This window comes from Pseudonaja textilis, chromosome 13 (assembly GCF_049901715.1).
Source record: "Pseudonaja textilis isolate UNSWEBS1 chromosome 13, rPseTex1.2, whole genome shotgun sequence".
NCBI classification, from domain to species: Eukaryota; Metazoa; Chordata; class Lepidosauria; order Squamata; family Elapidae; genus Pseudonaja; species Pseudonaja textilis.
In genome coordinates this window covers 4,234,575-4,306,663 of record NC_142002.1, presented here as the reverse complement: position 1 = coordinate 4,306,663, position 72,089 = coordinate 4,234,575, and the positions used below count along the sequence as shown (strand labels likewise).

The 72,089-nt window shown below is 40.8% G+C and overlaps 1 long non-coding RNA gene across 1 annotated transcript; it reads right to left on the bottom strand.

Annotated features, from left to right (window-relative positions):
- Positions 1-50,162: 50,162 nt before the first annotated feature.
- On the bottom strand, positions 50,163-68,529 carry LOC148124713 (uncharacterized). The gene is made up of 3 exons (XR_015745125.1): positions 68,411-68,529; positions 53,032-53,267; positions 50,163-50,189 (listed from the first exon to the last, which is right to left on the bottom strand). It is a non-coding gene; the product is annotated as an uncharacterized LOC148124713 (long non-coding RNA).
- Positions 68,530-72,089: the final 3,560 nt, after the last annotated feature.

Sequence of the window (72,089 nt, the reverse complement as noted above, 5' to 3'; positions counted from 1 at the left end):
AACATTAAGATTTGCAAGGGGAAGAGGCATCAAAAAGATGAGATTGGAAAGATGATAGAAGAATAGATAGATAGATAGATAGATAGATAGATAGATAGATAGATAGATAGATAGATAGATAGATAGATAGATAGATAGACAGACAGATAGACGGACAGACAGATAGATAGATAGATAGATAGATAGATAGATAGATAGATAGATAGATAGATAGATAGATAGATAGATAGATAGATAGATCAACAAATAGATGAGATAGATAGATAGATAGATAGATAGATAGATAGATAGATAGATAGATAGATAGATAGATAGATAGATAGATAGATAGATAGATAGATAGACGGACAGATAGATAGATGGATAGATAGATAGATCAACAAATAGATGAGATAGATAGATAGATAGATAGATAGATAGATAGATAGATAGATAGATAGATAGAGATAGATAGATAGATAGATAGATAGATAGATAGATAGATAGATAGATAGATAGATGGACAGACAGATAGATAGATAGATAAATAGAGGGATAGATAGATAGATGATAGATAGATAGATAGATAGATAGATAGATAGATAGATAGATAGATAGATAGATAGATAGATAGATAGATAGATAGATAGATAGATAGATAGATAGATAGATAGATAGATAGGAAAACAAGCTGGGACAGACAGATAGATGATAAATAGATAGATAGATAGATAGATAGATAGATAGATAGATAGATAGATAGATAGATAGATAGATAGATAGATAGATAGATAGATAGATAGATAGATAGATGTTAGATAGATGTTGGTTGGTTGGATGGATGGATGGATGGATGGATGGACGGACAGACAGACAGACAGACAGATAGATGAATAGATAGATTGATCAACAGATAGATAGATGAGATAGATAGATAGATAGATAGATATTGTTCAAAATATCCCATCTTTACTACTTAGTAACTCAAGATGGAGAACATATATAGTACTTTTTTCACCTCCTATTTTCCCCACCACACCCTTATGAGGTGGGTTTGTACTGAGAGTGAATGACCAGCCCCAAATCACCCAGCTGGCTTTCATGCCTAAGACAGGACTAGAACTCACAGCCTCCTGGTTTCTAGGGCAGCATTTTATATGCCTACTCCACTGAAATGGCTTTTGATTGCAATTATTTAGTAAAATTAAAATTCTAAGTTTAATTCAATTAACTCAAATTAATTTATGATAATTAAAATTAGTTAAATATTAAACAAGATAGTTATAGGAGTGGGGTTGGATGGGATAAATAATTACCATATGCACAACAAAATTCATTAGTAACTAACTTTCACAGCACAACCTGTTTCACATCTTTTTAAAAAAAGAAGAAACTCATCTCTTTCTCCCTCTCTCTCTTCCCCCTTTTCTCCCTAGCTCTTCCTTCCTCCAGTTTATATAATTATTAGGATGATAAAGTTTTCACTTGAACTTTGGCCTTGATAAAAGCAGCCCTTTAAAGCCAAACTTGGGATTAAAAAACCATGTGATTTCTGCCCAATGCACACCCTTTAGAATTGGGTCTTTGAATCAAACCAATTTCATTAAAATCCAACAGGATCTTTCCATCATACTGTATATTTTGATCCTTGATGATTTGAAGGTAATTACATACAGTATGCACTATTATATACAGAATACAGTATAGGCTTGAAGAGACTTTGGAGGTCTTCTAGTCCATCGTCATGCTCAAGTAGAAGACCCTATAGCATTCTGGACAAGTGGTTGTCCAGTCTCTTCTTGAAAACCTCAAGCAATGGAGCAACCTCAACTTCTAGAGGCAAGCCGTTCGACTGATAATTGTTAATTGTTCTCACTGATAGAAAATTTCTTCTGAGTTCTAGATTGCTTCTCTCCTTGATAACCTTCCATATGTTGCTTCTTGTTTTGCCTTCAAATGCTTTGGAGAATAGGTTGAACCCCTGTTCTCTGTGACAGCCTCTCAGATATTGGAAGATGGTTTCCATTTAATGCTGAGTCCTTCTTTTTGTTCAAATAGACATATCCAGTTGCAGTTCATCATATGCTTCAGCTTCCAGAACCCTTATCATCCTTGTTGCACCTTTTTGCACTCATTCTAACATCTCAACATCGTTTTTTGTGACTAAAACTGGATGCAGTGATCAGAAATGGACATGTATATTATTGGGCCCTCTGGAATCTTCTACATCTAAATTACTTCCTGGTTTTTTAAAAATCTAGGAAGTTTAATTCATCAAAAGCAGTCGAAATTATCCAACACTTCAAACAATAAAATCCCCCCAAACATTATAGGAGTTCCTCTTATCTATAAGTGCCTGATGCAAAGTAATAAAGTTGTTGCATCGGATCCTTTTATTACTATATTGTTGTTGTTGTTTTTGCTTTGCTCTGTATCTTGGTCAAGATTTTCTACTGCTTGCATGTCAAAGTCCATTGACTAAATATATATAAGTACTAATGTTTATAATTCACATGTCTGTTGGAATAATTCCACAAACAATGCAGACCCCATAAATGCTGTCTATTGTCCAGGTTGCTTTCAGAAATAAATAACCATTCTAAGAGTATGAGAATATATCTGATGAACTCCACATTGGTGACAGGAAGGGCATCCGGCCAGTAAACACTCTGCTAGCTCCATTCAGTTGCCTACACTCCAACCCGCAAGGAGTTATGGGATCGTTAAAAAAAAGAAAGAACTGCTCTGTTCATTAATAAGGGATGGAAATCCATTTAAAAAAAAAATGCATTCAGGTTCTAAAATCCCCAGAATGGGTTTTCAGGCAAGTGAGGACTTCCTCCCGCTGTGTATATCCCACTTTCTCTGTGCGTGTTAATATGTTGTGGGAATTGAACAGCGGGCACACCACTGCAGAAAAATCTTGGATGGGTCACCATAATACTTGCTTGCATCACTCTCAGTTACTTGTGGTCTCCACCGTCAGCCCACACACTGCAGTGCTCAACCGAGCTGCAAATTCTAACAAATGGGGTTTTGCTTTCAATTCAACTCTGCCCAATTTTCCCCCTGCTAAGCTTGTGATGAGCTTGAAATAGTCCATTAGCTTCCTGATAAAGAGAGAGAAGACCAGGAAGAAATGTAGGAGGAACAGGCAGGGATCGTCCCTGCCAGGGGTGGGATTCAAATCTTTTAACAACCGGTTCTGTGGGCGTAGCTAAGTTGGTGGGTGTGGCTTGGTGGTCATATTATTGGCTGGGCGTGGTCAACTCAATATCACTCACATCGAGGTACACATCTCCTCACCTGGCCTCTCATGACTGTGGGGATGCTGCAACAGTCGTAAGTGCAAAAAATGGTCATAAGTCACTTTTTTCAGTACCATTGTAACTTTGAATGGTCACTCCACAGAAGCAAAGTACCAGCAAAGGAGGGGAAAAAAACTCCAGAGAAATTCCTGAGACAGGAAGTCTAGTCCTGCCAAGAATATAATAAGGATTAACGGGAAGGCAATATCCGTAAGCAACACCAGAATGTTTCCTTCCTGCCTTCCTTACAGGATTAGGCCAGTAATTTCTTCTAACAACCGGTTCTCCGAACTGCTTGGAATGTTAACAACCGGTTCTAGCGAATAGGTGCGAACTGGTAGAATCCCACCCCTGATCCCTGGCCTTCTCTGAACCAGTCAGCTGCCCAAAGCTCAAAAAGGAGACCCCTCCATGCTTTACACAGCTGGTTTTCACAGATGTACCCAAGCAGCAATTCAAGGTTTTTCCTGTCTTGCTCCAACCTTAAGACTCAGCCGAAGAAAGACCAGCTGGGACATGAAAAAGCAAGAATTGGTTTGGTTTGGTTTTGATGCCCAGGCACAGATGACCTGGCCAAGTGACAGAAAAAGGAACTCAATCTCCATAAAGAAAAGGGTTGCAAAATTAGTCCATGGAAAATGCTTCATGGATGGAAGTTGTTTTAAGAAAAGACTGGACAGTCTCTTGTCTGAAATTGTATAGGGTTGCTCTTCCAACTCTATTCTGATTGAAACCAGATAGGAAGTGACTTGATCAAAACCTTGACTTGAACAAAAAAAGATGTTGAGGCTTTGGAAGAAGTATAGAGAAGAGCAAAAAAAAGATGATTGTGGTTAAATCATAAGAAGAATGGTTGTAGGAATTGGGTATGTCTAGACTAATGAAGAGAAGGAATACTTCTATGGTCCCATCCATTATGTTATCCTGATAGAAAGCAAAGCGAGGAAGGGCAACAGTTTGGAGGAAGTGATAAAGGCGAACTCCACCATTTTGTCCCTGCTTAAGTGCAAACAAATTTGAAACGAAGAGAATATGGTTGCCATTTTGTGACTAGGCAAATTGTCTCTGGGAAAGATTGCCCCCAAAAGAAGCCACTCTCTGAAGACGTAATTTTCTTGAGTTTTGAGCTGACTTCTGGGTATGTCTAGAGTAGACTAATGAAGAAAAGGACTAGGGGTGACATGATAGCAGTCTTCCACTACTTCAAAGAGAAGAGGGAGAGGAGAAAATGTTTTGATGGTAATCCTGTCCTGACCAGTGATGAGAACTAATGAAAGAGAGAAACGGGATTGACAATGATATTGCTGATAATACTGGTAAGATACTTGGAATACTGTGTCCAGTTTTGCTCACCATGATACAAAAAAAAGATGTCGAGACTCTAGAAAGAGTGCAGAGAAGAGCAATAAAGATGATTAGAGGACTGCAGGCTTAAACTTTTGAAGAATGGTTGCGGGAATTGGATATGTCTATCTGATGAAGAGAAAGACCGGAGGTGACATGATAGTAGTCTTCCAATTTGAAATGAAGTCACAAAGAAAAGGTACAAACTACAGGTGAAACTCAAAAAATTAGAATATCGTGCAAAAGTTCATTTATTTCAGTAATGCAACTTAAAAGGTGAACCTAATATATGAGATAGATTCATTACATGCAAAACAGGATAATTCAAGTCGTGATGTGTCATAATTGAGATGATTGTGGCTTACAGCTCATGAAAACCCCAAATCCACAATCTCAGAAAATTAGAATATTGGGAAAAGGTTCAATATTCTAGGCTCAAAGTGTCCCACTCTAAGCAGCTAATTAAGCCATAACACCTGCAAAGGGTCCCTGAGCCTTTAAATGGTCTCTCAGTCTGGTTCAGTAGGAAGCACAATCATGGGAAAGACTGCTGACCTGACAGTTGTGCAGAAAACCATGATTGACACCCTCCATAAGGAGGGAAAGCCTCAAAAGGTAATTGCAAATGAAGTTGGATGTTCCCAAAGTGCTGTATCAAAGCACTTTCACCTGTATTCTCCAAAGTATCTGAGGGAAGGACAAGAAATGACAAATGAGAAATCACTGCAGAGGGATCCAACCTAGAACGAAGGAGAAATTTTATGACAGTGAAAATAATTAAGCAGTGGAACATCTTCTCTCCAGATGTTGTGGGTGCCCTCATCACTTGACATTTTCAAGAAGAGATTGGATAGCCATTTGCCCAGAATGGTACAGGGTCTCCTGCTTGAGCCAGGGGTTGGACTAGAAGACCTCCAAGGTCCCTTCAAACTCTGTTTTCGCTATTCTGTATTACTTGATTTACTCCTCTGGTTGATCTACTTCTTTCCAACAAGCGCAAAAATCAGAATGTACTTATCCATCAAAGTCATGGGCCCATTGGTTTCGATCAGTTTAGCAACGGGGCCTTTTAGAGTATAGCGAGAAGATGTGGAGAAGGTATGGGAACAACTTAAGTGTCAATATGTGTAGGACTTATCAAAACCAAACTTGCTTTGTGTTTTTAATTAGTAGATATGCATCCCATATTTTATACACAATGTTCTATATAATACATCATAGTGTATTTTATTTATTCTAATATTTAGGATATGTAATTCGACGGGAAAAAATGGTTCCAGCTTTTTTATTGCAAAGGAGGAAGAAGCTGGGGGAATTGAGATGCACAAGGGAGTGAAAGTGGCACTCTGTTGCTTGCCTTACTTATAAAATAGCCAAGAGGAATGTGCAAATTGTCTTCTTTTTCACTGCATAATCATTTCTACAGGCTCTTTTGCTTTCCACATTTTTTTTAAAAAAAAAGGATATCCAAGCAAAGACATTATAAGCACATTCTTCCCACAGGTCTTTTTCAGAGGCGAATATGTCAGTAGTCTGGGGGGTTTGAAAAGACTAAAAAGTTGCATCAGAGGAAACATTGAGGAAGGCAGAATTCCTCTGATCATCACATAGACAGGTCCCAAATAAGCTCAAAGACACCATCAGGAGAACCTCAGCAGAAATTAAGTAGACAAACAGAAGCCACATTTTCCAGGAGGAGAAAACTGGCATGGGGTTAGTTTCACTTCCTTCCTTCTGGTTTTTTAAGAATCTCCTCTGAGTATCTTTGAATTCCAATGATATGTATGGGTATTTTCAAGTTGTTATAAAACTTAACAAGAGTCTAGAAGGCTGGAAAGCCAGCAGGCAGGCAGCAGAAAGAAAGAGGGAGGGGAGGGGAAGGAAGGGAAGGAAGGAAGGAAGGAAGGAAGGAAGGAAGGAAGGAAGGAAGGAAGGAAGGAAGGAAGGAAGGAAGGAAGGAAGGAAGGAAGGGAGGGAGGGAGGAGAGGGAGGCAAAGGGAGGGAGGGAAGGAAAGAGAGAGGAATGAAGAGAGGGAGGGAGGAAAGAAAGATGGAAGGAAAAGAGAAAGAGTGGGGAAAGAAAAGAGTGGAAGGGAGAGGAGACAGAAGAAGGAAAAGAGAGGAAAGGAAGGGATTGGGGAGGGAAGGGAAGGAAGGAAGGGAGATGGGAGGAAGAGGGAGGGGGGAGAGAGGGAAGGGAAGGAAGGAAGGAAGGGAGATGGGAGGGAGGGAGGAAGGGAGGAAGGAGGGAGAGAGTGGAAGGGAAGGGAAAGGGAGGGAAGGAAGAAAGATGGTGTGCACCTTCTGTACAAAGACAGTGCAGTACCAAGGGTAAATGCTTCCCCTCACATTCCATTATTTCAAGCCATTATCTAACGAAATATCTAGATCTGGATCAGATATCCTTGCCTTCTTCCCAGTGATGAAGTCCAGAAATGTTTTTACCTCTCCATCAAGAGACAAAAGAATGTCCCTCTCATGCCATGGATCCTAATTTTGAGGTTCCCATTCTATTCCTTAGCCAGCACACTTTCTGCAGCTCGTTCAGCAACAAAGGAAAATCGCCCAGCCACCTGTTTGGGAATAAACAGCTTTGAGGGGTGCATCCCAACTTCTAAAAGACGAGCGCTGATCTTGAAAAATAATCTTCAATGCATTGCTTCCGCTTTGGCCTGAAGATTTTATCCCGTTTGGATAAGGAAGGGTGTTAAGGAATGGAATAGAATGATCTCTCTCTGCAAGTATGTAAGTGGGTGTGCGTGTGTGTTTGTCTGTCTGTCTCCCACACTCCTCTGAACACAGGGCTTTCCCTTTTGTCTAAGGCTCCCTTTTCCAGATACGTGAAAAATCCAATTGGCCAACAAATTAAAGCCAATTAGCACGTGAGCCCAAGAAAACCGCACACCCAGCCATCAAACTTTTGGCAGAGCTGCTCAAAAAGGTATTATCTGAGTTCCGCCTCAGTCAGGAAGCACACAGTGGCGACGCATTGGCTTAAAGTATTAAGATCTTGGGGAGTGAGCCGGGGGTTATTCTGAGCTCCCAGCTGGCAAAGCATTCTTGACAGGAGATGGCAGGGCAGATGTCCAAGGACAATCAAAGGGAGAAGAAAGTTTAAACCAATGTTTGCCTATCTCATATTTTCAGCCTTGATCCCTGCTCCTCAGCGATGGAGAGCAGCTGTTGTACTTGGGGGAATCAGCCACATTCAAGTCTTCTAGTCTTCCCCTTCCTTCCTTCCTTCCTTCCTTCCTTCCTTCCTTCCTTCCTTCCTCTGCCTTCTCCTAACTCCACCAGCTTTGGACTTCAACATCCTACATTAATTCCTTAAAGAATGAGGCCTACTCTTGAAGAAGCTCTGGGAAACACAAGAAGAAGATGCTTACTTTCACTTGGGTTTGAGATCCTGACATCCCTGGAGGTTTTCAAGAAGAAATTGGACAGACACTTGTCTGAAATGGCATAGGGTCTCCTGCTTGAGCAATGGGCTGGACTAGAAGACCTTAAAAGCCCCTTCCAACTCTGTTATTCTGTTATTCTTACAGAACAGGGCTGGCATCTGGATGTTCAGCTCAAGTGATGCACCGATGCACTATCAAGAAGGACTAGGGATGACATGATAGGAGTGTTCCAATATACAAGGGTTTGCCACAAAGAAGAGGAAGTCAAGCTATTCTTCAAAGCATCTGAAAAAAAGGACAAGAAACAACGGTTGGAAACTAATCAATGAGAGAAGCAATCTAGAACCAAGGAGAAATTTCCCAGCAGTGAGAACAATTAATCAGTGGAACAAATTGCCTCCAGAAGTGGTGGTGCTTCACCACTGGAGGTTTTCAAGAAGAGATTGGACAACCATTTGTCTGAAGTGGTGTAGGGTTTCCTGCTGGAGCATGGAGTTGGATTAAAAGACCGCCAACATCCCTTCCAACTCTTTTATTCCCAAGGTTATTTTCCCAAGGTGAAGGGCAAGTGATATCACAGGCACTTTGACATTGTGAAAAGGACATGATTTGGACTAGTTATGGTTGAGAATTTGGTTGGTGATGATGTCACGATGTCCATGACTTCCTCATAAGCTACACCGGTGACCAAGAAACCTGGAGTATGGAGATACTTCGATGTTGTCAACCCTTCAAGGTAGCATGGGGAGCAGCAAAACCAAATCCGTAAGTAGTAATACTAAAGGTAGTCCTTGGCTCACAACCCTTCATTTAGCAACTGCTCCAAGTTACAGTAGCATTGAAAAGGTGACTTACTACTGGTCCTTGCACCGATGACCATCACAGCATCATCACAGTCATGGGATCAAAATTCATATTAAACCACCATGGCAAAACAAATCATGAAATTGGACATGATTTGCTTAACAACTCTCTCGCTTAGCCATAGAAATTCTGGTCCCAGTTGTGATCGTAAGTCAAGGACTATCTGATTTTTTTTAAAAAAAAATTAAACCTTTATTGAGGTTTGAAATATTAAAATACAAATAGATCTAAAAATAATTTTGTGCAATTCTCCATCTTGTTTGACAGCACTAAAAAATCTTAGTTTCATACATTTCATACATTTCTATACATTTCTAATTAATCGTATACATATACATATTTATGTCTTCTTCTGATCTATACATTTCATATTCCTACTATCTATCCATTGATACCAATTATCCAAAATGGAGTACCATTCTGAGTCTTCCTTATTATTTAATACTATAGTGAGTTTGTCCATTTCTACACAATCAAAAGAAATTTGGATTACTAAATAATCTGTCTGTATAGTAGCCATTTTCCAAGATTGAGCGAGTTCAATTCTCGCTGCTGTGATTATCCAAATTTTTATTGTAAGGTACAATAACAAAACCTCACAAGCCTGAAACGGTTTCTACTGCCCTTTGCTTTTACTTTCCAGGGGGCCGGGAAAGGTTCCTTCTGAGATGCTTGCTTCTTCTCTGTTCCTCCTCTGGGTTCAGATTTCATTTATTACATCATTGTCCAGGTTGGTCTCTTCTTCTGGTCTCCCAAGGTTACTCTCGCAGCCCATTGCAGGTTTTGATAGATGCTTCAGTTCATATCCCTGAGAACTGTTCATTTTCAATGGAAATTCATTGACCAAAACTAAATTGCTTCTATCCTGTCAAGATTAAAGATGTAGTACATGGGGCTAAGTTTATCCAGAATATGATAGTAAAGTAAAGGAGCCTCAGGGTTGAAAAACAACAATCCTGGGTAGGATTTGGGTGTCTCTTTACACAGCATCTTCTGGTTCTATTTATTTAAGGGCATGTTTCATATAAGCTGAATTAACTTTTCGAGTAAGCGGGTAAATTTTTGCTTTCCTTTCTTCCCAGGGAAGAACCCTACACATACTTTTCTGCTGTTCTCTTCCCTTTCATTAGTGAAATAAATGATCTTCCTGGAGTGCCTGAGGCATTCGCACCATAACTTTAACCGACCAGCATCTTCCTTCCCACCTACCCTGGGCTCTGAAGGAAGAAAAAAAAGATTGATGGCACTTCCACTAAAAACAAAACTTTTTTTATTTTATAAGCTGTCAGCTCTTGGCAATCGAGGGCCCAAAATGAGAGGAGAGGTATGAACAAGGGAGAGAACAAGTCTCTTGAACTTTGGTGAGCATTAATGAAGAATTTTCCCAACTTGAAAATCCATCAATTAGTGCAGGATTGGGTCAAGATTTAAGGTCAACTCTTCTCTTTAATCCACGCTAGCTTGTCTCTTCCTTTCCCCTCACTTCTTTTTGATGTCCCTTTGGAAGGGTCCGCTACCCTGCTGGGACAAAGTGGAATAACTCAGCCTTAATCCAGTAGGTGGTCCAACAGTGGGGAAACCAGAGTTACAACTTCTAGCAACTGGTGTGGATGTCTGTAGCCTCAATAAATGGCAGGCAATCAAAAAAGAAAGGGAGGAAGGGAGAGGAAGAGGAAGGGGATGGGATGGAGGGAGGGAGGGAGGAAATTGAAAGATGGTATAAAAGAGAAAGGGAGGAGGGAGGGAAGAAGGAAGGAAAATGAAGGTGTAAAAGAAAAAGAGGGGAGAAAGGGAGGGAGAGAGGAAGGAAGGAGGAAGGAAGGAAGGAACGAAAAGAGAGAATGGGAAGGGAAAGAAGAGAATGGAAGGGAAGGAAGAGAGAGAGGGAGACAGAAGAAGGAAAAGAGAAGAAGGGAAAGAAAAAGGAAAGGAAAGAATTTACAAATTTACAAAGATGGGAGGGAGGGAAGAAGGAAGGAAATTGAAGGTGTAAAAGAAAAGAGGGGGAGAAAGGGAGGGAGAGAGGAAGGAGGGAGGAAGGGAAAGAAAGAAAGAAAGAAAGAAAGAAAGAAAGAAAGAAAGAAAGAAAGAAAGAAAGAAGGAAGGAAGGAAGGAAGGAAGGAAGGAAGGAAGGAAGGAAGGAAGGAAAGAAAGAAAGAAAGAAAGAAAGAAAGAAAGAAAGAAAGAAAGAAAGAAAGAAAGAAAGAAAGAAGGGAGGGAAAAAGAAGAAGTGAAGGGAACATTTGGACCCGAAATTCATTTCCTTATGCTCTTACTTCCTTATATTTTTTAATGTGTATAAATGTACAGAGTGAATCTAGTTGGGAGTTTTCTGCTCCTTTGGATCAGCTCTGCCTTCCCACTTCTAAATTTTTATCTCTTTATTACTTCCCAGGCTGTTCCACTCCACGCAAGGAGTTTACGCAACCAAGGGAGAGGAGGGGAAATGCCGACTTCAGCAAGATATAGCAGACACAAACAGGGTGACAAATTGCAAAGACAGGGGGTGCAGGGGCAGCTTGTGATGGTGGAAATTAAATCCCGAGCCCAACAATGCCACCATTATGCTGGCTTCTATAAGGATCCTTGTTGAAGTGAGATTGAGAGAAGAAAGTCACACAAAAAGAGACGTGCAGAGAGAAACTGATGCATCCGTATCTCCCCCAAATATCTCTTTCCCTGACTAGTCTACATCTTCAAACAATCCTCAAACATCCTAAATTTGTTCACCACGTTATAAAAAAGATGTCGAGACTCTAGAAAAGAGGGCAGAGAAGAGCAACCAGGATGATTAGGAGACTGGAGACTAAAACATACGAAGAACAGTTACAAGAACTGGACCTGTCTAGTCTAGGGAAGAGAAGGACCAGGGGAGACATGATAGAGGTCTTCCAATATTTGAGGGGCTGCCCCAGAGAGGAGGAAGGGGGTCAAGCTATTTTTCAAAACACCTGAAGGCCAGAAAAGGAATCATGGATGGAAACTGAACAAGGAGAGATTCAACCTGGAAATAAGGAGGAATTTTCTGACAGGGAGAACAATCAACCCATGGAAGAGAAGTTGCCTTCGGAAGTTATGGGAGCTTCATCCCTGGAGGCTTTCAAGAAGAGACTTAGCCTGCCATCTGTCAGAAATGGTGTACGGCCTCCTGCTTGGGTGAGGGTTGAACTAGATGACCTACAAGGTCCCTTCCAACTCTGATTATCTGTTAAATGATGTGATGGAAACATTCCCATAATGGGTGTGAAAGCATCATGCTTGGAACAGTAACATCTGCAGGTAGACTTCGACTTACGACCACAATTGAGCCCGACCATGCTGTTTCTAAGTGAGAACATTAAGTGAATTTTCTCCCATTTTAGGAACCTTCCTTGCCGCAGTTGCGAAGCGAAGGACTGCACTTGTTAAGTAAATAACACAGGTGTTAAGTGAATCTGGCTTCCCCATTGACTTTAGAACATAGAATATCAGAGCTGGAAGGGACCCTGGAGATCTTCTAGTCCACCCCCCCCCCCCGCTCAAGCAGGAGAACCTATGCCATTCCAGACAAATGCCTGCCCACCTCTTCTTAAAAACCTCCAGTGATGGAGCATCCAGAACTTTTATTATTATTATTATTATTATTATTATTATTATTATTATTATTATTACTATTTACTAGCTCGATACCCGTGCTTCACTACAAAACTACGTGGTCGGGCTTAGACTTGGGGGAGGAAAATAAAAGGGAGGAATTCTGCTTCTGCCTACCAGCATCCATCGGTATTCATCTGGCTAGTGTCCTGTTAGTGTGTGAGAGAGTTGAGGGCTGTTTGGAAACTGAAACAGTATTTGCTGTGTGAGCAAGGAGGAGACAGCAAGGAGCCTGGGCATGGCTTAGCTCAACTGTTCTGTACTAAAGCTGCTTGGTGCTGTGAAAGTAAAACTGAAACTCCTCTCCTCTGCTTGTGTTTTGTATTTGGAGCAGGTTTCTTTCCAGGTGGGGAGGGGGAGTAGAACTCCTTAGCATCAGAGCGTGTTAATAATAATAATAATATAGGAAATACTAATAGCTCTGATGGTGGTTTCAAAAAATCCTTTCTTAGTGAGCCCCTAGAAGCCAAGAGGAAGATATGGGCCAAATTTCAAGTTTGTAGGCTTTGCAGTTCTGGAGATTTTGTGATGATGCATGAGTGGTATTTCACTTTTATGTATCTAGATTTATTATATTTTTTTATTTTATTATGTAAAATACAAAGGGAAAAAATAGGAAATTAAGGGAGGGAAAGGGAGCGGGGAAAAGGAGGGGTGAGATACAAGGGGAAAGAGGAAAAGAAAGAAAAAGGGGCCTTGCCTTTCCATCTCTTCTCAGCACAGTACAAGATAAACACACTCCAACCTCAACGGTTTGCTTTTAAGAGCACCTACAACTTCTGAAGGCAAAGCTGTTCCACCGGCTAATTGTCCTCACTGTCAGGAATTTCTCCTCAGTTCTAGGTTGCTTCTCTCTTTGAAGAATCTCCATCTGTCATTTCTGATCTTGCTTTGGGTGCTGACTTTGCTTGTCAGAAGGTCGTAAAAGCTGTTCACATGACCTTGAAACACTGCAACCGTCATAAATATCAATCAGCTGTCAGGCATCTGAATTTTGATCATGTGACTATGGGGATGCTGCAAAGGTCTTACAACTGTGAAAAACAGTCATAAATAATTTTGGGGGGTGCCACTGTAACTTCAAACAATCACTAAACAAACTGTTGGTAAGGTGAGGACTATCTGTAGCGCGTAGAAAGCAATGGTGGGTCCTTGGACTCCAAAAAGAAACTAGACAAAATTTCTTGGAGATGGGGATTGGAATGTCGCAAAAAGTTTTCTGGGTGATGCACAAAAAAACAGGTTAACAAGCCACGAGAGAGGAAAAAGATTCCACTATCTATAGTAATTTACTTTATTGAACAGAACAACAGAATAACAGAGTTGGAAGGTACATGGGAGGTCATCCAGTCCAACCCCCGGCTCAAGCAGGAAACTCTATACCACTTCATTCAAATGGCTGTCTAGTCTTTTCCTAAAAACCTCCAGTGATGAAGCACTCACAATTTCTGGTGGCAAGCTGTTCCACTGGTTAATTGTTCTCACCGTTAGGAAATTTCTCCTTATTTCTAGCTTGGTTCTCTCCTTGCTTAGTTTCCATCTATTGCTTCTTACAGATACACAGATATGCAGATATATACAGATAATCAGAGTTGGAAGGGATCTTGTAGGTCATCTAGTCCAACCCCCCTAGCCAAGCGGGAGATCCTACCACCATTTCTGACATTTTCTTGTCCTGCCTCCAGTTGCTTTGGAGAATGGGTTGAGCCCCTCTTCTTTGTGGCAGCCCCTTAAACATTGAAACACTGCTCTCGTGTCACCCCTAGTCCTTCTTTTCATGAAACTAGACAAACTCAATTCGTGCAATCATTCTTCGTCAAACCATTCTTCATGTTCCAGCATCCAGCCCCCTAATCATCTTTATTGCTTTTTTCTGCACCCTTTCCAACATGGACTTAAGATCACTACAGTCCAGTCAAACCTTCCACTGATCCAACCGTCAAGACCAAAAGAATAATCTGAGATTAAACTGGGATAGTTTCCCACTGGTGGGATTCAAATAATTTAACAACTGGTTCTCTGCCTTACTGAATGAAAAACTGCCGATGACCTTCCACTGCTGCACCAGAGAGACTATCTTAACTTACTGCACCTCTGTATGGTTTGCCAATTGCACAGTGACAGATAGGACAGCACTTCAGAGGGTGAATGTCATTGCCCAGAGGATCATGGGTTGCCCTCTCCCCTCTTTGGAAGAGCTTTATAACTCCTGTTGCCTTAAGAAAGTTCAAAACATTCTCAAAGATCCATCTCATCCTGAGCCTCCCCTTTTTTTGAACTATTACCATCTGGCAGACGGTACAGAATCATAAAAACAAGGACAAATAGGCTGAAAAACAGCTTCTATCCCAGGGCAGTAGCTCTTTTGAATTCTACTCTATAGTGCAGTGTTGGTGGTGTCGGGAATTTTTGGTTCAATGTGTGGAGGGTGAAGGATGTGTGTTTGTGTTTTATTTTCAGTCATTATGTACACTGAAGATGTATTTAATTTCGTTGTCCAAGGTGCAATGACAATAAAGTAAACTAAACTAATGATTTCTTCCAACAATCAGTTCACCGAACGGCTCAGAAAGTTAACAACCGGTTCTCCTGAAGGGATGCGAACTGGCTGGATCCCACCACTAAGTTTCCCCCTTGTAGGACAAGTCGGGTCCTCAATCAGTGAAATGCCTCATTCAAACATTGTGGTATTTCAGACAATGGTATACATGATAAAACCTTGGACTGGAATAGATTTATTAAACCTCTCCAGAGCCTTTGTCAATGATAGGCAATTTTGTCTGATCAAGTGTCCAATTCACAGAAAATGACAAGAGTCCACACTTGTCCGGGACACGGCATGAAAATAAATTGCCCCGAATCTAAAACGTTTGAGGGGGCCCTTTCTCTCACCCACCCGCCCGCCCCTTTGGACAGTTGCCATGATCCCAGACATTCAAAAATATTTCCGACTTAAAAGGTTAAGATTTTAAGTGCAGCTGATTTTATCTGGGCTTTTAACTAACACAGCCAGGTGGATTAGAAGAATGTGTACAATCTTCGCTCCAGACACTTGAGTAAATATGAACAAGCGGCAAGACAGCCAAGAGAAGAATCTGCTGTTATTGTGTATTAATTTGAAAGAGGAGATTAAAGAAAGTGAAGAAATCAGTAGTGTAAATAGCAAAAAGGATTTCAATTTATATGTAAGAACATTACTCTAGCAGCAGCCTGGTTATTTTCAAATAAGGGGCATGGGGGGGGGCTTTCTTTCTTTCTTTTTTTGTGAGGAAAGTGGGGTGGGGGAGAATTGAAAGAGGAAGAAATTTACATATCCTTCCCTTCCACCTCCTTTTCTCTTTGTTTGCAGGAATGGACACTAGTTAGCTTTACCATGTTCCTTTCTTTTGGTACTTTTGATGGTATGTTTCCTAGAGAATGCCACGTTGCTTGTTTTCGAAGGAAGGATGATAAAGCAGATCATGCAATAACTTTTTCTTCCCTTTTTTTGCAAGTACTTACAGATTTATAGCATCCACTCTAAATAACAGCTCTGTTTGTCCTTCATTGCTATGTTAATCTGTACAATACTAGACCAGTTTCCATTGTTTGTTTCTTTTAATGTTCTCCCAAAACATAAATTCTCCCCGTTCTTAATTTTTTTAACTGTTGTCTTTTCTCATTTAACTAGATAGAGCTGTATTATATAAAATTGATATCACATTATTCCAAAATATTTTAAAGTATTTCCTTTTCATAGAGGAATAAATCCCCCCCCTTTATCTATCTATCTATCTATCTATCTATCTATCTATCTATCTATCTATCTATCTATCTATCTATCTATCTGTCTATCTGTCTATCTATCTATCTATCATCTATCTATCTATCTCTAACAGAACAGATTATCAGACTTGGAAGGGACCTTGTAGGAAGCAGGAGGCCCAACACCATTGCTGACAAATGGCAGCCCAATCTCTTCTTTAAAACTTCCAGTGATGAATAGATAGATAGATAGATAGATAGATAGATAGATAGATAGATAGATAGATAGATAGATAGATAGATAGATAGATAGATAGATAGATAGATAGATGTCTAGCTATCATCTATCATCTATTTATCTATCAGTTTATCAATATATCTATCATCTTTCTGCTTTTTATCTATATTTCCTTTTCCCTTGTGAAAAGAAAATGTGTTAACATAATTAATAACATCTAGAGTCCCTTCTTTAAAAAAAAAAAAAAACTACTGTGAGCTACATACTTGGATTAATACCATTTTACCTCCTAACAGTCCTTCAGGGTGGGCCAAGTTGGTGCAAAAAGACAGCATTTCCTTCCTCCCGTTGCAATTTTAGTTGGCATCCTGCAAGATAAGAAAGCATGCACGCCATTGCAATTGTTCTTCAGAACTTCTCTAAGAACACAAAGAGGTCAGAGATGGAAGACCAAGGATAAAGGGTACATCGTTCTCTCTCACTCCAGCTACAATTTTTGGAATCCCCGAAGAGCACTTAAAATTCAGCTTGTGTGAATATTGTTGCCCTGAATTGATTTGGAACAATTTGGAGCATTACATCAATTTGATAAATTGAATCAACGGATGGATTGAATCTGCCAAATTAAATTAGCAGAACTTGATTTGATTCAAGCCCATTTGGACCTACTCCACTTGTTAGCATGCCCATTTTCAAAGGGCCATGTCCGTTCGATGGAAATTGATCTGCTGCTCCTTGGTGAGGTAGGCCGCTCCGTGAAAACCACACTACCCCTGCCTTCAGGTTTACAGTCCGAAAAGCCACAACCCAGAAGGAAAAAGCCAAGGATCAGCCCTTAACGCCACCCGAGCCTTACGAGAGGCAAGTATGGTAGAAGGATGTCAATTTACAGCAGTTCATTTAATGACCATTCAAGATTGCAACGGCACTGACAAATGTGACTAATGACTGCTGTTCATAGTTATGACCTTTGTAACATTCCCGTGAGCATGTGATCAAAATTTGGACGCATAGCAACTGGATCATATTGATGACCTTTACTGTGTCCCAAGGTCATGTGATCACCTTTTATGACAGTGTATATAAGCCTCTGGAGCCTACATCTCTATAAGCCTATAGAGATTCTCAGTCATCCAAGTCGTGGTTGTCCCAAAGGTGCCAAATTTCCAGATGAAAAATTGCAGAGTACAGGAACCATTAGCACTACTCGGGTGACCCTGAGGACACAGACAAACTTCCAAGTGGCAAAACTTACTTGACAAATGTCTCGCTTAACTTTTGGGCTCAGTTGTGGTCATTGGCTGAGGACTACCTATATTTGCATGCTCGGACAGGCCATAGAAGGCTATCAAGATATCCAAAGGAAAGTGTTCCTGAACACGTCCAGAGTGGGTTTAGAACTGTAGGGCAGTTGATAGAATGGGATTGATGATAGTTATTAATAAAGTTGAAAGAGAGTTGATAGAGATGAGAGGGATGTGATAAATATAACATAATGGATAGATAGATGATAGATAGATAGATAGATAGATAGATAGATAGATAGATAGATAGATAGATAGATATGGATATAGATGGATGGAGAGAGAGCGTGAGAGAGAGAGAGAGCGATTGATATGGATATGGATACAGATATGGATATGGATGGATGGAGAGAGAGAGAGATGGATATGGATATGGATATAGATGGATGGATGGGTGGATAGACAGACAGACAGACAGATATGGATATGGATATAGAGATAGAGATAGAGATAGAGATAGAGATAGAGATAGAGATAGAGATAGAGATATGGGTGGATGGATGGACAGACAGACAGACATCAGACAGACGTGGATATGGATATAGAGATGGATGGATGGATGGATGGATGGATGGATGGATGGATGGATGGATGGATAGATAGATAGATAGATAGATAGATAGATAGATAGATAGAAAGAAAGACAGAAAGACAGATAAATGGATAGATTTTACAACCTTTCTTGCCCCAGTTGTTAAGTGACTCACTGATTAGTGAGCCAGCTGATTAGTGGTAACCTGGCTGTTAAGTGAATCTGGCTTCCCCGTTGACTTTGCTTGTCCGAAGGTCGCAAAAGGGGATCACCTGACCCAGGACACTGCAACTAAATGAACTGTTGTAAGTCAAGGACTACCTGTATGTCAAACCACTTTGGTTGTTCAGTGGTCCAGCCAGGATTAAAATGTCTAACTGCTTTACTGCTCCTCCAACTTGATGTCCATACTGATGATGTTACCTAGTTTGGGTAATGAAACATCTGCAAGAAAACAATCAAGCTCAGAGAACACCAAGGATCCTCCAGTCCTCCTTCCCCCCTCCTCCTCCTCTTCCTCCTCTCTGTAAATCCAATTCCCTTCCATCACTCTGCTAAACAAATAATTCCCTCGACACTGTTCAACTATTACAAAGTCTGCACTACTATTACTGTTAATCTTCTCATCACTCCTTATCACCCATCCTCTCCCACTTGTGACTGTATGACTGTAACTTTGTCGCTTGTGTCCTTATGGTTTATATGGACTGTTTCCTATGAAAAATGATTTGATTGCTTATTGTACCCTATGATTGTCACTAAGTGTTGTACCTGATGATTCTTGACTCTTGATGAATGTATCCTTTCTTTTATGGATACTGAGAGCATTTGCACCAAGACAAATTCCTTATGTGTCCAATCACACTTGGCCAATAAATAATTCTATTCTATTCTATTCTGTTCTGTTCTGTTCTGTTCGATTCGATTCGATTCGATTCGATTCTAGCACTGATGATGTTACCTAGTTTGGGTAATGAACCACCCAGCTGAGAGAGCATCAAGGACCTCTCATTTCAATCCTGAGCTACAAATATTCCCCATTATTGAGTTTGTTTGGAAGCTTCTGAACCCCACTCCTGGTCTTCAAATAGTCACTGGATAATTTTTAAAGCCCCCCCCCCTTGTTGTTCGGATCGGTATTTCCAGGGGCAGGGGCTCTCGAAAAAAGCACCTGCTGGAGACTCTCGGTCTGCATTTTCGCTCTAACCTATATTTGATACGGTGTTGTTACAGCTGTGAGCTGCAAGAGGAGGGGCCCTCCATTTGCCTAAGCATCTCCAAATGGCCGTCAGTGTGGCAACCAGCTGAATACATAAACCAGGCTCCCCGAACCCCACACTGGCCCCGGGTCAGAGTAAATGGAATAATAAAATCCAAATGCTTTTGTCTCAATTTTCCATCATGGAGCAGCCTTCTGCATAAATCTACAGATTCGCAGTGACCTCTTCCTTTGGCATCATGGAGGAGGCAGCGTGCAGAAGATCCATTTGGTCAGGGTCCTGCGCGCTTTAAAAGCTTTTGCCAATTAATTTTAACAGGCTTCCATAAGGATCGAGGGCAGCTTGCTTTTCCCCCCTCCCCAATTGCATCATATGCTGTGCCCCCTGTTTTTTTCACTCTCGCCCCCAACTCCCTCTCCAACCAGTGGAGTGGGCGAACATTAATAGAGAGACACCAGGACCTATTGATTGTTTTATACCAAGGGTGTTTTGAAAGAGCGATATGGACAGACTGGAACAGCTGAGGGATGGAACAGATATGGTGGAAGTGGCCTTTTATAATCTTTCTCTTCTTATCTGAGTAAACACCAGAAGGAAAGGAGGAAAGGGAACTTCCTGATGAAGACATACATTTGGGCAGTGGTGAGATTCAACATTTTTTTAATACCGGTTCTTGGCTTGGTGGGCATGGCAGGGGAAGGATACTGCAAAATCCCCATTCCCTCTCCACCTCGCTAACCTGCTTTACAGCTCCGTTCTCCTAGGCAAGGCAATCAAAGAAGACCCAGCTGATCAATTGGGACTCAATGGGAGGCGGAGAATAGATGGGGTTGGCGGGGCCAGTCAGAGGTGGGATTTGCCGGTTCTCTGAACAACTCAAAATTTCCGCTACCGGTTCCCCAGAACTAGTCAGAACCTGCTGAATACCAGGTATTCTCTGTTATGGACAGGCTGGCACAACTGTGGGATGGAACAGGTATGGTGGAAGTGGCTTTTTATAAACTTTCTCCTGTTATCTGAGCAAACACCAGGAGGAAAGGAGGAAAGGGAACTTCCTGATGAAGACATACATTTGGGCAGTGGTGAGATTCAACATTTTTTAATGCCGGTTCTTGGCTTGGTGGGCGTGGCAGGGGAAGGATACTGCAAAATCCCCATTCTCTCCCCACCTTGCTAACCTGCTTTCCAGCTCCGTTCTCCTAGGCAAGGCAATCAAAGAAGACCCAGCTGATCAATTGGGACTCAATGGGAGGCAGAGAAGAGATGGGGGCGGGGCCAGTCAGAGGCGGGATTTGCTGGTTCTCTGAACAACTCAAAATTTCCGCTACCGGTTCCCCAGAACTAGTCAGAACCTGCTGAATACCAGGTATTCTCTGTTATGGACAGGCTGGCACAACTGAGGGTTGGAACAGGTATGGTGGAAGTGGCTTTTTATAAACTTTCTCCTCTTATCTGAGCAAACACCAGGAAGAAAGGAGGAAAGGCAGCTTCCTGATGAAGATATATGTTTGGGATAGAATGACTAGAGAAGGGTTGAAATAATCAGGTTAAATGGCAGTCATAGATCCCTACTGGTTGTCTGAGCTCATAGAATCCTAGGACTGAGAGGGATCTTGGAGGTCTTCTTTTCCAACCTCCTGTCAGGAAATTCCTCCTAACTTCCAGGTTGGATTTATCTTCAATGAGCTTCTACCCTTTGCTTCTTGTCCACACTCTCTTCCTGTGACAGTCTTTCAAGTCGTGGAAATCATGGACAAATATATGTTTAAGTTCTAGATCATCAGTATGGATAATTTAGGAGGCAGATGGACAACACTTCCACTTCTACAGGTATCCTCCCAAATGTTTTTTTTTTCCTCGCAAGTGTTTCCAAGTGGTATATTTGTATTTATATTTTCTAAATCTAAATAATATAACATAAAACATAACACATAACACATAACATACAAGAAATTTCCTATCCGTGTTTTGATTCTTGAGCAATCTTGTATAAATACAATTAGAAGTAGGGACCATGGAATGGTTTCCAAAGTATTTACTTCTCCTATTTTCTAGCCTTTTAAACCTTGAGAACAGAAATGAAATTATTATTATCTGATGTCAGTACAATGACTAATGGTACTAGGTGTAGCAACCATAGTCCTGTGTGAGATGACATAAATGTCCTGTGAAATTTAAAAAGAAATATCAAATAAAAAATAGCACATAATTAGATTGCAGATGCTTGCTCCAAAGATTTTGCCAACCAGACAACATTCCCTTCAAGTTCTTGTTTACTGGTAATGCAAAGTTGCAAAGAAAATCAAATCCCCAGTTCCAAATATTGACTTAGACAATGTGCCAGGAAATGATGCTATGTCATAGCTGTAGGAAAGCCCTTGTAAGCCAGATGGCATTGTCCATTCCCTCTTCTTCATTCTTTTTCAGTCTCTTCAGTGTTAGGATAAGGTGCTCATCACACCCTAAGAGTGGGGATCTCCATACTTAGCAATTTTACAACGTGTAGACTTCAACTCCCAGAATTCCCCAGAAAGGCCATTTGTCAGAAATTGGTGAAGTTGCCCCCTGCTTTTCTTCTGAATATACCTGGCTGTTTTCATTCATTCCAGCTTTTCTCGGTCCTCTTTCTGGGCCATGTTCCTTCCCAAGCACAGCACTGAATTGCATGATCATTTTCTAAGAAGATCTATGGAGCGCATAGTCATAACTGTAAATAAATAAGGTGGTAGACATGCGTCTTGGCTTTGCAATGTGTCACATTTCCATTCTGATAATTCTAATTTCAAATAATAAAAATAGCCCAATGATAAATACAGGTGGAGATAGGAAGGGTGGATGATGCCAAAAATGGCTTTATGTGGGCTAAGTTGTTTGTTCCGTATTAGGTGTTCACTGGGCACCTAGACATGAAAAAGTGTAGGAATATGCCAAACACTTGAGCAAATTCAGGTTTTGCTGGCATCTTTACAAAACTTCAACTGAGTTTACACCATAGATTTAACCAGGTGATTAAATTAATCCTTTTCTGAGTTTGTACTTGTAATTGTACGTGGGAATGAGCTTAGGAGACCAGGTGAAGAGATTCCTCTTGGGAAAGGGTCAGATAAAAGACGACGTAGCCCACCGCTGCATAACGGGTGGAAGAAGAAACTCAGGAAGACCTTCTCTAAGTTATTGGGCTGTAAAGGTGGCTGCTCAATCCTAAATCAGCCCTGACTGTTCTTTGGAAGGACAGATACGGAAGCTGAAACTCAAATACTTTGGCCATCAAATAAGAAGAGAGGACACCTTAGAAAAGAGTCTGATGTTGGGAAAGGCTGAAAGCAAAAGGAGAAAGGGGCAGCAGATGATGAGATAGCGATAGCACTTAGACTTATATACCACTTTACAATGCTTCACAGTCCTCTCTAAACGGATTACAGAGTCAGCATATTTTAGCACACTTTACCCACCTTGGAAGGATGGAAGGCTGAGTCAACCTTGAGCCTGGTGAGATTCGAACTGCCAAATTGCAGGTAGCCGGCAGTCAGCAGAAGTAGCCTGCAGTACTGCACTCCAACCACTGCGCCACCGTGGCTCATGGAGATGGTTAATTAGTGTCATCGACTCAATGAACATGAATTGGGGCAAACTCTAAGAGTCAGTGGAGGACAGGGAGAGGCTGGAGTACTATGGTCTATGGGGTCATGAAAAGTCAGACACAACTTAGCGATTGAACAACAAAAGATGCTGTGGAACAATCTGCATTTAATGCTGGAACCCATTACCAGCATTAGATAAGACAACGAAGAGTCTCACTCTCTCTCTCTCTCTCTCTCTCTCTCTCATTTTAATGTTACTTCTGCTGTCCTCCATAGCCTGCTGCTACCAGTACGTGTGCGACTGGCTCTGAGAGACAATGAAGGAATGTGTGTGTGTGTGTGTGTGTGTTGGCATGCTATGGGGTCACAAAGAGTCAAAGATGACTTAGTGCAGAAGTGGTATGCAGCAGGTTCTGGCCAGTTCTGGAGAACTGGTATTGGAAATTTTGAGTAGTTCAGAGAACCAGCAAATCTCACCTCTGACTGGCCCCGCCCCCTCTGCCTCTTGAGTCCCAGCTGATCGGCTGGCTCTTCTTTTGTTGCCCTGCACAGGAGAATGGAGCTGGAAAGCAGGTTAGTGGGGTGGGAAGGGAGGGGGATTTTGCAGTATCCTTCCCCTGCCACACCCACCAAGCCACGCCCACAGAACCAGTAGTAAAAAAATTTGAATTCCCACCACTGATTTAGTGACTGAACAACAAAAGATGGTGGCAGGAGAATTTCAGGCTTGCAAGGTTTTGTTTAATGTAACTTTACAATGAAGTAGAATTTGTTCATCTGGTGACATTCCATGTCTACTTGGTAAGCCTGCCAGTACTGAACCATCAATTCAGCAAAGGAACAGGGTTTGCACAGCATGCAACAACAATACAACTACTCATGATGGTAATATCTAGTGATTAGATATTATTAGGGATTTTGATTTTATTTTTTTGCAAACCCAGCCTAGACGTTAACAGAATAACAGCGTAGCAAAATTGGAAGGGACCTTGGAGATCTTCTAGTCCAACCCCCTGCCTAAGCAGGAAACCCTACACCACTTCAGACAAATGGTTATCCAATCTCTTCTTAAAAACCTCCAGTGTTGGAGCACGCACAACTTCTGGAGGCAAATTGTTCCACTGATTAATTGTCCTCAACTGTCAGGAAATTTCTCCTTGGTTCAAGGTTGCTTCCCTCCTTGGTTAATTTCCAACCATTGCTTCTTGTCCTACGCTCAGGTGCTTTGGAGAATAGCATAACTTCCTCTTTGTTGTGCAGGCTTTTAGATATTGGAGCATTACTATAATATCACCCCTCGTCCTTCTTTTCTTTAAATTAGACATACACAATTCCAACAACCGTTCTTCATATATTTTAGCCTCCAGTCCCCAAATCATGTGTGGTGCATTTTTTCTGCATTCTTTCTAGAGTCTCGACATCTTTTTTTACATTTTGGCAACCGCAACGTATTATTTACTATTATTCTTCTCATCCTTCCTGGTACCTATCTCTTCCCACTTATGACTATAACCATGTTGCTTGTGTCTTTGCAATATATATTGTTTTATTTGTTTCCTAGTATGATTTGATTGCTTGTGTGGTTTCTTATGATTCTCGATGAATGTATTTTATTTTTTATGTACACTGGGAGCATTTGCAGCAAGACAAATTCCTTGTGTGTCCAATCACACTTGGCCAATAAACTATTCTATTCTATTCTATTCTATTCTACCCTACCCTACCCTACCCTACCCTACCCTACCCTACCCTACCCTACTCTTCAACTGAATGCAGTATTCCAAGTGTGTTCTTACCAAGGCATTATAAAGTTGTGATTGGAGTTTTTCTCCTCCTTCCTGCCCTACCCACCCCCTCAACCCAAGGCCGAGTGTTGTCATGAGGAGCGACCTCTTAAATTAAAGATTCTTGTCAGTCCGGTGGAGTGAGAGACCTTCGCTGGCCTTACCCTGGTGGGAGAGTGCCTTACCCTGGTGTATTGGCTGTAGAGGCTGCTTTTCAGTGCTGACCTTTATATTAATGCTAATGGGTTTGGAGAAATAAAATGTAAATTTTTCTCTAAATGGATTAGTCTAGGCTGGGAGAGGGCAGAAAGGAAGGAGGGGCAAGGGGGGGTGTGACCAATATTGCTTGGAACGTTTGCACTGAAATTAAAACATTTATGTTCCAACACTTAATTTTATTAGTGGCACAGCCAAGTTGCTTCAATGACTAATCTATTCTACCCTCAGTCTCCTGGTTCCCCACCACCCGCCCCTTTTAGAATCCAAAGCTCTACACGCCAGCTTGTTAAACTAATATAGTTTATTTACCTAATAAATGTCTTCTTATCCTCCTCAAGTTCCCATTTTGTCAAGAGTATGATTTGTATATGCTTTGACCCACTTGGTTTCCAGGGAAGAAAGCATATATTCTTATAATCGTCTTCTTGTTGTTGTTTTTAAGTATATGATTTCCTCCGATTATCTCTGGGAAATAATTCCAGCTGCTGCCAAATTAAAAACCTCCTGCAGTCAGCAGCTCTGAGAAACCCAGCAGAGATGCTTAAGACCACCGTGGCTGTGTTCCCCAACCTGGAGCCCTCCAGATGTGTCCCCACGTCTGGATTTATTGCCGGCTCTCCTGTCAATCATTTATAGTTCACAGACTGTTTTTCAGCAGTTCTCCCCACCTCCCCACTTTCATGGGAATGTTTGAGAAGGAGCAAGTGATGTCACAAGCATGGTGATGATGATGACGATATCCATTAAGTTGTGCCCAACTTTTGATGTTTCTATGGGCCAGGACTCTCCATATCTTCCAATCTTGCAGGGCTTCTTCGAGTTGTTCTGCGTTTGGGCTGGTGTCAGCATTAATGGTGTCCAGCCATCGTGTTCTTTGACAGCCTGGTTTCCTTATCACAAGTATCACAATGGGTGTCATCTGTTCAATAATGTCAGGATACATGTAACACACCTTCAGCTTCTCTAAGAGACCTATTCTCCCAGGTCTGTGCCATCACCAATCCAATCCAAAATGGATGGCCCAGTTTCCAGGTGACAACACCAGAAGTTCACAAAATAAAAAATAATTTGACCCCTGCTTCTTCATGAGATAGCACGATCTCATTGTCTCATTCAACTAGAGCCATTTCTATAACAATAAGCCTGTATAGTTAACAAAAACAGAATCAAACTTCCATTTTTCCCCCCCCCATTGCAAACACAAAATCTGGAAACAATTTCAAATTAGAGACAAAATTAAATGTAATATCTTATTTGGATTTTAAAAAAAATGTTTTTAACCATCTCAGCTTCTCCTTGCTGTGGGGAATAATACGTCATTCATTCTCATATTTTTGAATCAGGTCTGTAATTTTTTTACTAACTTTAGAATGTTATCCAGCATTACTTAAAGAACTTAAAGATGATGTCATTTTAAACCCTTTGGGAATTTTAACCCCCCTCCCCCCCAAGTGTGACATCACAGAGAGTTCTTTTGAAGGAAACTTTGGTCCTTTTATTTAATGTGGGGTTAATCATTATATTTGCAAATGGGTTTAGCACTTTGTTTAACCCAAGGTTCTGTGAATGTGTGGGAAAAACTTTTTTTTTTTTTTTTTTTTTGGTGAGTGGCACATGACTTTTTAAACAAATCAGTAACTTATGCTGGCACTACCAATCTCTCAATGCCCAACCAGTTGACTGGAAATTGAAGGGGGCTCAGTTCCACTACCCATCCTCCCCACACAAAAAAGTAATGGCTTCAAAAAAACAAGACTGATGTATTATTTTAAAGATTTCAGCCTCTTAAATCCCTTTCCTTTCATTTTCTCAGGAATCTGTACTTTTCGTAAAACATTTCAAATAAGGAATTGCATGTAAATGGCATTTAAAGGTAAAGGTTCCCTCTCACATACATGCTAGTCTTCCCTGGCTCTAGCGGGCGATGCTCATCTCTGTTACAAAGCCAAAGAGCCAGTGCTGTCCGAAGACATCTCCGTGGTCATGTGGCCGGCATGACTACATGCCTTCAAAGGCACATGGAACGCTGTTACCTTCCCACCAAAGAGGTCTTTGTATTTTTTACATGCTTTCAAACTGCTAGGTTGGCAGAAGCTGACACAAGTCACGGGAGTTCACTCTGTGACTTGGTGCTAGGGATTCGAACCGCTGAACTGCTCACCTTTCTTAGCCACAAGCTCAGCATCTTAGCCACTGAGACACCGTGTCTCTATGGAATAGATTAGACAGCCATTTGTCTGGAATGGTTGAAGGTCTCATGCTTGGGCAAGGCATTGGAATAGAAGATCTCCAAGGCTCTTTCCAACTCTGTTATTCTGTTGTAGTATTTAGGACTAAGAGTGACATGATAGCAGTCTTCCAATATTTGATGGGGCTTCCACAAAGAAGAGAAGGCAAACCAGGGGTGGGATTCAGCTACTAAATTACCCACCCCACACTATCGAAGTGAATCCTGGGCCTTGCACTGTGCAATGGAGAAATGGGCAATGGAACGGCCAGTGCAAAGAAAGGATAAGGCCGCTTTCTTCTCCCTGCTCCTCCTCCGCTCCTTGTGCAAGCTTCTCGGTTGCCCATTTCTCCATTGCAGCACAGCACAGCACCCAGGATCCTCTTTGATAGCATGTGTATGTATGTGTGTGTGTGTAATTCAACACTCAGTTCGTCCAGGGTCAAAGTTGGCCATTGCAGAACAACCGCGATGGCCAACCTTGACCCTGGATGAACTGGGTGTTGAATTACACACACACACATGCACACACATATTATGGGGCACAGCTGGAGGACGGGGATGGGCCACGCCTCCCATGACAGCCAACCTGACCTTGGGCAAACCAGTTCTTAAATTATTTGAATCCCACCACTGGGATTCAAGCAACTTAACAACTGGTTCTCTGCCCTCGTGATTTCTTCCAACAATCAGTTCACCAAACTGCTCAGAAAGCTAACAACTGGTTCACCAAACTGGTGCGAACTGGCTGAATCCCACCACTGGGTCCAACCTATTTTCCAAAGCCCCAGAAGGCAAGGCAAGAAACAATGGATGGAAACTAAATGGTGCATTGAGTAGCCATGTACAAACAGGCAGCAATATAAATGAATAAAATAAATAAATAAAATCAAGGAGACAGACAACTTAGAGCTAAGGAGAAATTTCCTGACAATTAGAGCGATTAATCAGCGGGACAGCTTGCCTCCAGAAGTTGTGGGTACTCCATCACTGGAGTATTTTTTTTAAGAAGAGACTGGACAGTTACTTGTCTGAAATGGTATAGGGTCTCCTGTTTGAGCAGGGGGTGGACTAGAAGACCTCCAGGGTCCCTTCCAACTCCACCGTTCTGTCGTCACACAGGCATGCTTTTAAGGAAGAGGAGAGGAGCAACAAAAGAATGCATTCTGGAACGAACTCCAATCCTCATCGGAGCATCTTGGTTACTCAATTCTCCAGTGTAAACCAGTGGTGGAATTCGACCGGTTCTGCCCGGTTCTGGAGAGCCAGTAGCAGTGATGAGCAGTGGAGACTGAACCGGTTCTCTTCACTGCTCTGTGTTTGACCCACCCGCCCGCCCGGGCTCTCATACTCACTTTTATGGCCAGAATTCAAAGCGTAGCTGCTTTGCGCGGTGCAGAATAGTCCCGCGTGGCAGCTGCTGAGGCGACCAGCATTGTGCAGGCTTGCAGGAGGCAAGTTAGACTGCCTCTGCGCCTGCGCAAAGGGTGTGTTTGGAACACGCATGCATGCAAAGTGTGCACGCGCGCAAAGCACGGCCACCAAGCCACGACCACCGAACCGGTGGCAACTTTAGTTGAATACCACCACTGGTGTAAACTGCAATTGGAGATCTGAGCCTATTTGGCAGCCCCACCACCACCCCCATGGCCTCCATAACCGCACTCGGCCAACCTGTCAGGCAGATGAGCTATAGCCCTTTCTGGCATTTCAAGACATTCAGCTGGTTTGCATCAGAAAAGCTTCCAGTGCGAAGGGGGAAGTTTTCCAGAAGCTGCTGGCTGCGTGTCTGTCTACCCAGATCAACATGTTGCTAGGTTAGCATCCCAGTGAGGGGGCCTCCAACCACCACATCTGGCCAACAAACCAGTCAGGAAGAGAAAGATTTTTGGGGAAAGGGGAGGGTTGGTTTGGCTGATGCGCTTAAGAATAGAGAGAATGATGTTTCCTGCACCGCAAGCTCTGAAGAAGGAGCTTCCTTACCACCTAGAAAGAGTTGAAGCCAACATCGACTTCTCCACGTAATCGGCTTGCGCATCTCCAGCAGACTCAGCCTCCTTCCTTCTCCCATTACAGATTGGAGATTTTATGAGCTTGGAGCCAGATGCTGGATCTCCAGTTCATCGTCCTATCTTTCACAACTCAGCGATACCGAGGCCTGGCGCTTCCTGCCAAACATGTGTGAAGCAATGAAACCTTTGGGGATCCAGGGAGAGAGAAAAAGGCAAGGTGTGTCCTTGTAGGTGTGCCCTATGTGTGAGTTAGGGCGGGTGGGCTTTGTTGGCAGAGGTTCTTCCCCGACTGTAGAGATGAGCCCGGCAAAAAATAAATAAAAGGAAGATGGCAATTCCACACACACACACACACCCCATGGATAGGGTTACCGTCTGCCAAACAGCTGCCAACGTTCAGTTGTTCTGCAAGGTATTTCCCAGACTGGAGGGTGGGGGAGGCAAGAGATTAGAGGGCTCGTGGAATGGGGGTCCTTGGGAGAAGATCTCCAATTGAGGGTCTAATTGTTTCCAAATGAGGAGGGCTATGGGATGGGCCGGGCGTGTTCGGTGGGGGGCGGGGGGGGCAGCTTTTGAGCTGTTTGCTATGCCTAGGGATCTTAAGGGGAGCGTTTGCCAGCAGCTGTTTTACATTTCGAGGGATGTAGGGTAGATTCAGCAACGGGCAGGAAGGAAGACAAATGAGAGTGGGGGATAATGGGACATGGGACACCTCTCCCGCGAGGCCACTTGTTCCGAGGGAGTTCCCAGTCCTGATCCCTCAGGCTACATTTGACTATCAACGACCCCCCCCCCCCAATGAATTTGGATTGTGGTGGTGGTGGGGGCTGCAGAGAGGTGACTCTGATTATCTTTGAAACACTCTGGCTGCCTCTGCTTCTGCTGGGATGAAGAACGACACGATGATGGTCTCGGGCCCTTTTCTGAGTCTGGCTCAGAAGCCTGTGATGGGTTGGCTTCCCTCGTTAAACTGCGTCTTTAGAATAGTTGTGTTCAAAACCGGCAACAATAAATCAATCTGTTGTAAATGAATGCAACTGGCTGATACTTGCAATGTGCTAAAATGAAATCTGGGTTCTCCAGAGGCACAAATTACTCAGTCTCATTTTAGCCTAGTTGACCATGTTATATGAATCCATTATTTAGGATAGGTTTGGATAGATGTGTGAAGATCCTCCCTTCAATACATCATAATCATCCCTCCCCCCTTTCCTCCCTCCCTCCCTTCTCCTTCCTTCCATCCTTCCCTTCTCCTTCCTTCCTTCCTTCCCCTCTCTCCATCTTCCTTCCTTCCTTCCTTCCTTCCTTCCCTCATTGTTCCTTCCTTCCCTCCATTTTCCTTCCTTCCTCCCTCCATCTTCTTTCCCTCCCTTCTCCTTCATTTCTTCCTTCTTTCTATCCTCCTTTATTATTTACAAACAACTCACAGGAGTAAACATATTCAACACACCTTCCACTTCCTATTTTCCCCACAACAACCATCTTCTGAGGTGGGCTAGGTTGAGAAAGAGCGACTGGCTCAAAGTCACCCAGCTAGCTTTCATGGCTAAGGCAGGATTAGAACTCATCGCCTCCTAGTGATTGTCCCAAAGTCACCCAGATGGCTTTCATGAGTAAAATGGGACTATAAGTCATGTCTCCTGCTTTTTAGCCTGGTTTGTTAACCACAGACATTATTTAGTTAGAAATTAGTGTAAGGGTATTCGTAAGAGTCTGAAATGTTCATTCTTAAACTATGAAGCTATCCAGGTGAAACTCAAAAAATTAGAATATCATGCAAATGTTCATTTATTTCAGGAGTGGGGAGCTGGCGTCGCGACGATACGGCATGCAATCTTGGAGGTCTGAGATCACTGCCGATATCTTTGCTCCTGGACGGTCCTATCGGATCTAAACTGTCCCAAAGAGATGGTAAAAGTGAAGAACGCATCTTGTTGATCCCAGGGATACTGCAAAGTCCCTGGTAGATCCAGGAGAAGCTCTTCTTGCCAGCGGCAAAGAGGCAGCCATTAAAGCTGCTGAAGTTGGGACAGCTCCGAAATGGAAGAGAACAGAAAGAGAGAGTGTGCCGGTTTGGTGAGAACTTTTTTTTTACTCTAAGATCTGAAAGGACACCCTAAGGAAAAGAATCTGTAAAAGTTTTGACAGAAGTGATTAAGCGGCGATTTTAAACAGGAATGTCAAAGTAATGGTTTGTGTTTTTTTTTCATTGCTGGATTTTCCATATATGATCTTGTATTTTGAAACTGGACTGGTTTTTTCGTTTATATCTATTTTTTTCTTCTCCTTTTTGATTTTGTAATATTTTAGGCTAGAGGCTCCCTTTAGTTATTTCTTTTTTTAAAAAAATATCTTTTTCTTTTTTTATTAATTCCTATTATATCCTGCTCGGAAAAGGAGGGGGAAGTGAGAGCAAAGAAACTTTGCAACGCTGCCAACTAGAGGCTTGAAAATATTCTATTTCCCTGTGACCAGACAAAGCTGAGAAAGAAAGAACTGAGACTCTTTTTCAAGGACATTGGATAAGATAGTGGGAACAGCATGAGAGAGTATTATTGCAGGTGCTCTTCTGGGTTTCTATCAACAGCTGGAGTCTGGTGTTGAAAGGTGGGGGGGGAGGTGATAAGTTTTTGGAGAAGAGAGTTATAATAAGAGCCTTGGATAATTAAACAAAGTGCAGCGTGCCCTTTTTACTAAGTTGTGCTATCCTCCTCACCAGCTTTATTGTATTTTTTTATCTTTTTTTTTTTGTAATAACTGTTTGGGTTTTTGGCTTTGTTGGAGCTTGTCTTTGTTTTTCTTTCTTTTTTTTGGGGGTCCAATTTCTACGTTTGCTTTTTATTTTAAAGGGAAAGCCTTAAAAGCCTTTTTTTTTTCCTTTCCTGGTATTCTTGTTTTTCATTTACCTTTCAGGTTTATTCTTATGCACTTTTTTCTATTTGAGGCCCTTCAATTGGATTAAGGTGTTGAAGAACCTGAAGAATTTTTCCTTTTTTTTCTTTTTCTTTTTTTAAGCTCTTTTTCTTTATCCTACTATTGATTGGATTAAGGTATGCAAGAACCTGAAGAAATTTTGTCCTCCCTTTTTTTTCCTCCTCTTTTTATTATTATTATTATTATTGGGCTTCTTTTTTCTACTATTTTGATTGATACAATGATACTATTTTGATTGATACAATGATTACAATTGATATAAATGGACTTAACTCAGTCGTTAAAAGAAGGAAAACCTTTCATAAATTGGAGAAATTAAAATTTGATATAATCTGTCTACAAGAAGTACATATTAAAAAACAATATGAACAATTGTTGGTACAGCCAAAATTAGGGAAAATATTTACTTCCTTGACCCAATGTAAGAAAAGAGGAGTGGTTTTAAATATTAAAGAGACCACCACAGCAAAATTGATCTATACTGATGATGATGGAAGAATACTAATGGTGGAAATAATGGACAATAATATGAAAACACTCCTGATTGCAATATATGCTCCGAATGACGAACAAGAATAATTCTACAAAAAACTACATATGAAAATAATTGAACTGGACTATTCTAATATAGTTATGATGGGAGATTTTAATGGAATTGTAGACAACAAATTGGACTATACAGCACAGAAAACAACAAAGCAAAACAGAAAGACTCTCCCTAAATCTTTTTTTAAAATAGTAGATGAAATAAACTTAAAAGATACACGGAGAGAAAGAAATGCTAAAATTAAACAATACACCTTCTATTCAAATAGACACTTATCATGGTCCAGAATAGATATGATATGGATGTCAACAGAATTAATATCTAACATTCAAGAAATAAATATTGAAACAAGTACTTGGGCAGATCACAATCCAATGACAATTAAATGGAAAGGACAAAAAAGAAGATCTAGATGGACGTTAAATAATACTATTTTAAAGGAAAAAGACTTCACACAGTGTATGGAGAAAGAATTGGCCTTTCTCTTTAGAGAAAACAAAAAAGAAGATACATCAATTCAGAATGTATGGGATACAATGAAGTCATATGTTAGAGGCTTGATAATAAACTATACAAGGAAAAGGAATACTATGAAAAGGCTAGCCTCCAAGGCCCTAGAGGATGAGCCTAAAAGACAGAAAAAGGACATCAAGCTAAAAATGGATATAATTAAACACAAAATGGGTCAAATAGAAAAAGAAGAATTAGCACAGAAAATTAGAGGTGCTAAACAGAACTACTTTGAAGACACAAACAAACCAGATAGATGGTTAGCATATAAATTGAGAAAGGAGAAAGAATCAAGGAAAATCTTGCAATTAATAGATGACCAAGGCCAAGTTTGCTATGGTAGTAAAGAGAAGAAAGAAATCATTTGAGACTTCTATGGGAAATTATATATGCAAGAGAATATTGATGAAGAAAGAATTAAGCAGTACTTACAGAATGCTAATTTACCTCAGATACCTAAAGAGACTGAAAAAAATGTTAGAAAGCAATATAACGATGATGAAGTTAACTGAAGCACTCAAGAAGCAAAATAATGGAAAGGCACCAGGCCCAGATGGACTTCCAGCAGAATTTTATAAAACATTACAAGAATCATTGAATCTTCCATTGCTAAAAGTTATGAATGAAGTTATGTTAAAGAAGAAGATACCTAAATCATGGTCAGAAGCCTATATTACACTTATTCCAAAAGAGGAGGCCGACCCATTACAAATTAAGAACTATAGACCCATTTCTTTACTAAATGCAGATTACAAAATCTTTGCTTCAATATTGGCAGAAAAACTTAAAAAAATATTTAAATAATTTTATCCATCCTGATCAAAATAGATTTCTGCCAAAGAGACAAATTAAAGACAACATGAGAGTAATCTTGGACACTTTGGAATACTACGAGGCACATCCTGAAAAACAAATGGCTTTGATATTTCTAGATGCACAGAAGGCATTTGATAATGTGAATTGGCGATTCATGTTATTACTGTTGGAACAGATGGGCTTTGCTAGAAAATTTATTCAAGCAATAGAAGCTATATAGTATAAGCAAACAGCAAAGGTAATGATAGAGGGAGAAATGACAGACTCTATTAATATAAGAAAAGGAACAAGACAAGGGTGCCCACTATCACCTTTGTTGTTTGTGTTAACTTTGGAAGGGTTAAACAGAAATATTAGAGATGAAAAGAATATAAAAGGAATGAAAATCAAAAAGGAAGAATTTAAGCTGCAAGCATTTGCAGATGATCTGGTTTTCATTTTAGAAGACCCTTTAGAAACAGCATCAAAACTGATAGAAAAGATAGAGACATATGGAAAGGTAGCTGGTTTGAAAATAAATAAAAATAAGACAAAGATTTTGACAAAGAATATGCTATTAAGACAAAAGGAAGAACTGGCAGACCTATTGAAAATTCAAGTCACGAATAAGATCAAGTACTTGGGGATATACTTGACAGCAAGATGTAGTACATTAAAAGAGAATAATTATATTAAACTTAAACAGCAGATAGCGCTAGATTTGGCGAAATGGGAAAACTTACAACTCTCACTAATAGGGAGAATTTCAATAATCAAGATGAATATATTACCCAGAATTTTATATTTGTTTCAAACAGTTCCAATTATGTTTGGAAAAGACTACTTTGAAGATTTAAATAAAATTGTGTTGAAATATATATGGCAACGTAAGAAAGCGAGAATAAAATTAAAACTTTTGCAAGATGCTAGAACTAGAGGAGGATTTAGTTTGCCTAATTGGGAGTTGTATTACCAAGCTACAAATTTGATGTGGGTTAAGGAATGGACAACATTAAGAAATACTAGATTGTTGATATTAGAAGGACATGATCTGTTGTTGGGGTGGTATGCTTTTCTATGGTATAAAGGAACTAAAACACAGGGGTATTTTAGAAGACATTATATACGGGAGTCTCTGTGGTTAAACTGGGAGAAGATTAAAAGACAATGCTACTTGAAAATTCCAGTCTGGTTATTGACTATTGAAGCATTCTCGTATCCTATAATACACAAAAAGGAACAAACAGTTAGATATGGTGAAATACTGAATGAAAAGGGTGAACTTAAATCTATGCAAAAACTAGAGGAACAAAGTATAAAGATGAATTGGTTTTCATATGTGCAAATACATTCAAGGTATGATAAAGATTCTAAAACAGAAGGTTTCTATGATGAACTGACTGACTTTGATAAGATTTTGACAGGTACTGATGAAAAGGTGCTTGGGGGAAGAATTTTGGATATGGGATTGATTTAGAGAAATGGCAAAAATTGTGGTCTCAAAATTATAAAATGACAACGTCAACAGCATATAAAGAAAATTTGTATAAGATGTTTTACAGGTGGCATTTTCCCCCAACAAGAATAGCAAGAATGTTCAAGAATAAATCCAAAAAATGTTGGAAATGTCATCAGACACCTGGCTCATATTACTATATGTGGTGGACTTGTGCGGATGCTAAAAATATTGGACTAAAATCCACACGTGGTTGGAAAAAATGACAAAAAAGCATATAGACTTGAAACCAAAGATATTTTTATTGGGAATTTTACCTGAAATATATAGTAAAGACTTGAAATACTTGATTGTAAATGTATTAACAGTGGCTAGGATTGTATTTGTTAAAAACTGGAAAAATGAGAAAATACCATCACAGGAGGAAATCATTAAGAAAATATTGGAATGTGCTGAAATGAGTAGAATAGTATAGATATATAGAATAGAATAGTAGAACAAGAGGATAAACAATTTTATAAAATTTGGGATCTTTTCTATCAATGGTTAGACAATAAAGTACTGAAGTATAAAGTAATGAAATATGTAGATTTTTAGAAAATAATAAATATATAAAGATGTACTTCTTTCTTATTATATCTACAAAATGATTTTAGGACAGATTTGGGATGATAATATGAACTGTTATAAAATAAATTAAGTAAATTATGGTTATCTTGTAAAACATGAATGAATAAAAGTATAGTCAAATGATTGATTAATAATGATACTAAAGTATTTAATTTTTGATTGACAATATGAGATTATATGTAATGTAATTGTAATTGAAGATTATGAAATGGAAGCACAAAATAATTTGTAAATCAACCGGCATGCTGTATGTACACCTATGGAAGATAGCTTGATGTTTTTTATGTTTTGTTTGTTTGTTTGTTTTTAAAAACCAATAATTTTTTTATTAAAAATAATAATAATAAAATAATATTTAAAAAGTTCATTTATTTCAGTAATGCAACTTAAATGGTGAAACTAATATATGAGATAGATTCATGACATGCAAAGCAAGATAGTTCAAGCCATGATTTGTCATAATTGAGATGATTATGGTTTACAGCTCATGAAAACCCCAAATCCAGAATCTCAGAAAATTAGAATATTACATGCAATCAATAAAATAAAGACTGTACATAGAACAATATCAGACCTCTGACAAGTATAAGCATGCATATGTACTCAATACTTGGTTTGGACCCCTTTTGCAGCAATTACTCCCTCAATGTAGCAGCTTCCAGCTCTTCTGCATTCTTCGTCTCATGTCTCTCATCTTTCTCTTGGCAATGCCCCATAGATTCTCTATGGGGTTCAGGTCAGGCAAGTTTGCTGGCCAATCAAGCACCATAATCCCATGGTCATTGAACCACGTTTTGGTGCTTTTGGCAGTGTAGGCAGGTGCCAAGTCCTGCTGGAAAATGAAGTCAGCATCCCCATAAAGCTCATCTGTGGAAGGAAGCATGAAGTGCTCCAAAATCTCCTGGTAGACAGCTGTGTTGACCCTGGACTTAATGAAGCACAGTGGACCAACACCAGCAGAAGACATGGCTCCCCAAATCAACACAGACTGTGGAAACTTCACACTGGACTTCAAGCATCTTGCAGTGTGTGCCTCTCCATTCTTCCTCTAAACTCTGGGTCCTTGGTTTCCAAATGAGATGCAAAAGTTGCTCTCATCAGAAAAGAGGACTTTGGACCACTGAGTAACAGACCAGTTCTGTTTTTCTTTAGCGCAGGTAAGATGCTTCTGACGTTGTTTGTTGTTCAGGAGCAGCTTGACAAGAGGAATATGACATTTGAAGCCCATGTCCAGGCTCCGTCTGTGTGTGGTGGCTCTTGATGCACTGACTCCAGCCTCAGTTCACTCTTTGTGAAAGTCCCCAACACTTTTGAATGGCCTTTTCCTGACAATCCTCTCCAGGCTGCGGTCATCCCTGCTGCTTGTGCACCCTTTTCTTCCACACTTTTCCCTTCCACATAACTTTCTATTATTGTGCTTTGATACAGCGCTTTGCCTTTTGAGGCTTTCCCTCCTTATGGAGGGTGTCAATCATGGTTTTCTGCACAACTGTCAGGTCAGCAGTCTTTCCCATGATTGTGCTTCCTACTGAACCAGACTGAGAGACCATTTAAAGGCTCAGGATCCCTTTGCAGGAGTTATGCTTATTTAGCTGATTAGAGTTGGACACTTTAAGCCTAGAATATTGAACCTTTTCACAATATTCTAATTTTCTGAGATTGTGGATGTGGGGTTTTCATGAGCTGTAAGCCATAATCATCTCAATTATGACACATCACGACTTGAATTATCCTGTTTTGCATGTAATGAGTCTATCTCATATATTGGGTTCACCTTTTAAGTTGTATTACTGAAATAAATGAACTTTTGCACGATATTCTAATTTTTCAAGTTTCACCTGGATTATCCTGCAAAATTCGTTACATCCTTTCCATCAGACCAGCAGTATACATTGTTTGTTGTTGTTGTTGTTTTGTTTTGCATAATAATATAAGCAAAAAACAGTCAAACAAACAAACAGATCTCACTTTTCTAGAAGGGACATTCTGACAGCAGAAGACAGAAGTAATTTAGAAATGGGGTAATAGAATAGAAGAGCAACCCGGATGATTAGGGGACTGGAGGCTAAAACATGATGAACAGTTGCAGGAACTGGGCATGGCTAGTCTAGTGAAGAGAAGGACCATGATAGCAGTCTTCCAATATTGGAGGGGCTGCCACAGAGAGGAGGGGGTTAGGCTATTTTCTAAAGCGCCTGTAGGCCAGACAAGGAATAATGGATGGAAGCTGATCAAGGAGAGATTCAACCTGGAAATAAGGAGGAATTTTCTGACAGGGAGAATAATCAACCCATGGAACAGACGTTGTCTTTGGAAGTTATGGGAGCATCATCACTGGAAGCTTTCAAGAAGAAACTGAACTGCCATCTGTCAGAAATGGTGTAGGATCTCCTACTTGAATAGGGTCCCAGTGGTTGGACTGGATGACTTCCAATGTACCTTCCAACTCTGTTATTCTGTTGTTCTGTTTAATAAAGTAAATTACTATAGGTCATGGAATCTTTTTCCTCTCTCATGGCTTATTAACCTTTCTCGAGGTGTTGGACTAGATGACATAAAAGATCCCTTCCAACTCTGTTAGTCTGTTAAAAAAATAACTGGAGTAAGATTTTATACTTCTTAATAATATCTTACCTTACATTTCTGTATTTTCCTTGCATTCCTTACTGTATCCATCAGTTTTGGTACTGGCAGCTGGTAAGGGTGTCTAATAAACGATGCAAGTAGGGGAAAAAATGTTCTGTAAGCTATTTACCACACTGCATTACTCAAAATACCATATTTTAAATCCTCTTAAGCTGTTATACATCATCATATAAGTCATTGCAAAAGAGGGCCCATGAATTCCTAAGAATTATATTGACATGGGAATTGTCAGCAAATGCATGGGAAAAAAAAAATAAACCTCCTCAAACATATCAACGGTCACATCCTTCCCCATCAAAATTAACACACTGTACTGCTAATATTTCAGAGTAATGTTTTTCATCGATGGGCCATATTTTATCCTTTAATACGTTCCTTTTTTTAAAAAAAAAAGAAGGCAAAATAAATTATGGCATTATGCTGTGAGGCTTGATCTGACAACAGAACAGTTTGGGAAACATTGCACTCTAGATACGGAAAGAAATCTTTTTTTTTTCCTTTTCCTCGCTATTTTTAAGGAGAATGCAACTGGAAAGGGCAAAATATGTATTGATTCTCCTATAATATTTTTACCTGAATCCCCTCCCCCTCCGCTTCCTGGGAGTTTGATATATTTATATTTTTGATATATTTAGATGGAATCACAGAAGAAGAAGGTGTTTTTAAGGAAAAAATGAACAAAAAATTATTTGGGTTGCAGCTTTGCAACCCAAAACCCACTTTGAAAAAATTCAGATCTTCTACAAATATGCATGAGGTACATAAAGGCTATTATTCTTTTATTATATGTTGCATTACATTATTATTACATTTGAGTTGTGTTCTGCCTTTATTATTTCAAGGCAATGAACATATCTTTCCTCCACATTTTCCCCATCACAACAACCCTACAAGGTGGGTTGGGCTGAGAGGTGGCTTTCATGCCTAAAACAGGACTAGAACTCACCAGCTCCTGGTGATTGGCCCAAAGTCACCCAGCTGGATTTCATGGCTAAGGTGGGACTTGAACTCATTGCCTCCTGGTGATTGGCTCCAAATCACCCAGCTGGCTCCTGGTGATTGGCTCCAAATCACCTCATGCCTAAGGTGGGATTAGAACTCATGGATTCCTGCTTTCTAGACTGGTGCCTCTGCTTTCTAGACCAGTTTTAAGGACCACCATCCATATTTGACCAAAGAAGGAAATTATAGGAAAATCTACCATGAAATCTTTTGACAATGACAGAAAGTGATAATAATCCATTTGGTGACAACTATATTTGTAGATACCATATCTGGAACCAGAAAATGTTTACTCAGTGACCAAGATGCCTCAGACACTTCTAGCTATTATCCCAACATAAGATTAAATAAAATCAATGAATCAAAGTTTGGGAGATCCCTATATGTTGACAATTTCAGAAGACAGTTGATAATTTAACTTTAATTTTGGTTGCTCAGACTTGGAAATGTTGCTCCCAACCCATTAGTTATCTTTTTGTGTCCTCCATCCCATGGAATGACTGGTCATTTCAAACCATTCAGCAGAGATGGATCTAGCTTCAACCTCATTATGGAAGTCAGGGCTCATAGGAACTTCAGTTCCTTTCTCAAATGAGTTGAGTGGCCGAAGCTGTGAACTATATCACCAGTATGTATGTTTTGTTTCTCGCATGACTTTATCTAATGGAGTGGATATAATAGCAACAGCACTTAGACTTATATACTGCTTCACGGTGCTTTACAGCCCTCCCTAAGTGGTTTACAGAGTCAGCCTCTTGCCCCCAACAATCTGGGTCCTCATTTTACCCAACTTGGAAGGATGGAAGGCTGAATCAACTTGGAGCCTGGTGGGATTTGAACTGCCAAATTGCAGGCAGCTGGCAGGCAGCAGAAGTAGCCTGCAGTACCGAATTCTAACTACTGCGCCACTAAGACTCATATAAAGAAGTAAGGCCAATGAATTTGAAGGGGACTAGCATTAGGGGAACCACGGAGGCAACTTAATATTCAATTAATCAGTGGAACAACTTGCTTCCAGAACTTGTAAATGCTCCAATGCTGGAAGTTTTAAAGAAGAGATTGGATAACCATTTGTCTGAAATGGTACAGACTTTCCTGCCTAAGCAGGGGGTTGGACTAGAAGACCTCCAAGGTCCCTTCCAGCTTCTATTCCATTCCATTCCATTCCATTCCATTCCTTATTCTATTCTATTCTATTCTATTCTATTCTATTCTATTCTATTCTATTCTAATCTCAGATGCCCTGTTACATTAGAAAATGTTTTATGTGATAGACAGCCTATATAAAGACATTTTGTGGTGGCGGGGGAGATGAAAAGCAAATATAGGAAAAAGCTTTTTGTGTAAGAGCAAAAATAGAATAAGGAAAAGGGTAAGTAGAAAATTGCCAAGAGAGGTGGATATGATCAATTAGATTAGAACCCGAGAAGTACACCAGAGATTAAGGGTGGAAATGCACAAATTAGAATTTCAGCTCAAAGAAGAGGAGGGAAGGCCATTAAAAGAAAGAAAGAAACCCCAAGAAGAGGAAGACACAAACAAGCTGCTATCCAGCTTTGAAATTCAGCTGCCAGGGAGATGATAAAAAGAGGGTGGGGAAAAGAGCCAGAGAGCGAACTAAACACGGAATGGCAGACAAGGGTGATGACCTCAGGTTTGTTTAAGGTGACATGCTCTGCAGTGGGATGAAAGAAATACTTTGCATTTTTTGAAACAGGCCAGGAACAAAGGAACGCTCTGCGTCTTAAGAATCAATATCACATTTTATGCCTGCTGCACCCTTCACAAAGAATCAAGGGGACATTGATTCAAGTAAGTAAGAACTTCATTGAAAATTGACCTTTGGGTTTCTTTCGTGGAAAGGGACCGCTGGTTTGAATGCAGGGAGGGGACGGGGAGGGTTCTCCTTGGTAGCCGGTGCTGGGCAGAGATGTCAGGCATGGCTGCCGCTGAAAAGTTCACAGCTTCATTCCCTGTCACCACATCAGATGGTGGGCCACCTCCGTGCTGACATACGCAATGGGGCCCCCACATAGTTCCTCCTTGGCTGTCAGAGTTGGGCTAAAGGAAAGCCAGGAGAGCGGAACTGAAGCCGGACTCCTGGCCGGTCCAATGGTGGGATGGGGAGAACCTTGAAGCCGATCTACAGGAGACACAAAAGGCAGGAGATGGTGACCATGAGGACCATGAGACGAGGTAGACAGAGCTGCTGGTAAAACCAGAAGGAAGCTCGACAATTAAGGAATTAGCTGAAGGGAGCGACCGTTGAGTTGCAATGAAACAGTCATGAGAAACAGAATGTCTTCTCTAATTTTTTTTTTCCTCTTTTGCTGAGTTTTGAGTCCTCATGCTCTACCAAGCATTGGCAATATGAGGATTTATAGCACTGTTGTACTTAACTCTCTGGCACGGAGCTAAAACCTAAGTCCCAGCTAACAGCGGGATTTCTTCATGTACAAGGAAATCAACTGAATAATTAATCAAGATCTATAAAGGGAAAAAGATCCATAAGAACATAGCCAAGAGAGACAAGGGACCACTAAGTTCAGCATGCTGGGCTACGTAGTACTAACCAATGCCCAGGTAGAAAGGAACTCATCTCTTATACCGCAATCATTGCAGTTAATTTTCATATTTATGCTGTAAGTTAAAGACAGCTGGTCTGGTGCAGTGATGAAGGCAGGAGAGTGGGAGTTCTAGTCTTACCTTAGGCCATGGCAAATCACTTCTGAAATACATTTTATTTATTTATTTATTTTATTTGTTTCTCAAACATGTGCAGGATAACACGCATAGGTATGGACATAAACATGAACACAGGGAGTAAATACAGATAAATGGGGACAGTAAGACAGGGACGGTAGGCACGCTGGTGCGCTTATGCACGTCCCCTTTAAGGACCTCTTAGGAATGGGGTGAGGTCCATGGCAGACAGTTTGAGGTTCAAGCTATGAGGGGTTGAGGCTGTAACGATGGAGTCGGGTAGGGTGTTCCAGGCGTTGACCACTCCGTTGCTGAAGTCGTATTTTCTGCAATCGGGTTTGGAGCGGTTTACCTTGAGTTTGTATCGATTGTTTGCCCATGTATTATTGTGGTGGAAGTTGAAGAAGTTGTTGACCTTGCTGAGAAAAACTATGGGATTAGTTCAGGAGTTGAAAACTGATTTGAAGGTGAGCAAACACATAGAAGTATGACTTACACTCACTTATACTACACAGTATAGTGTATACTTCTACACAGTATAAGTGAGAGTGCTTGTACACAGCAAGAAACACCCCACTTTTATCAGATCAGAATAAACCACACTGCAGGGTGTTTTGACAGCCTTGGCAAAAGGCTACATGTAAACCTGTTTAGTAAACATGTGTTATGAACCCAGCTGAGTGGGAGAAGTAAGCAAGAATTGACAGAGAATAAAGCCAGCACCAAAATAATTTCTAGCAAAGCTTGGTTAAGTGTAACCAACGGGAAATCTTGGATGTTAAAATGTGAAAAGAGCAGATATGTTTCTTCAGGCTTTTTGGCACAGCAGCAATAAGTCATATCTGGTGTTGCAAAAAATCTAGATGACCATCAAATGAAAATGAGGGGACTCGGAACATTCTAACATTTTGCAATCGTCTAGCGGTTGTGCAGATTTTCAGAGCTCGGTTATGTCAGACCTTGTCCCAAGGCTATTGTTGAATTAGATTAATGAGATTAGTTAAGAATTTTAAAAAGTTCTTCCTCAAGCAAAAGCATCAGAATAACAAGGGACCTTGGAGGTCTTCTAGTCTAACCACCTGCTCATAGAAGGAGATATTATATCATTTCAGACAAGTGGCTTCCAATCTATTCTTAAAAACCTCCAGTGTTGGAGCATACACAACTTCTGGAGGCAAGTAGTTCCGCTGATGATTAATTGTTCTCATTGTCAGGAAATTTCTCCTTAGTTCCAGGTTGGTTCTCTCCTTGGTTAGTTTCCATCCGTGTTTCTTGTCTTGCCTTCTGGGGCTTGGGGTTAACTCCCCCCCACCTCTTTTCTGTGGCAGTATCTCAAATATTGGAAGACAGCTATCATATCGCCCCTGGGAAGTTCAGTGTGGATACCAAAATGCCGTTGCAAAAGATGTCCACTTTTTCATATAAGAGATGGGTCTTAAATATCTAAGGAGCTACCACAAAGAAGAGGGAGTCAACCTATTTTCCCAAGCACCAGAAGGTAAGACAAGAATGAATGGAAACTCATCAAGGAGATGACTAACCTAGAACTAAGGAGAAATTTCTTGACAGCAAGAAATGGAAAAAGCCAGTGGAAAACCCTGCCTTCAGAAGTTGCAGGTGTTCCAACACTGGACATTTTTAAAAAGAGACTGGGCAGCCATTTGTCTGAAATAGGGTGTCATGTCTGAGCGGGGGGGCTGGACTAGAAGACCTTCAAGGCCCCTTCCAACTTTGTTATTCTGTTATGAGTGTCTTCAGGGGTAGCTAGTGATTCACTGAGACCAGAGTGACTGTTTAAAGGCAACCAAGGAATGTTTTCTTGTGTCCATTAGTTGAATAAGGATGCAGATTTGCTTAGAGCACCATTTGTGTAACTGAATGCACGACTGAATTTATTGCTTAACGAACAGTTTTGGCAGAGAACAGAGGAGTAGTTACAAGGGGACATAGCCAATAATCGCAGTTGGGTGGAAATTACTGCCTGCATTGCAGGAGAACTGCAAAGAGCTCACCCCAACAATAAATTTTTTTAAAAAAGCTTACCAAATATCATCTCTTTGCACATGGGGAAGAAAAAAAAGGGTGTGTGTGTAATGTTTGAAAGACACGCTTTGCAAAGAATGAAACAAGATGCCTTTGCAATTTGCTCCAACTAAAAATCCTCTGCTGAAAAACATTCATCATACTTTCTGCCTTGTCTCGGAGTTGCAAGCACAGACGTGGGGAAAGTTGCATGACCCGTTGAGTTGACATTAAAAGCTTTAAATTGAATTACATTGGCAGAAATCTTAAAAAAAAAAAAACGATTGTCTTGGGGGTGCGGGAAACAGAACTCCTGACAAGGCATAACAGATGTTGAAAATTAGGAACATTTAGGCAACATTATCATAGCTGTATATGGGGAAATGGTTTTAATTGCCTTTCTAGGGTGCCTTGGAGGTGTGCTGTTTTGATTTAAGAATTTCCTTTTCAAGTTTTTCCATCTGGGTGTTTCCACTCCAGGGTTTCAGGAGGCGGTGATCAAACTTTCTAGGAAGTGTGTTCTCAAGTGAAAACAGAGAGGCTCTCTTGAGACCTGCTCACTATTGGTCTTTGAAACCGGATTAATTAAGAGGATGGCAACTCTTCCTCAAATCTGACATGGAGTTGATAATTTTGCTAGAATAACAGAATAACAAGAGAGTTGGAAGCAGGGGTGGGATTCACTAGAACCGGTTGTTAACATTCTAAGCAGTTCGGAGAACCGGTTGTTAGAAGAAATGACTGGCCTAATCCTGTAAGGAAGGCAGGAAGGAAACATTCTGGGGTTGCTTACAGAAACTGCCTCTCCGTTGACCCTTATGACATTCTTGGCAGGACTAGACTTCCTGTCTCAGGAACTTCTCTGGAGTTTTTTTCCCCTCCTTTGCTGGTACTTTGCTTGTGTGGAGTGACCATTCAAAGTTACAATGGCACTGAAAAAAGTGACTTATGACCATTTTTCACACTTTCGACTGTTGCAGCATCCCCACAGTCATGAGACGCCAGGCGAGGAGATGTGTGCCTCGATGTGAATAATATTGAGTTGGCCACGCCCAGCCAATAACATGATCACCAAGCCATGTCCACCCAGTCACATGACCACCAAGCCATGCCCACAGAACCGGTTGTTAAAAAATTTGAATCCCACCCCTGGGATTGGAAGGGACCTTGGAGATCCCCTAGTCCAACCCCCTGCTCAAGCAGGGTACTGTATACCATTCTAGACAAGTCCAGTCTCTTCTTAAAAGCCTTCAGTGATGGAGCACCCACAATCTCTGAGGACAAGCTGTACCACCAATTAATTGTCCTCAGTGTTAGGAAGTTTCTGCTTAGTTCCAGGTTGCTTCTCTCCTTGATTAGTTTCCACCCATTGCTTCTTGTCCTGCCCTCAGGTGCTTTTGAGGATAGCTTGACTCCCTCTTCCTTGTGGCAGCCCCTCAAATATTGGAAGCCCCTCATCCTTCTTTTCATTAAACTAGACACACCCAATTCTTGCAACTGTTCCAGCCTTTGGGAGTACACAGATAGACTGCACATTCATGCAACCAAACTATCACTAGGCGGTGTATTTGGATCTTGTCGCATTTCAGTGTATCGGGTATTAGTTGCATAACTGCAACCTGCAGATGCTTGCTCAAATGATGGATAGCTGACATGGGGCAGAAGGAGGGGAAGATCCCTCTCGAGCAGAAAGCTAGGATATCAAGAGAAAATACTTCAGGTAGGGTAACCATGCACCTTAACTTATGGCCTTCTGCTTGAAGACTGAGAAGACTTTAGCATTCAAGAACAATCAGAAGATAATCTTTAGTTTGACCTATCAATCCTTTGTGTATGATCACCGTTGAACGTATAGGGAATTTCCTTGAAGGACAGTGTAATGATTGATTACCAAGATGTTAATCATTAACTCCATTTGCAGAAACTAATTTGATTCACTTCACAACTGTTGCAAGAAAAGCTATAAAATGGGGCAAAACGCACTGTTTAACAATAGTCTCGCTTAACAATAGAAATTTTGGACTCGATTGGACTCGATAAAATAAGTAAAGAAGTCCCTGCAGATTTTACTCCACTATTCATTGGGGGTGCCGACTCATCTCTGTTTCAAAGCCATTGAGCCAGTGCTCTCCGTTTCCACGAACACGTGACCAGCATGATGTCATGGGGCCCTATTACCTTCCCAGTGAAGTGGTACCTATTTATCTACTCGTGTTTGTATGCTTTCAAACTGCTAGGTTGGCAGGAGCTGGGGTGAGGATGGGAGTTCACCCCATCACATGGTGTTCGGGTCTCAAACCTGGACTGCCTGTTTCCCATCCAACAAGCCCAGCGTCCTAACCACGCCGCCCCTTATGTGCAAGGCCATTATCCATGGAACATTTCCCAAACATCTTTTCACATTTGGAAGAAATTTCATTAGCAAATGTCCTTTCTTGAAAATGATAAATGTGGTTGGAAAAAACTGTGTAGCTGAATTCTTAGATTTTTCTCGTTCACACTTTGTATTATAATTAAGCAATACGCAATGTCAATCATTTGCTTCGGAGTTAAGCTGGATTTCTATTGCAATCTCTCTTGCTTTCTTCCTTCCACCCTCCCTTCTCCTTTCTCCTCCTTTGATTTTAAATCTGGGAAGTGGTTGAGTTAGAAAACATTTTCTAGCTATGTGCCTGTTCTGGTTAAATCAAAGCTCACCCTGAACCCCTTACACACAAATTATACTTTCCATTAAAATCATCATCAACATAGTATTTGAGGTTAGTAAAACATATTGCTTTGGCTATAAAACACTCTCAACTAGTATTCCAAATGTCTTGCCTCAAGCTAGCACTTAAATTAAAGTTTGAGACAGCTGGCACTAGAATCAGAATAAACAGGATGGGATTTTTTTTCCCCACAAAAGGGGTTTGATGAACCACAATTATTGTTTTCATAATTTATTGCCAATGTACATTAAGCATGTTCTGATCTGTCTCCAGAGCTCATCGGCTTTCAACAGGTGAGCTGATTCCATGGGAGGGGGGTGGTGAGAAAAGAGGCAGTCTTAAATTATCCTTCAAATAATTGGTTCTCTAATAAATATTGCATAAAACAGCAAGGCTCCTGTAATTTCCGTAATCTGGATTTAATTTGCTAGCTGGTTCTACGACAGCATTGTTTCTCTCAACTCCCATAAGCTTCCATGGAATCAGTGTTGCAGGAAGAGAGTGCAGACGTTACAAGTTGGGTGGTAGTTGCTGGATCAGAACCAGTTTCTGGAAGGAATATTGTTGGTGTGTAATTACCCTATTTGGGATAAGAAATTGTCTGGCACACAATGATTGGCTCCTTTTTCAAATTAAGGACTTTCCCCCGCAAAAACTATCCTCCAACGTGGAGCATAAATAACCTTCCGAATATGTTCAGCAGGCCAGTTTCACCCATACGTGCAACGTCTCCTTAATTTACAACCACTTACAACCACTTTTGAGACTGAAATTTCTGTAGCTAAGCAGTTATTAAGTGAGTCATATCCAGGGGTGGGCTTCAAAAATTTTAGCACAGGATTCTCTGCCCGTTTGCTGGGTGGGTGTGGCCATGGTGGGTGTGGCCTAGTCGGCCTCCTGCACCACGGTGTGTGGGGGGGGTGTTTTTGCCCTCCTCGGGCTCCAGAGGCTTTCTTTGAGCCTCCGGGCCCTCCCGGCCCAGGGCCTCTCTGGGAGTCTTTTTTCCTCCCCAAGCCCCTGGCTTTCCACTCACTGCATCCATTCGCCTGAAGGACTCCTGGGAGGGGAGGGGCAGAGTGGGTGGGGCCAGCAGCCCACCCCTGGTCCCATCTGATTATTATTTTTTGCCATGGTCTTTAAATGAATCATGTGGTTGTTCAATAAATCCAGCTTCCCCCATTGACTTTGCTTGTGGGAACCCCCTGAGAAGGTTGTAGATATGGATCACGAGACAGTCATTTCGTTTGCAAATTCAAACAGTCAATGGTTGCTGATTGTGAGTTCAAATCCTGCCTAAACCAAAAAGTAAGAGGGGTGACGTTCAAGCCAGTCCATTCTCTTGAAAGAGATAGTTGCAGGACATAAGCTATTTCGAATAAATCTGCCTTTTGCAATTGATTGATTACAATTTTGTCAATACCAATGGTGTTCAAGTTGGTTCATCACAGTCATTCAGACTGGATTGGGCGTCTTTGTCTACCTATCAAGTCCTTCCCAAGAACTTGGGATAGGCAGATGTACATATTTGATGGTCTTAAGAGTATGATCACAGGAGGGAAGTAAATTCTGAGCTAAGTTGCCTTTTGCAATTGACTGATGGTGAATTTGTCAATACGAATGGTTCAAGTGGTGCTCCATTTGTTTTGGGTTTGCACCGAAGCTCCTTATTACTGTTGGTACTACCTTTGCTTTCTATTATTATTATTATTATTATTATTATTATTATTATTATTATTATTATTATTATTATTATTTCACAGCCTTTGGGGCTGGTTGGTAGCTCAACAATTCAAGTCCTAATCAAGGACCTAGGAACTGTCAAGGTAACATCGGAGGATATAAGCTGTTCCAAGTAGGGTGGTATTTTTGTAGAATCAGGGTATTCAAGTTTGATAAATTCAGAATTTCCAAATAGCGAGGTAGCCCTTTAGGTGTTGCTCCAAGGGCTCAAATGACAGTTGGGATAACACATGATTTCTTTTTCCAAAGTAGCTCAACTTCAATTTGTAAATCCTGATATTTTGTGATTTTTTTTTTCTTACTGCATGTCTTCAATTCGTGCATCACCAGGTATTGCAATGTCAATGAACCAAACCTTTTTCTTTTCTACTATTGTTATGTCAGGTGTGTTGTGGGTCAAGTGGTTGTCAGTCTGAATTCTGAAGTCCCACAAGATCTAGACTTTTTCATTCTCCAGAACCTTCTCAACCTGATATTCCCAGTAGTTGTTGCTATACTCAAATCCAAACTTTTGGCACAGTTTCCAGTGAATGATTTTAGAAACTCGGTTATGATGTTCTAGATAGTTTGTGAAATTTTGCTGCATCCACTGATTAAATGGTACACTGTTGATATTATTATTATTGTTGTTGTTGTTGTTGTTGTTGCTATTGTCATCGTCAACACTACCAACAGAAACAAGGGCTGCAAGAAGAAAAGCAATTTACACATAACCCAAAGAGGCAAGGACAAAAAAAATTGACTCTTTGTTTTTTCTCCTTCATTTGAGATTGAGGGAAATTTGTATTTATACAGGATGTAAGATATCAATTTTTGATTCTCCAACAAATGATAGCACTGGTATTCTTTCATGGGTTTAATTGTACAGTAGGCAGTGTTTTATCTGAACACCTGCACCCTTCCTTTCTTCTCAGGTTTTTATTAATTCTCGAGGGGAAAACATTATAAGAGAATTCCTCCGGTGGTTCTTTCTTCAGATTGGGAACGAGGGAGCTTCAAAGTAGTAGAAAGATGTGTTCAGAAATCACAACAGCAGCAGTAATACTTTTGCCATGCCATAAAGTGAGCTCCGAGGCACCCCCAAGAGAAACACAAAAGACAAGAGCCTGAGAAATGGAGAATTGAGGAAAATTGAACCTCCAGGGGAAGAAAACTTCTGAAAAACAGCAAGACGGATTTTGGTACTCGTAATTTCATAGACCAGCTCAACTACCAATATCCAATATTCATCATATACTTCATAGCAACATCTAAAACACACAGTGGTGCACCGTGTTAATCTGGAAAATACCCAGATTCTCACTCATTCAAAGAGATTCTGTTTGTCATGGAAAATTCAGAAGGAAAGAGCACAACCTTGAGGAGAAGGAACCAACATTGATTCCAATGATCATTAGGTGCCAGCTTCACAAGGAGAGGAACAGGAAATGATGGAAAATGATGTCTATGGAGATTGTCAGTCATACAGGTCATGGTTGTCCCAAGGGTGCTTTTTCAAGAGGCAAACGGACAAATTAACTTTAGAAATAGAAGACGGAACAGAATACTACAAAATATGGGATTAAATTTTATCAATGGTGGGGAAAAAGGAAGGACCTAGAACCAAAGGATAGGAGGGTTGGCAGAACGGATGAGTGGAAATAGAAAATGTTCTATAAATGTATATAAAACGTGTACTTTATGCTATAGTATGTATGACAAACAGGATTGTCAGGACGATCACACCATGTCCAATGTTTTTAACAATTTAGTCAATAATTTTTTTGTAAAAAAAAAAGAAGAAAAGAAAGAAAAAGAAAAAGGGAATTTTTTTTACTGTGGGATGTCGACCATTCAAAAGAGAAGGATACTTTAAAATAGACAAAGTCCCCCTTGTATTGCCAGTTTGCAGAGCAACTAAAAAAAAAAAAAACAACCTCCGGCATCTTTTTTTGAGATGTACCCCAGACTCAGGTTTTTAATAGGCAATGCTAATGAGTTTCGGTGGCTTTATTTCCCAGTGTGCTGAAAACTCCAATAAATTTTGATTGCTTCCCCACTCCCGAGAAGTTCTAGGATTTGAAATATAGTCCTCCGTGCATTGTTTTTGTTTTACTAAATAAGATATTTCAGAGTCATTTGTGCCTACGTGGGGCGTCTCCATGATGTGGGCAAAAGTGTATCTGTGTTAGCATTAATGTCATCAATGTTCAGCGTTGTTCATCTTTTCTCTGGCTAAAAATGCCAAACAATTCCTTAAAAGTGGGCCATGGGTGGCACAGGTGACCTTCTAACTCAGCTGCCATGACCTACTCTTGTTTTAAACTGTAGGCTAATTCTGGAGGATACATAATTCTATAAGCTATTATTATGGTCTCCTGTGAGTTTTCTCCCTTAAAAAAAGAAGAAGACAGTTCATCAAAAGTGGGCCACTTGTTAGGACATGAGCCAGGAACAGGTCTTGAACTGACAACCATAAGGGCGTTGGTGAGAAATCCATTCTGTATGCTGGCCTGAAATAATATGGTATTCAGCTTTGTTTGGGTATTTTCCCACATCATTATAGTTGTGCTTTTAAAGTTGTAGCAACGTTTCGGCAGAATCTCATCTGCCATCATCAGGCTTCTGTATTGTGTTCATCTGTGAGTCGATCATCAAACACAATACAGAAGCCTGATGATGGCAGATGAGATTCTGCCGAAACATTGCTACAACTTTAAAAGTACAACTGTAATGACGTGGGAAAATACCCAAACAAAGCTGAATACCATACATACAAATACCTGAGAAAATTTAAGGATATGTATGTATGTATGTATGTATGTATGTATGTATGTATGTGTATATGTATATGTATGTTTTCTGAGGTTCTTGCAGGTATTTGTATGTGGCTCTCTAGTTATTCGGTTTTCTCCCACATAAGATTGGAAGTATCTAGGCAACGTTTCGATGAAGTCTCATTCATCATCTTCAGGCTTGTGTCTTCGGCTCTTGCTTCTCAGGGTGATGTGAGCTTGCAGCTGCTTCTTCCTTTAACTGCTAGTGGGGTGTGACTTGATTGGGTGGGGGCTTGGCTGTGTTCTGATTGGGTGGGGGTGTGTTCTCATTAGTTGAGGGTTTGGCTGTGTTCTGATTGGTTGGGGGTTTGGCCGTGTTCTGATTGGCTGGAGGCGTGTTCTGTTCAGGTGGGGGCTTGGTTGTGCTCAGGTTAGTTGCTGGGGAATTTGAGCTGGTGAGCTGTGATCCTGCTGTTTGGCTTCAAGTTCGTGGTCGTACCGCATCTTCATGGTGGGTGTCAGTTCGCTTCATGTATGGCTCAGAGGGGTTTGAAGTGGGTAGTGATGCAGCTGCAGTGCGGTTTCTGGTCCGTGGTCGTGTCTCATCTTCTGTGTGGGTGTGAGTCTGCTTTCTACGTGGAAGTGTGGTGGTGGCATCTTGTGTGGCCCTCATGGGTGTGGGTCTGGTGTCATTCTTCATGTTAGGTACTCGTCTGTTCATGAAGGCGGGTTTCCAAATGGCTGGTAGGCAGGTGGTGTCATCTCATTTGTTCATGCTGTGTGGGCATTATCTATCATCTATCTATCTATCTATCTATCTATCTATCTATCTATCTATCTATCTATCTATCTATCTACCTACCTACCTACCTACCTATCTACCTACCCACCTGTCCATCCATCCAATCTCTCTATCTATCCATCTATCCATCTCTCTCTCTCTTTCTCTCTTTACCTATCCATCCATCTAGCAACTGCACTTTCTATTTTTTCTTTGAAGATGTTTTGCTTCTCATCCAAGAAGCTGAAGAAGGATGAGAAGCAGTGATGGGATTCAATTTTTTTTTACTACCGGTTCTGTGGGCATGGCTTGGTGGGCATGGCAGGGGAAGGATACTGTAAACTCTCCATTCCCACCTGACTCCAGGGGAAAGTTACTGCAAAATCCCCATTCCCTCCCCACCCCACTAACCTGCTTTCCAGCTCCGTTCTCCTGTGCAGGGCAACCAAAGAAGACCCAGCCGATCAGCTGGGACTTGGGAGGCGGAGAATAGATGGGGGTGGAGCCAGTCAGAGGTGGTATTGACCAGTTCTCTGAACTACGCAAGATTCCCACTATCAGTTCTCCAGAACCAGTCACCACCTCTGATGAGGAGGGAAATGTCTTCAAAGAAAACCAGAAAGTCCAGTTGCCTCTTGAAAAGGCATCTATAGGCCAAAGAGATAAATGGAGCAGATTTATTCAGGACAACCATTTCTGACTGTGTTCATGCATATTAGTTTGTACATGTGTGTTTACACTGTAGGTTCATAAGTATCCTATGTTATCTTTGTGGTAGAATACAATCATCCTGCATGGCATGTTGAGATTCATGTGGCCTCTTATTCACTTTAGGAAGAACGTTGTCTGGTCTGATGATCATGCAAACGAGATCTACTTTATGTACCCACACCTAGTCCCGACTGACTTTAAAAGAGCCATAGCAATAACACCATACAAAAATGTAAAATAATTTGCTGATCCTCCATGGCAAACATTGATTGCTGGTGAAAGTTTAGCCAAGAGGCTGTTGATTTCAACACTGACACAACAAACCTCGACACTTTTCACAGGATTGTCACCTTTCTCTTGGAGTGTGACTCAAGAACCATTTTGAGTCTCAGCCATAGATAGGAAGATATGACACAGTGGAACATGGGAATTACTGGACCAAACGTGTCTCATTCATTATTCCAGAAAGAACCAAATGTCAGAGCATTAAACATCATTACTTGCTCATTTCTTTTCACCCTAGGAGCTATATTGGATTAGATGGAAGTTACAGAGAGGTGTGCACGGGTTTGAAAAAGAAACCAAGTTTTAGTTAAGAGGGCTTGGTGCTCTTGTCACAAAGACCTGCTCAGTCCAAAGAGGAGATAAAAAAATCAGAGGTGATATTTAAGAAACAGAAATAGAGCGAACAAGACCACTGACATTCATAAATCTTGGAAGAAGAAACTTTGCAATAGTTAGGATGGTGCATCAACATTTGATGCTGCAAAGCAGAAATTTTGCATTGTGTTTTAAGTCAGTATATTCAAGAAGCTAGGATTAAAACCAGGATTAAGTAAAACAAATAATAATAAACACCATGAACCCAGTCAGTTCCAGAGTTTTCTACTCAAGAAGCTGTTTGTTTGTTTGTTTATCAAATTTAGGCACTGCCCATTTCACTCATGGTGGTGCAGTGGCTCAGTGGTTTGAGACACTGGGCTTATTGGCTGGAAATCTGATGGCCCAGGTTCGAGACTCGAGCATCATGACACAGGGTGAGCTCCCATCCTCACTTAGTTCCTGCCTATCTGGCAGTTTGAAAGCATGCAGATGCAAGTAGACAAATAGATACCACTTTGGTGGGTAAGAAACATTACCCTGCAAGTGTTGGCTTACAGCCTCAAAACAGAGATGAGTAAGTCAGCAACATGTCAGCATTCCAAGTAACAAGCTCCAAACCAATAAACTCTGAGGTAATCATTTCCTCAAAGTTACATTTAATTAGAGTTGTCCTATTGGCACATCTGGGAAAACCCAAATCTGAGAGTTCTGGGTTTTCCCTTCCCAAAAGAAATTCATAGATCCATCCCCTGTGTCCATCAGTCCATCACGTGGCCCAATCAAATCTTCATCCCAACTGGAGACATCCCTCCAGACACTCCTTTCCAGGTGCAGGGCAACATGTCCTTGACTCTCAGAGAAAGGATATTGTTGTGTCTAGTGTTCTACCTCACTATGAAATTCCCCCACCTCCCAAATTTCCAGGCACTAAATGTGGCAGCCTTGAAGCTTTCAGTTAAAATATGGCTTCCAGGTCTGACACAACGTTTGGAAGAGTAAAATCCGCAGGGATTTCACTTTCCTTCCTACCTTCCATCTCACTCATAGAAAGACTTTGTGAATCCCTCAACAAAGTCCAAAGTCCAGAAGTGGAGAAAGGGAGGGGAGATGGAAAGTGTGGAAGGAAGGTCAGTTCAGCAGGGCAATGCCAAAAGAACGACTGGGGTGATAGGATAGCAGTGTTCCAATATTTGAGGGTCTGCCAAAAAGAAGAGCGAATCAACTTTTTTTCCCAAAGCACCAGAAGGCAGGACAACAACCAGTAGATGGAAACTAACCAGGGAGAGAAGCAGCGTAGAACGGACAGTGAGAACAATCAATCAGTGGAATAGCTTGCCTCCAGAAGTAGGTGCTCCATCAGTGGAGGCTTTTAAGAGGAGACTGGATGGCCATTTGTCTGAAAGTGTACAGGGTCTCCTACTTGAGCAGGGGTTGGGTTAGAAGACTTCCAAGGCCTCTTCCAACTTGACGATGTTCTATCTTTTCTAAAATTGCATAAGACCAAGGGCTTAAGTATGGTGGTGGTAGCAGACTTTTTTTTAAAAAAAAAAAACAACTTTAATTTACTGTCACTGTTAGCCCCCTTTGAGGTTTATGGTGGTATTTATACAACAACATCAATCACATGAAACAAGAAGGGGGATTTATAGTTTGTTTTAAAGACTGCAAATGCAATGTAATGCAAATGGCATGCCTCATGGGCATTTACGTTTAATGGGAAAATTACAGATGCAAAAGATTGGTGGAACAAATTTTAAATTGACTTTATTACATCAAGTGCTTGTTTCTGGTGGGGGGGTGGGGTGTATTGTTGTTGATGATGATGAATTTTTTTTTCTTGGTTTGTCAGCATGGGGTTTCCTTTCTTCCAGAGACTAGTATTTTAGTGTGTGTGTGTGTGTGTGTGTGTTTGTCTCAGTGTGTGAGTGTGGGTGTTTCTTAAATGTGCATATATGCATAATAAAGACATGTAAAACAATGTAGTACAGCAGTGTGTTTTTCAACCTTGGCAACTTTCAGTTGAGTAGACTTCAATTACCAGAATTCCCCAGTCGACCTCATGGTCAGAGAACTTCCAACAACTCATTTCCTATCTGTAGGAGCAATGGTTAAATCGATGTTTTTCAACATTGGCAACTTCAAGCTGTCTGGACTTCCAATCCCAGAATCGCCCAGCCAGCATCCTGTTAATCTTAAAATTGCTGAGATTGAGTTTGAGAAACTCTGAAGTATTGAAAGGAATAAAGTTGGATGTCGTCCACGTGTTAAGAGCGCCACGTTAAGATCACCATAATCAAAGAGGCAAAGGGAGACCTGCAGATTTGGTTAAAATCGCCAAACTTCCAACCATTTTGGTCTCTAATTCTGCAACTTAGTAAGAATTGCACTTGCCATCCACACAGATCCAGTTAGGTTTTATTATTTCAAACTTTATTATTTCGTGTCAGCAAGGAGCAGGTAAATTTATGGCTCTATTTGTCCAGAATTTCTGGCATTCTATAGGGAATCCTGGGAGCTGAAGTTCTACACAGCTTAGAATTGCCAAGGTGGAGGAACACTGCAGTATCGTAATAGAGAATTTGCTGTGTTTGTTGAACGATATGTAAGTGAAGTAGCACTGAGCATCATCGTGCAGTAAAGCTTACCTTATCACAAAGGACAGATGCTTCAGAATTCCCAGGTCAAAACAACTCTCATTCATACCAGGAGAACCAGAGAATTATCTTCATGCGACTCTCATCTAACCCAAGGGATCTTGTAGAAAACTTTGCCATGGCCTGCATCTAACTAGGTCAGTGTTCCTTCTTCCAGGGTGATTAATTAACTGGAATTTAAACCCATACTGAGATTCCTTCCTGTGCCAGCCTTGGAGACTGACTCCAGAATATTACATTTTCTCTGTGTGAGTCCATATGTTTAATCCACCTGAAGATTGGGTATAGAGTTGGGTACAAATGACCTTTCAATTTTTTCCAATAAACTCGAGGACAGAGATGATTCCTCAGAATTTCTCAAGAGGAAAGAGTCATTTTCTCAAGGATAAAACCGTCATTAGCCAGGACCCTGATGCTGGTCTTAAAGCCCCATCAAGGAACCTTTTTTCCCCCTAATGTCTTTTTCTGAGGCTGAGGGGAAGGCAAGGGAAGTCAGGGAGGTTACAGAGAAGCACAGAAATGGATAGACAGTGAAATGCAGGATATTTGCACGTACACCTTGACCTTTGTGCAAAGGATGAAGTGTAAGAAAACCCATTGTATCTATGAGAATTTCTCCAAAATCCTCTTCATCTTGCAAAGAAGGGGGAAAAAATCAGCTAGGAAAACTGGCATTCATGGGATCATTGCCTCTGGTTTTCTGAAAGATTTCAAAATCATAGTAATTTAATTAGGGCTTGAGGACAGCTTGAAGTCCACCTATTTTTGCTGAGGGGTTCATTTTCACATGCGAAGATGGATGTTAAAATCACCTCAGGAAGATTTAACCGCTGTTTGTGTTTGTTTGCTTGGGCCTTTCAAATCACTTCCCCGTCTAATCTCTGCAGCTTTCTTGGGAAAAAGTGGTCTGCCATTGCCTCCTTCCTAGGGCTGAGAGAAAGTGACTGGCCCAGGATTACCCAGCAGGTTTTGTGCCTAAGGGAGGACTAAAACTCAGAGTCTTTGAGCGTCTTCCTGAAGTCGTTAAGCACTACACAAAACTGCCTCTGATTAATGGTTATTGGGCCCCGACCAATACCAATAGCAAGAAACTGCTATTAATATATATATATATATATATATATATATATATATATATATATATATATATATAGACACATTATTAAAATGGAACTTTAAGGTAAACATCTGAGGTTACACTCAGTCTTAACTGGGATTTGACTAATTTATTGCTATTTTAAGGAAGCAATTAAGTAATCCAGAGGTATTTGCAGTAGATTAGAAACAATTCCACAATCAACGATATAAAAAGAGCAGCGAAAATAATTATCCCAATCTCTTTTATCCAGGTGTAAAATGCAAGCAGCTTTAGGTGAGACAGAATATGTTGTCCTATCGCTGGAGGACAACTATTGGATTCAGAATATGCTCAGGAGTATGGTGTAGTTTAATTTAGTATTTCCCAATCTGGCTGCCCCACCAGATTTCTGGACTGATTTTCAGAGTTTTCAATAAAGCCCCTGCCAGTTCCAGGATTAGAAGTGGAAGTCTATTTATCTGGGTCAGTCTGGAGAAGGTTCACAGTTGGGTGACCAATGTCTTGACCAGTGGTGGGATTCATTTTTTTTTTACTACCAGTTCTGTGGGCGTGGCTTGGTGGGCGTGGCATGGCTTGGTGGGCGTGACAGGGGAAGGATACTGCAAAATTTCCATTCCCTCCCCTCTCTTGGAGAAGATTACTGCAAAATCCCATTCCTCCCCCATCCCACTAACCTGCTTTCCAACTCTGTTCTCCTGTGCAGGGCAACAAAAGACCCAGCCAATCAATTGGGACTCAATGGAAGCTGAGAATAGATGGGGTTGTCAGGGCCAGTCAGAGGTGGTATTTGCCAGTTCTCTGAACTACTCAACATTTCCACTACCGGTTCTCCAGAACTGGTCGGAATCGGCTGAATACCACCTCTGATCTCCGACTCTGGTTGTTGAGTTCTAAGACCAAATTCTGCAAACTCAGAGCTTGACCTTCCTGAAATGGCCTACGTTACTATCAACAGGGTTAGAGAAGTTGAGAAACCCATTTCATCCAGACTCTCAGCGTAGCTTGTTGAACCCTAGCCAAGAAGTAAAATAAATAGAAGCTAAAACTGGTGGTTTCCCTTGAAAAGCAGCCAACTCCTGGCACATGCCAAAACATAAACCAGATTGCATAATGAGGAGGTTTTTCATAATTTCCTCAGATTAGGTTTTTATTAATGCCTGTCAACAGCCAGGGAGAGCTATTAACAGCTGTTGGTAGCCAGGCCAGCACTGACTTCACTGCTAATCTAAAGCCAACAGTAAAGTCTCTTTTACAAGCTTGCTGATTGCAAAGGAAACTGGCTTCTATCGGCATTCAGCTCAGAAAGATGGACTCCATCTCTGTGCTGAAAGAAAAATGAAAGAGAGAATATTCCTCCAGCAATGCCAGTTAAGGGAGGGGGGGACTGGGGAGGGAGGAGGTTGTCGGGGGAAAGGAGAGGAATCCTCACCTCAATGCAAATTTATCCAGTGCCACTCTCGGATCGATCAATTATCCTTTGAAATGCACATTTTTTTCCTGAATTTCTCAGTGCCTTTTGCTATATGGTATGAAAGGAAGCCCTTCACAAAGATACATGAAAGGGATGCTTCAAAACATAATGATTTGGGAAGAAACACCACGGAAATTATCTGCACAAAGCAAAAGGGCAAATAAGAATATGGCATTGCAGGAATTGGCCTCTCTGCTATTATTTGACATATGCAGCCATGGGATTATTATTATTATTATTATTATTATTATTATTATTATTATTATTATTATTATTATTATTATTTTGGCGGCTTGAAGGGGTAGGGACTTCAGCTCCTGGAATTCCCCAGACAGAATGTTGACTGAGGAATTCTGAGAATTGAAGTCCTCACATCTTCAGACCGCCAAGATTGAAAAACACTGATCTACATGGAACTGCGAGGTAAGATATTCCATCCTTATTCCATCACTAGCTCTACACCCGTGCTTCGCTACGAAACTATGTGATCGGGCTGGGTTTTTGGGGAGGAAAATAAGGGGAAAAAATTGTGCCTCTGCCTACCAGCATCCATCTGTATTCATCTGGTTAGCATCCTGGCAGTGTGTGAGAGAGTTGAGGGCTGTTTGGAAACTGAAAGAAGAAGAACATAGGTGCCAAATTTCAAGTTTGTAGGCTTTATGGTTCTGGAGATTTCGCTTTTAGATAGAAGTGAAGTTATAGATGATAGATAGATAGATAGATAGATAGATAGATAGATAGATAGATAGATAGATAGATAGATAGATAGATAGATAGATATAGATAGATCAGATTAGTGATACCCAATGATACATCCCTTAACTGGGCCAACCAAGTGATGTTATCAACGTCTCCTCCCAGGATCTGGAGATTGGGGCACTCAGGATGAGGAAAAACAGACATTGGTTTAACTATAGCAAGAATAAGAGATTATGAGATTTTGAGTCCTTTGATCCTGTCCAGTCATGTCCGGTTCTAGGGGGCAGTGCTCATCTGCATTTCCTAGGTAAAGGAGTTAAACATTGCCGAAGATGTTGATTATATACCAAGGTGCACAGAATATGCTGTTTTCTTCCCACTGAAGTGGTACCTATTTATCTGCTCATGTTTGCATGCTTTCGAACTGCTAGGTTCACAGGAGCTGGGGTGAGGACAGGATGCTCACCCAGTCATGCAATGCTTGGGGTCTTGAACTGCCAACCTTTCAGCACCTTAACCATCAGGCCACAGCACCCAAGAGACGTCTTGACTGGCTTCAACTGCTTGTGTTATTTATTTATTTAGTTCTGTTATCCTGCCATCCTCTTCTTTCTGTGTTCTGAAAGTATTGCCTTTTAGATTTTGTTGCATTGCATTGGGGTTTTTTTTTAGTCTTTTTTATTTATATATAAATATTTTGAAAACAATATATTGTGCAGGCATTTCATTTTACCAAAAAAGCCACAGATATAGTAATCATGATAATAATAACATCCCTAGTAATTATAGCAATATTAATAGTTATATTAGCTTATTTACAATCATATTCATTATACTAGCATACTTATAGTCATAGACAATGTTCATCTTTTACATGCACACATAACAATACCAACAATAATTGCATTGTTCATTTCTTGCTTCCAACTGTAAGTTGCTCAGAGTTTTTTTTTTTGTTTTGCAAATTGGGCAGCCATATAAATCTAAAACAATAGTGGCAACATGGATTGAATCCACAATAGCATGAGTTGGAAGTCTACAAAACAGAAAAAGCAAAACAAAACTGCCCGCTAACCCACTCCTTGTGTAAACTAGCAGCCATCAAGACTGGTGTAAGGAACTGGGAAGAACTGCAATGGATTTAATAACCTCCCGTTATGAAAAAAAACTAAAACTTGCACAGAAAGGAAAAAAAGAAAAACAACCCATGAAAGCATGCCATACCGACAAAGACAGATTTGCAGTAGGGTTGGTGGGGGAGGAATTCCCTTTCTTCAGGCAAATTTATAAAAGTGCAGCCAGTCCTAATTGATGAATGAATGTTTCCTAAACTTTCCTAAGACAGCCAATTTTGTCAGTTATACTTTATGTGCCAAGTCAGCCCCTTTAGTGTCAATGAAAAATTAACCAACTTTTCTGTGTGGTTAATTGCCTGTGTGACTAATATTTTCTCATATGTGTAATCAGAAGCATATTGCTTGTCTTCTCATCCCCACCCACCCCAGGCCTTAATTGTATTTGTAACTCAAAAGACAAAGTACCTGAGAGGAGAATGGAAGAAAAACTGGGTGATGAAGTTGACTCAAAATTCAAGAACATCCTGGAAAGGGGCTTCATTTGGGAGCAGGCAACTTTTGGGAATCTTCATATATAATGGTTTTAACATTTCTTTATTCACCTTATTCGCAAAATGGTGCCCACAGTTTGCATTCGAACAAGGACAAAATGGTGGAGCTCACCTTTATCATTTCTTCTAAACTGCTGCCCTTCCTCAAGTTACTCTTTATCAGGGTAAAATAATTACAGAGTTGGAAGAGACCTTGGAGGTTTTCTAGTCCAACCCTCTACTCAAAAAGGAGAGCCTATACCATTTCAGGCTAATGATTCTCTTCCTAAGAACCTAAAGGGATGGAGCAACAGAACTTCTGGAAACAAGCTGTTCCACTGATTAATTGTTCTCACTGTCAGGAAATTTCTCCCTAGTTCCAGATTGCTTCTCTCCTTGATTAGTTTCCATCTCTTGCTTCTTGTCCTATCCTCGGGTGCTTTGAAGAATAGCTTGACCCCCTCTTCTTTGTGGCAGCCCCTCAAATATTGGAAGCCTGCCATCATTCCTTCTCTTCAGTAGACTAGAAATGCCCATTTCCTGCAACCCTTCTTGATATGTTTTAGCCTCCAGTCTTCTAATCATCTTTGTTGTCCTTCTCTGCAGTTTTTCTAGGCTTTCAATCTCTTTTTTATATCGTGGTGGCCAAAATTGGATGCAATATTCCAAGTGCAATCACTCCCATTTAAGAAGGATACTTCATCATAGAGGATGTAGATAAAGGCTCTAGAGCTAAAAACTTATTTTTAGAGATCAAAATGATAGGACAGGTTAATATTTTGTTGTAGAGCTGCAGTTTACCACCTTTCTAAGTTTCTTAGATGTTCTTAGAGTCTAAGAACGGGTCAGAAGAGGCGGGGATAATCAGAAGGAAGTATCTTTGTTTATTTTAAGTCCATAGATATCCCATGGCCTACCCAAAGGATGGCCTTCTGCTACAAATACAAGTAGACTCATAACCATCCCTTGGTCTACAAAAGGTATGGCCTTCTGATGCAGAGATGGGTAAAGTCAAAGCCCTCTCAATGCAAAGAAGCTTTGGGAGGGTCACAAAAGGAAGAAATCCTAGATTTAGATCAATTTGATGGTGCAAGACAGATGGCCCAGTTTCAAACATCAAAGCTGGATAATAAAAGTTGGGGGGACGGACAGTGGTTGTATTCTACCGGTTTGGCCGAATTGGTAGCTCCGAGTTCATATATAAGCAAACCAGTTTGCTCTGACGATCAGCAGCTGGGACCATTTCCATGCTCATGTGATCAGCATGATGACTGGCAGTCCTCAAGTTACAACAGTTTATTTAATGACTATTCAAAGTTACAACGCCACTGAAAAATGTGACTTATGACCATTTTTCTCAATGATGGCCTTTGCAGTATCCCCATGATCCCCCGATTCAAAATTCAGATGTTTGGGAACTGCTGCTTCCTATTTATGTTGCTGTGCCCCAAGCAGTGGTGGTATTCTGCCGGTTCGGCCCAGTTCGCTCCGATGATCAGCTGCTGGGCCCTGCTGCCTACCCTGGCTCTATACTGGTCTTTATTTCCTGGTTTTCAAGCTCAGCTGCTTCGCATGAAGACACAGGGAGAGTGCAGGATTACAGGAGAAGGTTAGGAGCAAACCCTCTGCGTGCACATAAAGCACGCCCACCAAGCCACACCCACAGAACTGGTGGTAAAAAATTTTTGAAACCCACCATGGGGAGGGGGGAACACAATGAATTTCCAAAAGTATCATTTGTATTAACCTGAAGCGGGTCAAGATTTCCAACCAAAATCTTTAACTCTCTCCTTCAATTCTGCTCCCTGAGACAACCTGCTGATGTTTACCGCACAGTAGGACCAGCCTGTACATCTCAGCAAGAAAAGAAATTACAGCTAGTCCTCCACTTACAAACAGTTCACTTAGTGACCATTCAAAGTTACAACGGAACTGAAAAAAGTGAGTTATGGCTGTATTTCGCACATATGACCTTTGCAGCATCCCCATGGTCATGTGATTTATATTCGGATGTTTGATCTCTGACTCATATTTATGACATTTGTGGATCTTCTGGGGAGCAAAGTCCATGGGGAAGCCAGATTCACTTAACATTTGTGTGACTAATGGAACAACTTCAGTGACTCACTTAACAAATGTGCCAAGAAAAGTCATAAAAATGGGGAAAAAAAGTCACTTAACAAATTTCCTCACTTAGCCGCAGAAATTTTAGGTTCAGTGATGGACATAAGTCAAGGACTATCTCTACAGACCTGGAATGGGATGTATTCCATTGAAGGCATAATATTCTCATGACCGGCAGTCAGGGGTGGGTTCCTACCGGTGCTACTACCGTTTGGGTGATATTACATAGCACATGTGGGCACCTAAAGTGTGCTGTGCCAATCAGCTGAGAGGAAGAAGAAATGAAAGGCCAGGAGTGACCTTCCCACCTGCCCAGGTGCTTTTCGCTTCTTTTATCCTCCCAGCTGATTGTTGGAGGAACTGGTATGGCCAAACCAGTAGCTTTTTTTTACTACCAGTTTGCCCCAACCAGCCTGAACCAGCCTGAACTGGTAGCATACCACTACTGCCGGCAGTGCACTTAAGTAGAAGGGCTACAAAATGAGCCTTCAAATGGAGCTCTCTCCAGCTTGCTTTCCATATGGACGTATCTGGACAGCAAGGGAGTCCTCCTGTCAAGACATTGAGTGTCGCCATGGTGTCCCCATAGCAGCCTGGACTCTTCCTTACAGCGATGAGTGTAGAGTAACAAGCTGGAGGAGAACCATCAGTGGTGCTAGGTTGGGTGAAGACCTTCTTCCCACTACCCACATAGGCCTCCTTGGATTGCCCCAAATACTCTCTCCCTTTTTCTTTCAGCCTATGCCTCACTGTGTGCTCTAAGCAGACAAACTAGGCTCCCCGTGGCTAGCTTTGTGGGTTTCTGCCCCCACCCTCTTCTTTTAATAACTTGTCTACTCAACCTTGCTTCCCAAGAGCTTTTCATACCTGCCGTGCAGCCAGCAAGCAAGTTTCTTCTAAGTTGCTCCCACCATCTTCGGCTTCTCTTTTCTTCTCTGCTGAACCATTTCATTGCTGTTCCATTGACTGGGGTGGGGATGGGGCAGGGTGGGTGGATAGAGGGTGTTCTGTTACACTGGAATCAATACCTTCGGGGGCTCTCCAGCCCGCTGATTAGCTTGTCAGTCAGGGCTGGAGGGGGAAGGTAGCACGAATCCCGAAATACCAGGGCCGCTGGTTTGAAAAGCAAAGATTTCAGGAGGTTCAGGCCTGGGGGGGAAGGGAGTTAGCGGCCACCTGTTTCTCTCTAACATGTGCAAAGTGTATTAACGTCTTTGCTGCTGCATACTGGAAAGTCACATGGGAGGGAGGCAAGTTTAACAGCTTTGGAATCTTTTAACTTATAGTTGCATTAAAAGAGGAGGAGGAGGAGGAGAGGAAGAGGAGGAGGCGATAGTTTCTCTATCTCCAAATGATCCTTTCAAGCAACTCCGGGTAACAAGAAGTTCTTTGCCAACGTATTTATTTTCATTTGGAACAATAATTTTGCTGGGTAAAGGGATCCATCACACTAAAACCATGGGGGAAGACACAGATATCATCCAGATTCTCCGTGTCTGCCTTTCTAACCAGAATGGGTAAACTTTGAAAGCAGAATTCATTGGGCAATTTATTATCTTGCTCACAGATTCTTGGAAGCTCCCTTGAACTTGCCATTTCAGTGGGTATTTATCCATCAGTCCCAACGATTCATCCGTGGTATCCAACTATTTTTTTTTAAAAAAAATCATATATTTATTGCCAACTTTCTGCCCAGAATAGCCATCCCATCACCCAACTTTTTCAAGGGGCAGCAGATGAAAATAGCGAAGGATCCCTAAAAGTGAGGAGGGAGGAAAGGAAGGAGAGAAAGAGTAAGGGAAGGAAAGGGAAAAAGTGAAGTGAACAAGAAAGAGAAAGGAAGAGGAAGAAAGATAAATTGGGAAAGTGAATGAGGGAGAAGGGAAGGATGATGAAAAGGAGGGAAGAAGGGAGGGAGGGAGGGAGGGAGGGAGGAAGGGAGGAAGGAAGGAAGGAAGGAAGGAAGGAAGGAAGGAAGGAAGGAAGGAAGGAAGGAAGGAAGAGGAGAGAGGGAGGGAGAGGGGAGGGAGGGAAGGAAGGAGGGAGGGAGGAGAGAGGGAAGGAAGGAAAGAAGGAAGGGAGGAAGGAAGGAGGGAGGGAAGAAAGGAGGGAGGGAGCAAGGGAGAGAGGGAGGGAAAGAAAGGAGGGAAGGAGGGAGGGAGGAAGTTTAAAATGTTATGTGATAGATAAACCATATTTATTTTACTTTATTCCATTAATCAACATTAAATGGTGCCCAATAATAATTCCTGAAGGGTATCAGAATAATACCCCCAAAATCCCAGTGTATAAAAAAGGCGGGGGGTGGAGTTTAGAAAAAATTAGCCCAACGTCTTGACTTCAGAGCAAAACTTGTAAGCTTCTACTTTTGAACACCTACTGCAAGTCACCCGTTCTGGCTTCCGGTTCAGGATTTTTGCAGATTAAGTACATACATCCAAACCAATTTCCCTGTCAAAACATGTTATCATTCAAATTAACTCAAGAAAACGCCCCCTCCGTTTCCTACCTCCGAAGACCACAAAGGGAATTCTTGTGCTTAGTATTAAAATCCCAAGCTTTAAGAAACATGCTTTCTTCTTTCTTATTTTAACCACATTTGGGGTTTCCTAACTACTGTCTGCAAACTCACCACAAACCACAAAGTAAATCAGAACAATGCTAATTCAGATTTATCATTAGCTTTATTCCATTAAATTAATCCCCCCTTTTTTGTTTTGTTTTAACTAGCACGATTAGCTTTTGACAAGTGGGCTTAGATCTTTCTTGTTCCCCCACTTTCCTGCAAGCCACAAGTTGAAGACTAACTTTGCGAGAAGCTCATTGTGAAGATGTTACTAATATTACAGGAAAATAGCATCGGATTCAATTCTTAACTAAAGGTTGAGAGTTCTGTTTTGATGAAATCTATCCCATTCCCAGAGATTTATGCTGCAAGGGTGACTTTAAGGGAGTTATTTTTAAGGAGCCATTTTTTCCAATGCAGAATGAAGTTGGGGTAACTGACAAGAGTGAGACTGTCACTAAGATAGTGAGCTGACAGCTGGGTTGCCTCAGTTCAAATCTTACTTCTCTCCTGAACTCACTTAGCCTGCGAAAAAGGAGATTGGAAAGGAGAGTATCTTGTTTTAGACCAAACTGTCTTACTCACCCCAACAGCCCTGGAAAAAAAAAAGGTTATATTAAGCTAGCTTAAACTCATACCAGAAATTCCTTCGCTCATCTCTGAGTGAAATTATAATCCTAAAGCTCAGCCTACACATTATGGAAAAATTGTTTTGTTTTGTTTTGGTGTAACAAATCTGAATTGATTATTTTAATCTCTTGTTAGGGGGCTTAGAATCTAGGCAGATGTAATGAAGAGAGAGAGAGAGAGAGAGAGAGATGATGGACACAGACAGACAGACAGACAGACAAACAACACAGAAACACACATATATAGGATTAGTACAATGTATATATCAGTTCATATTCTGTATTCCAAGTTAAACTAGTCAATCTATCATCACTCTCTTACACACACACAACACACACAGACGTGCATTTGTTTCTGTAATTTGAATCAAGTCACTTAACTGATTATGCACACGAATACACACACATACACACACACACACACAAATATGTATGTGTATATGTATGTACACATATCTACAACTGATTTTTTTTTTGTCTTTCTAAAATTTCACCAACTATGAGAGAATGCTATGAACGGGAAATGTCGTGATAGCAAATACCAAATCACTTTTATTTGTTTTTGTTTTTATCTTTCCCTCTATTATATCAGACCCAAAACTATTTTCAGAAATGAGTATGTTTAATTGACAGCCTCCTATATTTCTGTTTGCCTTTATTGAGATGCCTGTTTCAAAATCTATTCAAATCTTAGTTGCTAAACTAGGCTTAATACATGAATCATTTAAGAAGAAATGGAAAAAGGAAATCCTTGCAGAAGTGAAGCCTTCCTTTAGTGCTTATATGTTCTTGGTCGAGCTAAAATATTCAGCTACCTGCAGTGAAGGACAAGATTATCTCCTGAATCTTACTTCTTCACTGATGACAGACAATGGCACCATTTCTAGGGCCTGGATCTTTTCTAGAGGTACAGATGTAGGACATAGAACAGAGTTGGAAGAGACTTTGAAAGTCTTTTAGTCTACCCCCCTGCCCAAGTCCTAATTTTATCTAGACAAATGGTTGTCCAGTTTTTTCCCCCTTAAAAATCTCCAATGATGATAGAGCACCCACAGCACCAAAAGCAGAGGTGGTATTCAGCAGGTTCTGATCAGTTCTGGAGAACTGGAAGCAGAAATTTTGAGTAGTTCAGAGAACTGGCCAATACCACCTCTGACTGGAGATTTTACAGTATCCTTCCCCTGCCACGCCCATCAAGCCACGCTCACAGAACCGGTAATAAGAAAAATTGAATCCCACCACTGGTACTATCACTTTATGTGATTCTGAAGCTTCAACGTTCAGAAGTCTCAGCAATGACCAGGTTGAGGAATGGGTGGTCTGGAGAGTAATATATTTGGACAAACCAAAGAAAGCAGGCTAGTTGAGAAGAAATTAAAGAAATGCCTTTCCATACATATCTTACTCTTTCAATAGTTCATCTGTTTGTGTTGCTAGGGACAACCCACCTACCCTTGGCACCTGCTCTGATCTACAAATCTTCTGTTTGATTCGTTTCCATGCTAACCACCAGTTTTGCCTTCCAGAAATAGTTTGTAATTCTTGAAGATATTAGCAAGTTACCAAAAACGTCTTGGGTTCATGTCTGTGTGATTCCATCAAAACCCAAGTCAGCTTCCTTTAAATACCTGTTGCTCGGGATCAATTGTGGGGAAGAACCTATCCATCACAGGTGACAATCCAGGATACATCTGGTTGATAACTGTGTGACACTGAATCGTTTCTAGTGCTGGTGGGTTCTTCTTAGATAACCGACCGGCTGTGTTCTCTGTTGAACTGTATTTTTGGCTTCTTTTTAAACAAAACTCTGCTACCCTGAGTTACTAATTTGCTACCTCCTGAGTTCATAGACTTCCAGGACACCCATCGCTGACAATATGTGTGTGTTCTCACATCCATAAACTGTCAAGGGCTCTTGAATACACAGCTTGCCATTTTACCACTTAACAGATTATCTAAGCTGCAGACAACTTGGTAGGACAATTATTGATTTTTCTAGTGAATCTTTAACCAAACGCTACAATGACCTTAGCTTTTGAATGCGATGCCATGCATCTTACTTTCAAACAACAGATGTGAGGAGAAGGAAGATTTACATGCCTCTAAAGTTTGGAGTCTGGATGACTTTTGAGAGGTGTATGGTTCTTTCCTAGCAAGTCTCATCAGATCATATCAAATTTGGCATCTGTTTTGGTCTTCCTTAAAATCACATGTATTTCTACTCATTTAGTATAACATCAAATTTTGATGCCCATTTTCTTTTGGTTGCATGCCGTAAGGCATAAAAACTACATCTTTACCAATTTATTTATTGGCCGGATTATTTCCACCAGTGTGTTTTTATGAGCCTAGATGTTGCCTGCCAGAAACGGGAGTTGGGAGACCTCTCCTGACCTCTTTTAACATGGAATGTCATCCGTTGCCATAGGTTGTTGAAGGGCTAGTGGGTGCAGATGCCATTCCCAATTATGCAGTATTAAATGTGATGGGGAAGTTAGCTGGCAAAGGAAGGACAAATTGCATCATTTTGTAGCATCTAATCCTTGCAGCTTGTTGCTTGCAGAGTTTTAAAAGGTGCACTGTAATTCTCGTGAGCCACCACCATGTTGAGCCAGGAACTAAAGCGAACACAATCTAGTTGATGAAGGTCGGCCCCAATGCAATTTTGATACACGGAAATTTACAAATAACCCTTGACAAAACATATGATTCTCAAAGTAAGGATGGCCACCCCCCCATAAAAAAAAACAACAAAACTATTTATGAGCTGGTTCTAAAGTTACAACATCCTCCCATTAAGTGATTGCATTTTGGATGCTTGGCAACCAACCTGCATTGATGGCCATTTTTATCATCCTCCAGTCACATGATCGTGTATATTGGCATTTTATGCAGAAACCAGGGTTTATTTTCAGTTTCCAGCAAAAAAAAATGTCCATTGGGTTTTAAAGGGTTTGTCAAACATCCAAGACATTAGCTTAACAATTGTGGTGGTTTAACCACTACAGAGTTTGCTTAATGACTACACAAAAGATGTAACAAAATCAGGGACAGTCATGGGGTGACTCGCTTAACAATGATTGCAATTACCATCATAATTCTGGGCTAAATCATGGTCATAGGTTGAGACTACTGAATTCATGATCCTCTTTTCCATCTTTGTCCTTCAGTATGCAGATAATTCCAAAATTTTGGTAGACCTGTTGGAGAGGGTTATATATACTCAGGTTCAAGGCTTCCTGCTATTCCACGGATGAATAGCTTTTCTGGATCAGGAGCTTACACATGTACTTTGAGTGGCTTCCAGGGACCACATTCCAAAAAGCCACATGTAGACTGCAAAATTAAGACATGCATTTAATTTGGTTTGCAGATATATTTGTACATAATTAAAATTAAACAGAGTTAGTTTTAATTTTACCATGGTTGTAAAATTCTATTACATAAATATTATAGTTTTATTATTTCCTTCAGTTTATGTATTTCAGTATCTCTGGTGACCAAATAGCTGCCAGAGTTGTTGGGGTATCAGGTCGCATCACTCCAACTTACATTTTTTCACATTAAAAGAAGAAGAGAGAGAAATGGAACACGCAGATTGCTGCTCACACATGTTCCATGGATACAAGCATAGGCTTCTGGCACATGGAACCATTGAATGCACGGAGACCAAAGTGGTCCAGTTGATGCATCTAAATTCCCTCTTCTATTCAATTTTATATGACCCAAGATATCTATCAGAAATTGCTGCCTTGAACCTTCTCCTATTAATTAAGCAAAATCCTTCTCCCATTATTTAAGCAAAAAGCAATAATTGCTTCACTTATTTCCATCAGCCTTCAATAGACACATAGACATTAACAAGACCCATAGACTATATGAAAGAAACAATCAACCAGCCCAGAAGGGAACAAAAAATCTCCAGCACCTTTCTACCAGCAATCAGCACCCAGATCAGTATAGGTTAACTCCAAGGTTAAGATCAGACCAGCAATCAAGGATATGAGGTCCCAGTCAAGAAACTGCCAAAGAGCCAACAGTAAACAGCCCAACCAAAGAATCTCTAAGGCCACCCCCACCAGAATATAAAGTGTCAGCAAACCACACCCCTTACAAGCACTGATGATGTTACATAGTTGGGTAATGAAACATCTGCAAGAAAACTACCAAGCTCAGAGAACATCAAAGACCCCTCATGTCAACACTAAGCTACAAATATTCTCCTTTAATAATATCTCTTACTTTCATTCCTACAACAGAAGGCAAAGCACCACTGTGCATAACAGCTTGACTTCAAAAAGAACATCCCAACTCTGTCTTTCTTTCAGAGTGAGAGTTTTTGGAAAACTATTTGATTCTAATAATATCTACAAACATTGTAAGCTTCTTGAATGAAAAGTTTGAAACTTGTTTTTTTTTCCCCCTCGTCTCTCTCCTTAGATTATTTTTAGGGGAAAAGCAAGTTTTTTTTTCCTCTGGAGGAAGTAGTTATTTGAATGAAATTGGCCTCCACACATTGATGAGAATCCTTGAGACAGAGTGTTTCAGTTCTCTGATTCAAAAATAAACATGGCAACTCAAACCACTTTGACAACTGGAATCAAACAAAGCCAAGAGTAGCAAATCCAGACATCCCCAGTAAATAAATGACTTTTCTAGGTGGTACTTGAAGGCATGTTCAGCTCATACCAATCTCTCTTGCCTGTTTTCCAAGACTGCCGAAGTCTGTCAAAACATTCGTTCTACTTTTCAAAATAGTTGCTTTCTTGTTTTTCCACCCAGTAATTCATAGTAAGATGCGTTTTTATTATTTTTTATTTTAGTAAGATCACACGTGGAATACTGCATCCAGTTTTGGTCACCACAATGTAAAAAATATGTTGAGACTTTGGAAAGACTGCAGAGAAGAGCAACAAAGATGATTAGAGGGCTGGATGCTAAAACAGACAAAGAATGAATATGAATGAATAGAAATTGGATATGTCTAGTCTAGTAAAAAAAAAAAGAACTTGCGGGGGGGACATGATCGCAGTTTTCCAATATTTGAGGGGTTGCCACAAAGAAGAGTGGGGGGTCAACCTATTCTCCAAAGCACCTGAAGGCAAGACAAGAAACAATGGATAAAAACTAACTAAGGAAAGAAGCAACCTAGAACTAAGGAGAAATTTCCTGACAGTTAGAACAATTAATCAGTGGAACAATTTGCCTCCAGAAGTTGCAAATGCTCCAACACTGGAAGTTTTAGAAAAGACGTTGGATAACCATTTGTCTGAAATGGTATAGGGTTTCCTGCTTAAGCAGGGGGTT